Source organism: Protobothrops mucrosquamatus, unplaced genomic scaffold (genome assembly GCF_001527695.2).
Source record: "Protobothrops mucrosquamatus isolate PMUCROS unplaced genomic scaffold, P.Mucros_1.0 scaffold30, whole genome shotgun sequence".
NCBI lineage: Eukaryota > Metazoa > Chordata > Lepidosauria > Squamata > Viperidae > Protobothrops > Protobothrops mucrosquamatus.
Genome location: NW_015386414.1, coordinates 254,964 through 327,052, shown reverse-complemented (window position 1 = coordinate 327,052; position 72,089 = coordinate 254,964). Strand labels below are relative to the sequence as shown.

The 72,089-nt window shown below is 39.6% G+C and overlaps 1 protein-coding gene across 2 annotated transcripts; it reads right to left on the bottom strand.

The window, feature by feature from the left end:
• Positions 1 to 18,508: 18,508 nt before the first annotated feature.
• Positions 18,509 to 44,895, bottom strand: SOX9 (SRY-box 9). 2 transcript variants are annotated; one of them, XM_015811091.1, is made up of 4 exons: positions 44,836 to 44,895; positions 24,245 to 24,648; positions 22,292 to 22,545; positions 18,509 to 21,613 (listed from the first exon to the last, which is right to left on the bottom strand). In XM_015811091.1, the coding sequence occupies exons 2-4, from the start codon at positions 24,646 to 24,648 to the stop codon at positions 20,796 to 20,798; spliced, it is 1,476 nt and encodes a 491-aa protein (XP_015666577.1). In that variant the 5' UTR covers positions 44,836 to 44,895; the 3' UTR covers positions 18,509 to 20,795. The 2 variants fall into 2 exon arrangements, with proteins under 2 accessions (XP_015666577.1, XP_015666576.1); XM_015811090.1 differs by lacking the exon at positions 44,836 to 44,895 and having other exon boundaries at positions 24,245 to 24,675.
• Positions 44,896 to 72,089: the final 27,194 nt, after the last annotated feature.

Here is a 72,089-nt window from a genome sequence, read left to right as displayed (position 1 = left end):
CAGTTGACTGACTAGTAGACAGATGGAGGAAACTGGCCTGTCACTCTCCTACTGATAAGGATCTTCAGAGTACACATCTCTATTGCAGATAGCCTTTTCCAAAGAAAATGCAAGCTTTTCAGAAAATGCCTTACATCTGATTCTTTCATATATTGCATATAGAAATGCTGATCTCCATGGATGTAGCAACTGACTGCACTGTCTAAGACTAGTGATGGCGAACCTTTTAGAGACTGAGTGCCCAAACTGCAACCCAAAACCCACTTATGCATCGTCGAGTGCCGGCTGGGTGTGGCCCATTGGGTGGGCGTGGCCCATTGGATGGGCGTGGCTATGGTGGTAATGGCAGACTGGGTGGGACTAAAAAGTTCAATCAATCAATTCCAACTTTGCAAGATCTTTTTTTTTCCGCGAGAAGTTGAAATTGACTGATTGATTGAACCTTTTTTTTTTTTTTTTGCACATGGTGGCAGAGGCCTAAAGTGAAAAGGTTTTATAAAACCCAGCTGAAGGCCTAGGACTGGGGCGACGGCACGCGTGCACACAGAGAGGGCTCTGAGTGCCGCCTCTGGCACCTGTGCCATAGGTTTGCCACCACTGGTCCAAGTGATCTGCATTTCCATTCTCCAGCAATGAATGGGGGAAAAGCTAGCAATTTCTGCACTCCCTTAATGGGGAAAACATTTATCTCCTATCATAAGAAATGAGTGTCTTTAGGAATCTAACACTCAATGAGTTAAGGACATTACTTGCTTCCTTCATTATACAGTTTTGTAATGTGTTAAACAGATATGGTCTGTAAAGTTTAGCCCATAATGATCTTAAGGCAACAAAGAGTTGTTCTAGCAACAGTGCAACACTATAAGCTACACAAAAGACAAATATGAAACCAGAGTGGTTAAATGAAGACTTCAAAAAGTAATGCCTTAATACAGAGCTATATATATAGAACAACCATTAATGTCATCTGGGAATAGAATATTTTTCAATGACTGATGCAGATTTACATCATCTGTGACATTTGTTTGATGATGTCATGATGGTTTCCATCGAACACCCATGCTTTCATTTCTCTTTGTGGTAGTTCTGGGTGCTGAATGGAAGGAATGGAAAAAAAATGGCAATAAACGTTTGGAGAAAGAGCAAGGACTTGTAGCAAAAGAAGTGGCAGTGGCACATTTGTGAACCATTGTTGGTAGCAAAGGTAGCTTTAACTTCTATTCTTTAGCTTCTGGATGGAGGCTGAGGGTCCTGGACATTGACATTGTCAGATGGAATGGAATACTTTAATTTCCCATCTGCTCTGATCACCATGCAGCTAAGATGGAGAGGTTAGTAAGGAGAAATTTTGAGCACATGCATATACATGTCTTTGTGTGCATGTATAGGTGGGTAGACCATAAACATTTCTCCAGCTTGGTCCCACAGCATCCCAAAGGCCATCCATTCTTATTGTATTTGAATGGAATCTGAGAAAGGATCAGAAGTTCCCTTCTCTTAAAGTTCAGAGACCTTTGCTCTACTTAGCTTGCATATTGAGGTACCACCTGTGTGTTTGATTATGGTTTTGAGTGCCTTGGAGAGTAAAGAGATTAGGGAAGCCAAGAAATTGTTGTCTCATAATGTATCCCCTCTCAAGTGTTTGCTGTTCCTCTAAGCAGAACATTGAAATTCAATATTGCCTGCCTGAGGTTCTCTCTAATACAAATGCCAGTAGCAACTGCGTTTCAACCAGATGTCATTCAACTCAGCTCGAAGTTAGAATCATAGATATTTGCATTGTCCTGACCTGGAGGCAACTCCTCTAAATCTCATGATTCATCATCCATCAGAAATTACCAAGAGGTTTTTGAGGCAAACCTCTCTCACCCCTATGGTTTTGGCAGCAGAGGGAACACATAGAGCTCTTGATATTCAGCAGTGAAACAGTGTCATGTTTTCATCAGAGTAACTTTGGCCGAAAACATATTTATTTATCTTTGAACTACAACTTTCTTTTGTTAACCACTTTGTAGAAGATGTATTAGAAGAATGCCACCCCTGTTGTTAGGTGAATATTTAAGCACAAATCTCCAAAATATTCTATTCAGTAGCACCTCACTTTCCTACAAAACTGGGTCAAACAAATTTGGATTTGCTCTGGTCTTCCATCAGGTTTGAGAAGATGCCAGATAAGATGCTTTTATGGGCACCATTGTGGCCACTTGTCTGCTTCTCTTTTCCTTGCTCCCCATTTCTGCTACTTTCTTCTTCTCCCTGCTCCTCCTCCTCTATGATCTTCTGTCCTCTCTGCTACCTTCTCCATAAAGCTTTCTTCTCTGAACTCACTGATTAGGATCCAGAAACAAGACATTTCAACTGCACAGGGACCAAGCCTATCATTTTACCAACTATGGAGAGTAACACTGGAAAAAAAAAGAAAGCTGTGTTAATACAACTTTAGATCACACAAAGCACTACGAAGGAACAACTTAATCAGTGTAGGGTAAACTTTTGCTATTTCCACTGCATCTGGATTTCAGGAGCAGTTATGAATTGTAACTCAGAAACCATAAGTAAAAGCCAAATCTCATTGATGCTTGGATGGGAGACCAAAACCAGTCCCAAAAGAAATCAATGGAAAACCATTTTGTCAAAATAATATGAAGTCAATAGGAGTCAAGCTTCACTCATGGATGAAGCTTCTCATGAATTCTAAACCCTGATGCAACATTGATGGAAGGAACATTAATTTGGACAAGTGGCTATTCATTTATGGTGTTAGATTTTGGCCTTCTGACTAATATGGATTGGATTTGGGGTGTCTTTTTGTGTTGGTTGCAGTTTGCTACATTATAAGGTGGGTGGATTCTAGAATCCTGCCAATATTGGTAAAGATCAGCTGTGAACGAATGTGTCATCTAAAATGGATGATAAGAAATAAAAGCCTTATGGTGTGAATAGAAATAAAATACCTGTTATTCACCATGATTTTTGGTATTATAATGGTTCTATATTTTAGATCCATAACTTTATTATTTTTTTGTTCTAAATAGTCATTTAATCGCCTTATATAAAATATGAAATACCTTAGGTATATTAATGTTATGCCCAAATTTTTTAAAGTTAAATTTACAATTTTACTTTGTATTATATAATTCTATAGCTTGTTTTACTCTAGTCAATTTCTATACTGTATAGGTTGTATTCATATTCAGTAAGTTAAAGGTGACTCTTATTTTGTTTTGCTGGTCAATGACAGTAATAAAATGACCGACAGACTCTTTCTGCTACAGGCAAAAAAGTCTGAACTGAAGTCTGTAATGAAAAGAAAGCAAACCTGTCTGTGGCTTGGAAGCTTTCTATGCCAATTCAAATCATAATTTTCCAGGATCCCAAATTGCAAGGGGGAGAATTTACAGAGAGAAGGTGCTTTCCATTGGAGAAAATCCCCTTTACCTGAAGGGGATCTAGGTGGTTCAGATTAGTATTCTTCTCTTTTTTTTTCCTCTTCCCCAAATGTCAAACTGAACTTTGTGAGTTAGAACTGGGGATAACCATGTTTAAATTCTTGCTGAAATTCACTGCTAATATTGGGGCCAATCAGACTGAAGGCAGAAGTGTGCAGATCCCTTCGAAGTTTGGCCAGTTCTCAGACCAGGAACTCACAAAAGATTGAAGCTTTGTGAGTGCTTCATAAAGGGTCTTTCTCACTTTTTCCTGCCAACCATATCTATGCAGTGGTCGTATGCTGCATGTATGCAGCTTCAATTGCAGCTATGGCCACTCCCCCTCTTCCACAGATGCCCCTGGAGAAAACAAAGTTAAGGTTATGGTCCAATCACTACCTTAACCTGGCCTACTATAAATCAGTAAGGACAAGTAATGCTTTGTTGGCCTCCTTACTGTGGCAGAGTGGGGAGGACCTAGCCATTAGGGCAACACTGTTTATGCCAGCAAAGTTTTTTGCTGGCTTAAGAACTGTTGGATAATACTGTACTCGCATGTGGCTATCTGGAAGAGCCTTCAGACCTTTAGAAATCTGGCTTTTCCTCCCACGTGGTGCTTCCTTTATTCTGGAGTGGATGAACAAATAGCTTAATTTGCATAAGGCAGCTTCTTATGATTTTTGTTTTAAGGAGCAAAGAGAACTATTCTTTTTTCTTGCGAGATCTTTTATTCATTTGAGACAGAAGATGGGATAAAAAAAATAAGGACTTTAAAAAAAAAGGACTTTAAAAAAAAGTTTTATTCTCCCCCCTTTCCTTCACATGCAGAGATATGCAGTAGCACAAATACACCCTGATCTGTAAAGAGAGTCCTTTTCAGCAGCTGGGATCGGAAGCGTGCCACGAGTGGGTGCAAGAGGATCCAACTGTCCCCAATTAATTAATTTTGAAACTATGCAGAGTGCCAGTTTGCATTGGCTAAAACTGTGTGAGAAAGTGTCTCCCAGATTTCTGTAGTTGTCCAGGATGCAGTTTTGTCATCTGAGGCTGCTTTGCATAACAGTGCATCGAGCTCTAATTATGCACAAGGGATGCTAATGGGCCCCAGGCATGTTGGAGCACCCTGGGAAAAGTTTCTGGAGGAAGGGAGAGGGGAAGGAGGAAGGAAGAGAAAGAAAGGAAAGAAAGAGAAAGAAAGAAAGAAAAAAAAGAAAGAAAGAGAAAGAAAGAAAGAAAGAAAGAAAGAAAGAAAGAGAAAGGAAGAAAGAAAAAGGAAGGAAGGAAGGAAGGAAGAGAGGGAGGGAGGGAATCTACCTATTGAGACAGAGTGCTATATGCTATAAATGTTAACACATTATTATTATTATTTACAGACTATCAAAGACTATATGGCCAGTATGATAAGGTACCATTATAGTAGTCTATGGCTCCTCTCAACATCAGACCCCTCAAACTCCTCCTTTCACCACCCTGTATCACCTGAATTGCCTCTATAAGAAAGAATCCATTATGGAACAAGATTGAGGAAATGATATTTTTTAATAAGAGATGAGCAGGAATTCAGACAGTAAGGGAGATATGGTGTTAACTGGTTTTGGTGGTAAGATTGTATTAACTACAATAGGATCCTTCAAACTGAGCTCAACTCCTGGTTACTTCATGTAATTCACTTGGCAGCAATCTGGAAATGGTTTGGCATGATCTTCTTCCATGATGTTCTTAGATTTTTAGCCTATGGCTGTGTGATTCTCTGGATCACCCAGCTAGGTACTAACCACATCCAACCCTACCTGGATTCTGAACCCAGATCAGGTGACAGAGGATGCTACTTGATGAGGCTGAAACCACACACAGTGCATAATGCTAAGTTTCACCTAGTGGAGTATTTCCCAATCTCAGCAACTTTAATATACAGGATGTAGACTTCAACTCCCCAAATTCCCTAGCCAGGAATTCTGGGAGTTGAAGTCCGCATTTCCTAAAGTATCCAAAGTTGAAAGTGATCTAGTGTAGTGTCTCCCAACCTTGTGGGCACCAGGGACCGATTCTGTGGAGAAAGGTTTTTCCACAGACCAGAGAGGGCATGGTTTCTCATGTTGCTTGCATCCCATGGATGGGTCTTCGCTTGTTTATGCAGCCCGGTTTCCCACATGCCTGCGACCCAGTGCCAGTCCACAGACCAGGGGTGGGGCACCACTGATCTAGAGCAACAAGGGATCAATGTAAGCAATTCTGTGTTGTATTCCCATCCTAAGCAGACCCATGTACATTAAAGTGTCACTCCCCCTCCCACACACACTACAGTTATGCAACAGAATCAATTGTGCTTCAACCCATGAGTGCTTGGAAACCTCTCTTCTCTCAGAGCTCTACGGATAAGCCAATTTTTCCACAAAGCCATTCTGTGATTAATCTAGTGATTAAAATTTGGCAGCCCAGCAATTATCAACATAGGCCATTTCTTTGGGCCGGTGAAAGGATTTCATCATCTTTGACTGCTTAATAATACGATTGGCTCTCTCTGCTTGGTAGCCTCCAAAGGATAACAAAGGCTGTGGTGAAACCGTAGCACTTGAAGTCTGGTATGGGAAGAAGGAGGGGAAAAAAAAGCCAACGGTGAGGATTTGAGAAATGGCTGAATGTGGGGATGCTGACTTTTTTCTTCTTGGAAAAACAACAGGCCGACTCTGTATCCCTTCCTGCCTCCTCTGCCAAAAGATGCTTATTGTTTGATTGGGCTGGGAGACAGATTAGAGGCCCCAGGTAGAAAGTCATCAAAATCTGCATTTAAATGGGCCAGTTATAAAAGGTAGGGAGCCCAGGAGCCCAAGCCATTATTCTGCCTTCTCTAAGCTCAGTAATCGCTCTTTATTTTCCCTGTAGTCTGACCTGGGAACAGAGTTTCTAATTGCCAGGTCACTGCCGCTAATATTGTCATTTCCAGCCAGTGAGGGTGAAACCATGGCAACACCACATTTTGTTCCAAGTATTTTGAAGAAAGAAATTTCCCTCCTCATCTTAGAAAATCGCAGGGCATTGGTTTTTTTTAATGTTCATTAGTTTTAGAGGTTTTAAGGTTTTTTTCAACATACCTTCCATTCTTCCTATCTCAGTTTTGCCTTTTATTAAATCTGCCCTTGATTAATTATTTTCATCTTCAGAGACCAAAGAAATTCTGAGAGAAATATTTTTTTTTCTGCCTGATATGATGATGGCGCTTGATCTAGCAGTTTCCTGTAGAAGAAAAACATCACAATAAGTTTTATATCATTTTTAAACAACAATGAAAAGAAAACATGATTGCATTATCATGTCATTTGATACTGACCTGCAGAACTATCTATGGAAACATAGGTCAGTCTGGGGAGGTGGAAATCTGCAACCTTGGAGAAGAACTCCCACACTGAATATTTCACATACTTCTAAGCTTGGATCTGGGGCTAAAGTTCAGGGTCTTCCTCAATAACCATAGAGTCTAAAATGACTATTGGGAGATTGGCAGGTCATGTGGATAGCAACAAAAAAGACCAGGGCAGTTGGTGGAATGAAAGGAACATCAGGGCTAGTAACGCTAACTGTAGCATATTTTCATACAAGAGAGAGAGAGAGAAAAAGAGAGTTTAAAAAAATATTTTATAATTATGGAGACACATCTGGACATATCCACTATCAAAATACTAGTTTTACTGTGTTTACTTTAAAAATAGATTGCTCTTTTCTGCAGCAAAGGGACACAATATTACGAACTGCCCTGGCCAGCCAAAGAGAAATCTCCCCTGCAAATTAAGTTAAACTATTAGATTTAAATTCTAAAATTTACCTAGTGCATCAATGGAATGAATGAATGACACCCATTTATGCCTAGGTATCACTAACAGTAATAGTTGCTTCATACATTTGTCAGGATAAGTACAACATAAACCAGAAGCCTTTGCTAAACCTTTCCCAGGCTGGATATTGAACATGGTCGCTCAAATGGAAAAGCAAGGAGTCTGATAAGAATGTGTATTAGGTTTTTTTATTCATCCTTTATTACTTTTATTAGAAACTCAAAGTGGCAAACATACTATAACTCCTTCCTTCTCCTATTTTCCTCACAACAATAACCCTGCAAGGTGGATTGGGCTGAGAGAGAGTGACTGGCCCAAAGTCATCCAGCTGGCTTTCATGTCTCAGCCAGGACTAGGCCAGCACCTTAACCCCTACATCAAATAGGGTGGATACCCCCTCTATTTATTAGGAAAAGTAAAAAGAGAAAATTGGGACAAGTTGAAAACTTCTCCCTTGAACAAGGAGCAGAAGTAGAACAAGCACACTAATTCTGTCCCTTGCCTAGTCTTCCACATGTTAGGAAGCAATTATTTATAATAGATCTTCTATAGTTGAAGATTCTGCATATGTTTCAGAACCCTTAAAGCCACAGATACCAAATAGATATGTGAATGCATTTCCCTTATTGTTTGAAATTACTTGTTATGTCTTTTGACACTTTAATTTTAAGATGCACTTTTATTCATTCTATCTTTTAATATCTAAAAATCATTTTGACAAATCGCATACATATGGTAAAATTGTTCCCCCCCCCCAGAAAATGGAACTTACAAGTTGATCCTAATGCCTCAAGAAAGTTATAGGACAAAGGCCCCTGGTCTAGTCTTGGTGCATGACTTCAGTAAATGGCAACTGTATTTGAAGAAGCAGATGGCTTCTGGTCCCACCAAATACTATCCCCAAAAAATCAGGGAATGGGCTGGTGTTACAGGGAAGTTCTGAAAGTAAAAGGGAAACCATTTCGGTCCTCTGCTTTCCCCATTTCCCCATTTGGTGTAATATTTTAGTGAGTTGGGAATCTGCTCACTAGCATATGCCTAAAACATGAAGGCACATAACTTCCCCTTCTTTTAAAAACTTGTTCTTCCAGTAATGTAAGTGGCAAGTGGATCCATAGTTCTGACCAGAACTGTAAGAGTTCAAACACTTCCGTAGCAGTCACATTAGGAAGCAAGGAATTTGGGTCAAGTTACACAATGCACTGCGACATCTGTAACCAATTTTTCCAGTAGCAGCCACCATTGCTGGGTTTAAACAATGGGCAATAATATGATTTGTTTGGTTTGGGCTTAGTGTGATGCCTGAACTCATGCATTATGGTTTAAACTATAGTTTATAAGAGCAGTGCAACCTGAGGTCACTGCAGTTTTCATTACGGTCTTAGAAATCTCCAAAACATAGTGTGTTAGATTATGGAGAGTCATCCTTCTATAACATGTAATTTTAATTTCATTTTTATGTTAAAAAAAATGAAGGATTTTTTTTTTGCTTAAGTCTCCTCCTACTTTGGGGATTTTGGCACATGACATACCACTCAAAAGCCAACCGTGATAATCAAAGTTGTGCATCAGGATTATAACTTTGCCTTTTGTGTGAAATAAATCATTATACACCATTTAACAAATGACAGTTCAGTGCAATTATGAACTAGTATGATCCAAGAATGTTGGAGTATTGTTGATTGAGTTAAGAAGCAGTATGGCAGCTGAGAGTGGTCAACTTTCAACATTACCTTCTCACCCAAGAAGGTAATGTTATTTGCTCCATACAAGAAAAAAAAAAGCATCATGCAATCAACTATATTTCTCACTCCCATTAACATATAAGACCATGAGCATTGAGGACAGCAACTGAAATCAGGAAAGTAGCACCAAGCAAAATTTAAATTTAGCAAACTCCTCTTTCTGTTTTCTTCATCAAAATCAGCTATCCCTACTTCCCACGACTGCACCGATTGAGAAATCTCTCATGATCTCCCAGCATAACATGGACTTTGGCTCCCTGTCTTAGGGACTTTTGGTCACTGAGTTGAGTTCATAATATGGATCACTTCATGGAGATTCTGCCATGCCCTTTTCAAGAGGTGCCATGGGAATCTAAGCGATTTAAGAAGCAGAGCTGGAATCACATTGGTTGATTTTTCCACCAAAAGGGAGTAAGTTAATTTTAAACTGCCCACTGAAGCTTTAAAACTTCTGTCCAATCCTGTTATTAGTAGCTTAAAATTTATGAAGTGAGACTTTGTATGTTGATAGCAGTTTGATGGTCAAGCAACTTGGTGTAATTAGTCCCCATATCTAGGGAACAAAGCCCAATTTCACACTTACGCCATCTGTTTCTTAACATTTTCCCTGTATCCAGAATGAGCACAGCCCTAGGTCTGCTATGAAATATCAAGGAGTGGAGGAAACTAAATTATATTGAGTAGAATATACTGGGGAGACCCAAGATCAAATTCCTTATGTGACCAACTATATGTTCATGGAAGATGCATAGAGTAAGTTCCTATTATTTAAAAAATGGAAACGGGCTGTGGAAACTGAGAGAGAAAGAAAGCAGATGTCCCAGAGATAAGCCTGCAGCTATTTAATAACAAGCTGAATTGGGCCCTAAGACAATATATAGAGACCTGAAGGTCTGTATAAAGTGATTTCATCAGCAGGAACAAGGATGCTGGGTTGGCAATTTAAAGTTGTTTTGGAGTGCTGCTGAAAAGTGAATATAAAAAGTAGGAAGGTCATAGGAAGGCTATATCTGCAATGAATGTATTATTTAGTGGTAATGATAGCCTTGTATGCAGGTCTATTCTGGTGTCATTCAGATGCAGCTGTGTACTAGAACAGTCTGTGGAGCATGCTTACAACATAAGCATTAGCATAGGCCTCATTTCACTCTGGTTTTGCCCTTCTGAATGCATTACACTCTTTATATCTCACCAGAGTTCCCTCCCAGTTGGGTCTGAAAGTGATATCAAATGGAATCCAACTACACTATTATTCAGAAGAATAAACCAAATCAAAATACTCAGAACTAAGTTGGGACTGGGGCTGATTCTTCTTCCTGTTTGTCACTTCCTGTTTTAGGTTGCTTGTCTGTCTCTGAAGACTCTCACATACCCCTTCTTCAAAAATCTTTGAGTAATCTTCTGAAATGTCATTTTATAGATTGGCAGGGGAGTCAAGATCAGCATTTGTTACACCTGGCTGACCTTGTCTGTGACAGGAAGCTAAGTAAAGAGTGGCCTGTTTAGGACCAGGTGGCAGATCACCAGAGAGCTCCAAAGCTTTAAATCAAGAAGTCAAGAAATACCTTAGCAAAAGTCACTAACAACCAATTATGTATTTTCATCTAGAGAACTGAATAGTTACAGCTATTCTCACCAGGAGTTGAGCTTGACTTGATATCATTTTTATCTGTTTATTCCAAGTTTAGAAAGAAACTTATGATTCTGTAGATCATGTCAGAATGTGAAGCATACTAGGCCTAATAACTGAGCTATGTGTGTGCATTTTCAAGTCATTGTTATTTTCTAGTGACTTCCTGGACAACTCCATGAAGTTTTCTTGGCAACATTTTCAAAAGTGCTTGCTAGTACTTTCTTCTAAGAGCTGTGATAAAGTGACTTGCCCAAAGTCTCCCAGCTGGCTTCATGCCTAAGAAAGACTAGAACTAGGTCTACTGGTTTCTATCTAGCTTGATGCCTTTAACCACTGCAGTAAAATGGCATTAAAGGGTATGTTAGATTATCTGTTTATTTTTTTTAGAAGCCTTTAAAATAAACTTAGGGATGTTGTAATTATTGAATTTGAAAAATCAAAGGGGTACAAACTAGGAAAGGGAGTGAGAGAATGAGACATATTGTTCCCATAGCTGTTTAACTTGAACAAATGGGTAATAAAAATAGCAGGATTGGAAGAAATGACAGCTGGAATGAAAACTGGAGATATAAAAAATTGAGATATGTAGATGAAACCACTTGGCTACTGGAAAATAAAGAAGTCCTAGAAGTAATCATGAAAGTAAATTAATTTTAATGTTAAATACAAACGAAATGCCCATCAGCCTGCTTAGTGAATTTACAATTGACAGCAAAGATATGAAAGTGGTAGATAGTTGTTTTGGGAGCTTAAAAATAGATTAAAAATAGTGTACTTGGAGAATAAAGATATCAATTCTAGGGAGGAAGGCATTGGTAAATATATACAAGATCATGAACAACAATGATATGTCTATGACAACAAAGGTAGTACTGTAATAAGCACTTGTGAGAACTGGATGCTCAGTATCATTGTAGATTTGCAGGGGTAATTTGAAATAATTGTTATTTGTTCATACAGTTGCTGGTCCAACTCAATGTACCTAACTAATTCATAAATGGGTTGTTCTTACAATAGAAGCATGAAGATTGCAATTCTATTTGAGCAATTGAGGCATATGGTTGAGAGAGAGTCTCTTTCACAAGTTGTAGTAATTGATTAAGAAAAGATTAGGGAGAAATTGTGGACAGCTGTGGGCAACAGCTGTAGAAAAGGTATTTCTATGGTGGTATCTTTGGGAAAAGAAATGAAGGACAATATCATAACACTTATCAGTTCACTGATGGAATTTTATCATTGTGTATAATTATTGTTAGTGCATCCCACTTTGAGGTTTTTTTTAAAAAAAGTATTAATAGAGAGCAATTCAAAAATATAAGTAAAAAATAAGATAGACTTGGGAAAGTGCAGAAATAGAATCAAGGAAATAACGCAGGGATGTGCAAAGATGTCAACACCTATTGTGGGCTTCTTGAATTACCTCTAGAGATTCAGAGAAGAGCAAACAGGATGATTAAGGGGCTAGAAACTGCATTTGATAGACTGAAATATCTGGGTAAGTCTGCTCTTGATAAAAGAAGACAAAGGGCATATAAGGTAGCATTCTTCAAATACAGTGAAAGCTCATTTTAGCAAACTAACTTGGTGTTTAATATTTTTGATGAATGTCCATTAAATATAATAGTACAACATTGTGGCAGTATACTGTACATCATTGTACTCTTTGGTATCAAGGGCTGATAAACTGAGGGTTTACTGTTCCTGAAAGGATGTTAGATAGAAGAAGGTAAAGCCTGCTCCCACTAGTTGCAGAGTGCAAGTTATGGAATAATGGATTTAAATTTCAGGATGGCAGGTTCTGACTAAATGTTAATAGAAACTTGCTAACAGTAAGAACAGTTCAACAGTGGAACCAATTGTCCAGACAGGTGGTGAGCTTCCTTCCTTACATAAGTTGCAATGAAAGCAGTCTGGGATATTTCAAGTTGGATTCCTGCACTGAGCAAGCAGTTGAAATTGTTAGCCTAAATGGCCCCACCCCGCTCTAGGATTCTGTCATGCTACTGGGCAAACCTGGGTGCTACATACTTTCCCCCTTCTCCTCTTTCATTTTTTTCAATGTATCCCCTCTTTTAGAACAGGCTTCCCTAAATGATTTTCCTTAAAAACAAAATCTTTGTATGGAATCCCTGAAATGAGTTGCAAATTAAGATCAATGAGCTCACAGACTATCAAAGCAATAAAAGTCTTGGTCAAACAGGTTCTGAGGAGGGTCTATGACAATTCGCCACAGCCAAGACAACTCGCTGCAGGACAAGAGTTACACTAATATCAAAGAAATGGTGGAATAGAATCATTAAAGAAAGGATGCAGAAGGAAGGACAGAATGAAATGTGAATGGCAAAAATTAAAAAAAATTATTTATTTTAAATAATTAAATAGAATTGTTAAGTTGTCCTGTAGTAAGTTGGCTGTAGCGAGTTGGTCACAGTGAATTGGCTGTGGCAAATTGTCCCATTCCATCTGAAGGATGTGCTCAAAAGCTGTAAGAAAGGAGCTTTATGAAGTTGTCACTGTCACAAATTGTGGTCATTACATGAGAGGCCTGTACCTTGGTATCTTAAGATTGACTTAAAGACAGGGCAGAGGACAGGCTCTCTGAGGACCATTTAGAGCAGGGGTCTTCAAACTTGGCCCTTTTATGACTTGTGGACTTCAACTCCCAGAATTCCTCAGCCAGCGTGCTTGGCTGAGGAATTCTGGGAGTTGAAGTCCACAAGTCATAAAAGGGCCAAGTTTGAAGACCCCTGATTTAGCGATATCAATAAGTACATAGGGAGCAAGTGAATCCCACAGTGATGCACTTGATTCTTCATTTAAAATAATTTGCAAATCCTTGTCTGACTCCATAGCATGTTAATTCATAAAACACACACACACACACACACACACATCTACATCTCTAATAAGCCTGTGATCATTTTTGTTTTTGTTTTGAAGATTGCTTTCTTTCACAGAAAGAAATTGGGGTATGGAAATAGTCTGAAAATTATAGTGTTTGTTATTGGTGATACTTGGAAGCTGATTCCCTCAAGAAATGTAACAGCAGCATCATTGGTTCATATAATCATAAGTCTGTTGTATTTTGCACAGGAGACTTGGATTTGGGAATACTTAAGAGTCTTCATATTGCAGATGCCGCTGAAGATTTATAATAGTTGAACCAGCTCTGCCTTTTAAACTTCACTTTCATTTCATGTGTTCATATGGCTAATCTTCCCCTTAGACTTTTGCTGACTATATATGTGGAAGCTATTTTTTTTAAAGGTATATCTGCAATGGAACTATTAGCCTTTAAAAGCAAGGAGCGATATAGAAGTCATTGCACCAGCAGAGAAATATGTAGGTGAGGGATATTATGGGACAGATGTTTATTTTGGAATTTATGACAATTGAAATCTGTCTTGGTTCACACCTTTGAAGAGATTTAGGTTTCCCAAACTACGCTATAATTGTGTAAGAATATTGTGTACATGTGCTTTAGCTTACCAACAAATATGAGTTCAAAACATCATTTTGAAAGAGAAGTTTACTGTAAAAGCACTCTTTTTCTGTAATCCAGAATACAGTATACATTTCTGAAGAGAACATCTGTCAGGGTCACATCATTCAAACTCCCAAAATAGTCTTCAGAACAGAGCTAGGATGAAAAGAACCATTTGTGTTTCTGGCTTGGCCCTTAAGTGTTGTTTGCAAAATGGGATTAGACACAACAGGCAGCACAACAATCATGGATTCCAGTTTGAACCACTGGCATATTATTTGGACCAGAGGGTTTCAAAAATAATTCTGAGCACACCAAAACAAATTCCTGCTGGTGGGTTTAGTTGAAAGTCTGATTGTATGAATACAGTATAAGGAATTTTTTTAAGCAGGAAAGGGCTGGACTTAACCAATTAACTGAATTTGGCTGATTAGGCCTCCCTATTAAGAACTCAGCTGACAACACATTTCCTGAAGCTTGGCCCTTTCACAGTACAGTAATGAGCTGGCAGTGAAGAAAAGAGACAAATATGGATGGCCAGACATTTTTGTGTGCACGGGAACATAAAGGATGCAATCTGGATGCATCTGGTCCTTGAATAGATGCTGTTAAATTTCAGACCACTAAATTGGTTTTCTAATAACAGCAAGTATTTCTTCTTTTCAAGCAGAGCAGCAAAGAATATGTATTTTACTATATGGAAGGAAGTCATTTAAAATATTTAAATGTATTTAATAACAGTGTGTGTATGCATACACAATGTACAAGTTTAATTAATAATAATATAACTGCTTTTCTAGATGTAAGTAACCATGTAATAATAATTCAATTCTGCAAGAGGGGAAAAAAAAGAAAAGTATTCTTTATGAAACTTTGGAGAATGCTTCTTACTTAGTGGGACCAAGAATGGACCAGTCACCCGATTTACGAGACAGCTTCCTTCATTGCAGTTAACAATCCTTACTTATATCTTTGCATTGTTTTAGAGCAGTCAGGGTTGTAAAATACAGCATCTTTTCTATCTTTTTCCTGCTGAGTTGGAACCTACAATAGACTTTAGGAGTTTTGAATAGGGAATCAAAAACAAGGAGTTACAAAAGAGAAGGCAAGGTTGGAAGCAAAATGTAAAATGAAAAAGGTGTCAGAAGTTGTCTGTTCTTAAATTGGAGTCATGGATGGTACAAAGTTAAAGGACTACAACTGATAGTGAGAGGATTTCATCAAGTTCTTGGATTATTATTTTTTGGGTTGAAATCAGTTTTTGTCAAAGATTTTACTTGGATGGTCTCTTTCTCCATAGGCATGGAAACAGCTAGGATATATTTGACTCCCTCTCTCTCTGGGCTTAAGAATTTAAATAATTAAAGTCTGATTTCTTTCTTTCCAGATACATTGGCCAAATTAAAGGGAGCTGGGATTTCTTTCCAATGTTTTCTAGTAAGAGAAAGTAAAATAACGGAATAGCAGCTTATGTGGGAATATTCCTGGGCATTTTGTAGGAGAGGTTTGGAAGAGGAGCAAATGACAATAGATGCATGTCATCATCATGCTACTGGTACAACCTACCTGTGACAAAAGACAGGACATAAATACATAATGCTGGAATTTGTCTGATGGCATCATGAGCATGTTGTCATTTTGGCCTAACCAGTTTGCTACAGATGCTGCTGCTGCTAAGGATTATTTTTTGCATCCTTTCTTACCAAGATTGGTAGCTTCTCCAAGACACGTTGTTTCCCTCAGTGTTGGATTGTTGAAACTCACCTGTCCCCGTCTTTAAAATAAAATTAAGGCAGCTGAACATCAGACCCCCCCCCCCAAAAAAAACCACAAAAATATTATTTTTATCCCTTAACAACAGAAGCAAAACTAAACAGTGTGGTTAACAATCCTCAAAAGTTGGCACTAAATCTAGGTCAGTGATTATTGTTGTTGTTTTTCCCTTAAACTGTTTATTGACATCTCTGACTGGAAAAGACCACCATTGGGATGGCTTTACTGCGGTTCTTGGAATTGTATCTTGCTTTTCATGGACAGCTAACTTTCTCTGTTGTTCATGCCATTACCAAGATCTGTGTGGGCAGAAATTTCACCAATGCTTTGAGACCAAGAAAATCACTAAGAGCAGCAGCAGCAGCAGCAGTTTAGATTAAAACCCAGAAGTTCAAGGAATGACCTCATATGTTTGTTTTGCTGGAGAGGATTTGCAAGCCCATATGATCCTGTGAACTCCCTAGGTGATTCATGCCAAAGCAAGCAGTCTACCTTGTATCCTTCCATCGTCATTACCTTCAACAAGGCAGTGTGTTACTTAGCCAGGGTTCTGTTCCAGGCAGCCACCCAGCCTAAAGCTGGCAAGTGCAAGTCTTTTAGAGATTGTGAGGCCAAATGTGGGCTCATGCTGCATTAAGCAGAGAACTAGGCAAAGGAAGGACAGATTCCCATAAGCTCCAGGCAGAAAAGCCAAAGACAGATGTTATGAAGGTCGAACTCCAAAAGCATCTGAACGGCACCCTGCTACTTTCTTCTGTCTCAGCCATTGGCACCATCCATATCCCATCATTTATTTTTTTTCTGAATGAAGGGTGGTAGACGGAGACTTGCCCAGTGGGTGTGGCCAGTAGTGTCTACGAATTTCAGGTGGAAGCCAGGAGCCAGTACATGCACTTTAGCATCTTTTGCTCATAAATTGGTTGCCTTTACCCATTTTTAAATGATATTTTTAATTGAACATTTTAAAGGGAAAAAGAAAGGCAGAAAGAAACAGAAGCAAGGAGAAAAGAATAAAAACACAAAGTGAATAAACAAGAGATTTACAAGCATCACACGAGTAAGTAAATTAAGTACACATCCTGAGACTAAAGTTTAGATCTAAATATTTATATTTCCTATTCTAAACTGCCCATCTCCCTCAGAGATTTAAATATCCTACATCATTTTGAAAATATCGTTATTAAAACTGATTAATGAAGTTAAAGTGAAAAATTAGTCTTATCTTGTAAAAAATCTATTTCGGTTTACAAAATCATCTTAAATAAGACAAGCCTAGACTTCAGATATGGTACAAGTCCATGGATAGAATTATAGTCCAGACATAGTTTTCATATTAAATTAAATTTTGGGTCAGATTTATTTTTAAAATGTGAAGCTATCTTAGACAATTAAGCATGTGTATTTGCTCTTTATCTGCTATAGAAACTATATGCATTTTCTAATGAGAACTGTAAGATATCCTAGATGCTGTTGGCATGTACAAAGATAACTCAGTATGCTCTGTAAAAATAAATTTTAGTAATATTTAATAGAAAGATTGCAAGTTAGAAAGGAAATTCAACTTTTAGAATGTTTCATTCTGTTATAGATCTTTTTGTAAATTTCTTGGGTTTTACTACATTGCCATTAATATAAGGGCAAGATCCAACCTGATTATTACACTTTCCAGGGTTTTTTTTTTAGAAAATGTATTACCATTTTTAACAATCCATATTGGAGTGGTATATTATTTGCAATGCTTCATACCAGTTTTCGCTAAGTGTGATATTTACTATTTTTTTATTCCACTGAAATTCCCGTTGTGCATATTGTTCTCAGTGCTAAATCCATTTAATCATACAATTTTTAACTTGTTTTGTTTCCAAATCATATTTCCTTAGCCATTTTAAATAAGGCCCAGCAAATGTTCCAAATTTTGTATTACATAGTTTTTAAATTCAGTTGAATCTTGAAGCATTCAGCCTTTTTTTTTTTTTTTTTGTAATTCCTTTAGAACAATACTCTTTGGTCAAAGATGTTGGAACTGGTCAGGTATTTCTGTGCATTCGGAAGACAATACAACTAAGTTAATCTATTGTAACAAAAATCATGTGTGGAAAAGAAAATGATATTTTCAGGTTGTGTAAGAAACAATATGCTGTAATATTTAAACAGGGAAAATAAAACCTCCGGTAGTTTTAAGTCCTGGAACACTATGATTTCTTCCATTTATTTTGGCAAGAGAATTAGCAAGCAACACATCTAAACAGACCATCAATCCAGAAAAGTTGGTTAGCTATATTTGTGATAATTTGTAAACTGATTCGAGTCTGATAGCTATGTTATTATAGAATAGGGTTGTGCAAGTACTCTAGACCCAGTTCCAAAACTGCTATGAAGAATGTAACACCTGTTTCTACTCTTTAAACCAGTTGTGACTTTTCCAAATCATGTGTTCCCAGAAAAAGATGCAGTTGCTTTAAAGAGTTGTAGATAGGTGGTGCTGTACACTCCAAAGTCGACTTTGGTCAGAACAGTATGCACTAGATTTTTCAGTATACTGAATATAGATTAGGTCACCAATGCATCTTCACTAAGGTCATTTAGATCACTTCCAGAATTGCAGCTAAAATAGCTCTTTCATTCCAAGTTTAATACAATGTGTATTTATTGCAAACAATAATATACAAAAGGATAAGTTTTACAGAGACCCAAAGGGTTTTTGCAAACAAAATGACTGAAAAACTGTTTTTATCTAAAACTAATCTTTTTGAAAGGACATTACTTAAGTTACAGAAATACTTTCAAGAGATCTGCTTTTTTAAATATAGTAGAAAAGATACCATATTATAAGAGTGCTTTAAGCTTTTCTTCTACTGAATTCCCTATAAAATAATTAACAAATATAACATTTTAAAATAAAAAAGTTAGCTAACTTTTTCCAAAAGCAGTATTTTAACTGTTTGGCCACAAGTTCACCAGTGTCGCTTTCTCTAATTTTCCTCCCAAATGAAGTGAAAGGCTGTCTGGTGGTTCCAGCAGCACCCATTCATTTCTCCGGCCCCTTCAAGAGACAGATAAATAATGGAAATGTGCCACTTCCTGCGTTGTTAGTTTACATTCACTGTTGCTTTGCATCACTTGGGCAGAATAAGCCTAGGCCTATCCAGACAAAAGAATAAAGAGGTGGAACCTTAAGGCAATACGGTGGATTGGACCATTTTGGATAGCAATTTAGGGAATTTGTTAAATGTTCCTCCATGCAAAATGAAATCCCCACAAGTCAGACATCCGCATGTAAAGGAAGGTTTGCTGATTGGCTTTAACTTGGGGAATTTTTCACAAACGAAAGAGTGGTTCAGTCCACTCTTACCTTCTGTGCTCACCATACTGTTGCATTAATTTAGTCCGATCCAAATCATGAGTCCAAAAGTATTCAGGCAGAAATAACTCAGTGATACACTAATTAGCCATGCTTTGTTTGTACAATGAGAAAAACAGAAAAAGCTTTCCAGTTTATTCTTACCAAAGAAATAGAAAAGATAGAAAGACAAATAGGAGCCAGGTATTTGTACAAACCTAAGACACATTCTGAAGAAATAATAAAATACAAAAAGACTGAGAGATAAATAAAATAAAGGGTTATTGATTTAGACCATAATTTAACAATTAGGCACCATATACCCTCTGAGTAAGATGCTGGTATTTCTGTTTTACATTACAAAGATTTCTAATATGGAAGGGGGGGAATTGAAAAAAAAAACCTCGATTAAAAACATCTTTTTCACAAAATAAATATATATAATTTTAAAAGAAGAAAAACCACCTACTACTGTCATCCATGAACCTTGCTAAAGCTGGTGTCCCTGTGTCATTCCCTTCTCCTTCTTTTGTAAGCTGTCTTCATGGGATAAAGAATTCTAGTTTTTCATGCAATTTACAGGGAAGGCTCCTGGTTTTATGAGTGACCTCATTTGTCTCACAAATGTTGGCCTGGTGTTGGAAGCTGAAGAAAAGGGGTCAAGGTAGGGAATGCTGGTTCTGGCTTTCAAACTTGGTGCTTGTCGTTGCAAATAAAATAATAATAATTAAAAAGTTTCAGACCTTTAAAACTCTCTTCTTGGGAATTCCATATTTTCCCTTGGCAGGGGAAAAAATAATTGTGCAAGTCTTTTGGAAGATTTCACAGGATTTTTCTTTAAGGCGTCTGATAGTGTTACTTTAAGGCTCAAGGTATTCTTGCTTTTTCTTTAATTCTTTTCTCTCTCAACATATTTTATTTCCATGCTAGAAAAATAAAAGTCTCTTTCCAAATTCCCACAATCGTGTTAATGAGCACTTATTTCCTTCCCCCCAATTTTTTTTTCCTTGATTTTTAATGCACACATTTTAGTCTCTAAAAGTATCAGTTAGCTATAGAAAAATACCTCTGACAGCAGGGAAAAAAGCTAAGGCATAATCTTTTGCTAAGTGTGGTTCAACTGTCCCCCCCCCCCAAAAAAAGAAAAAAACAGTTTTTAAAAGTTTCTCTAAAAACAAGTACGTATAAATCCCATATTGGTAACAAATCATAAACAATACATACTAAAAATATTTAAAATAGAGAATACTCCTCACAGAGGAATACTTTTGAGTTTAAATGTTTTCATTTTTTTTGTTTTTAGTTATTGTTAAAAAATAATTAACAAGTTCATACCTATGCAAGCTAAGCTGGCTGTTTGAAGAAAATAAAAAACTGCCTTCAAATCAAAGGATTTAGTCCATCGTGGAATGTTTCTTGACTGAGAATAATCTGGTCAGTTTTGAAGGGGTCTTGTAGTGCACAATGCATTTCTGAGATATTTTTTTTTCCTCTCTTCCATTCACTTTTAGCTTAAAAAATGTTTTTATAAGTCTGGGGAATTGACACCATCCTTCAGAGCTTTATGGTCTGGTGAGCTGTGTATAGACTGGCTGTTCCCAGTGTTGTGGGCTATGGGTCTGAGGAATGGAAGGTACCCCCGTAGTGTCTGCAATTGGGGTGTACATGGGCCTCTGGGTGGGGTTCATGTAAGTGAATGTAGAATAGAGGCTGGAACTCTGGCTGGCAGCATGGCTGTAGTAAGTATTGGAGCTCTGATGGTCTGTGTAGTCATACTGGGAGCGAGTGATGGTCGGGTAGGAAGAGCCATAGTGCTGGAGATTGAAGGAACTGTAGCTGATCTGCTGAGGTGAATGCTGCTGTTGGTCAGTGTAATGGCTGGGACTGAGCTGCTCGGTCTTAATATGTGTCCTCTGTTGAGGCTGACCTGGTTCACTACTCAGGGTGGTGAGTGTGTGCTGCTGCGGCGGTGGGGGTGGTGGTTGTGGCTGAGCTTGGGAGGGTGGCTGCTGAGAAGGCGGTGGTGGCTGCTGCTGCTGCTTGGACATCCAGACATGCCCAGTGCCTGCTGGGGTAGCTGTGGTGCTACTGATCCCGTAGCTGCCTGTGTAGGTGACTTGGCCAGGCTGGCCATGGGTGACTGGAACTCCTGGGTGGCCATTGGGCGGGAGATACTGGTCAAACTCATTAACATCAAAAGTCTCAATGTTAGAGATGACATCACTGCTGAGTTCCCCAATGTCCACGTCTCGGAAGTCAATATGGGGTGGCTGTCTTCCTCCTTCTTGCAGTGGGCGACCTTCCCGCTTCAGGTCCTGCTTACCAGGCTGGACATCTGTTTTAGGAGTGGTAGGAGGAGTAGGTGGCCCTTGAGATTGCCCTGTAAAGAATACAAAGGAGATAGTAGTTGTTACAAAGGGAACAGGTTCTCTTTGATGCCTTTGAAGTCACATGGCAAGCAAGCCACACCTGGGTCTCTTTCCTTTCTGATAACAGGCACAGCCAGAGGGCCATAAAGCTCCCACCAGCGGCCACTTTTAATGAGCAGAAGGTGTTGCATGGCAGTGATAACTTAGCTAAAGATTAACTATGGCTGGATGCAAAGGAGACGATGGAGAGCTTGCCAATAAGAATGAAGTACCAATGCAGATTGTTGCATGTAGTTGAAAACTGGCTGCTTTATAAGGCCACAATAATAGGTGTTCATAGTTTATAGTGGGTAGTAATACACCAATATGAAAATTAAGACTAGTACTACTGGTCGAATGGCTTAGGGAAGCAATTAATTTGATACTGAAATATTTCAGGACAACCTACGACTATCTAATTCTCATCGGTTTGATGGGTAATATTATTTGAAGACCTGTCTTGTAGCTACACAAAAGCCATTGCTTTTTCCCAATAGCCATCTAGCTCTTTTGTATTTCCTTGACAAACTGCTCCAGAAAAGCAACAGACTGGTAACTGGAGTATCTTACAGATAGTCTTCTTCAGAAGACTTGTCTACACGGGATGATCTTCCTCATCTTCTACAAGGAGGGGAAGATGGCACACTCACCAGAATGCTCTCCAGGTGAATGTACTTCACTCATGCTGGATGAAGACTGGGGCGAATCTGCCTGCAGGGCCTTGAAGATAGCATTTGGAGAGATGTGGGTCTGCTCCGATCCTTCTTCTTGCTCAGCCTGTCCGTTCTTCACTGACTTTCTCCTTCGTGGCTGGTACTTGTAGTCTGGATGGTCTTTTTTATGTTGCACTCTTAAGCGTTCAGCCTCCTCCACAAATGGGCGTTTCTCGCTCTCATTCAATAACCTGAGCAATTAAGCAAAGCCATGCATTGGCTGATTAAGTTCTACCCAAAGCTTAAGCTTCCTGATTTTACTACTTAGAGCACCTTTGCTTTGCTAGAAATTTACTCTACATTCTGCTGCTGCACCACTAGGCCAGCATCCTTGCAGGCAGCTGTCAGAAGCCTCAAACTTGGGTAAAATGAACTTCTGACAATCCAGAGGACAAAACATAAGGTGTATAAAATCCACCATAAAATGGCAGGCACCAGGAAAGGCAATCTTTAGCATTCTGCTATTCCCGCATAACCCTCTGGGTAGAAACACACTGCAAACTTCTCCAAAGCCTCTTGGAAAAAAAAAAAAAAAAAAGATTCGGACCACTCCTTTCATTTTTTCTCAGCAATTCTTTCAATCATTCTGGGGCCCTGCTCTCTTTCCCATAAGAAAGAAGACCCAAGACAGCAACTGTCCTCTTTTCTCACCCCACTCCAACGCTGTGTAGACACATGCACATAAGCAGCTTCAGCCACAGCTCAGACACCAGGATTCCTCTAGGCATTTGGGGGATTAACATCTAAACTCACCCCAAGCTTTCTGCATCCACAGAAGTGGCTCCCCTTAGCCTTTTTTTTTTGCAAGTCATTAGCTTATGCTTCAGCCAGCTGACTCACTTTCTCTTCTCTCCTGCCTCCCCACCCCACGTTTCTCTTGCTAGTCATCCTTCTGGGCCAACTTCTTATTGGTTGGCACTTGCTAATTCTTGCCAATCATCATTACACCCAAGACGTGCTGCTCCTGTTTTTCTCCAGAGAAGGGCTCAAGTTATGTCAAGGGCTTAACTTTGTCATTCCCCCCCCCCCCAACAGGTAAGCCAAATATCTAAACAGAGAAGACTTGCTGGACACATACAACATGCTTTTCGGAGTATTCTTCCTATATCTTAAGGGATATTTTTTATATCTGTTCAGGGATATAAAAAGCCAGGCTTTCACGAAGCCTTGATCTTGTTGTCTTTCTAGTGCAGTGTTTCTCAACCTTGACCATTTTAAGGCATGTGGACTTCAACTCCCAGAATTCCACAGCCAGCAATGCTGGCTGTGGAATTCTGGGAGTTGAAGTCCACATGCCTTAAACTGGTCAAGGTTGAGAAACACTGTAAGCGAGAGATTCCACAATGTTCTTGTCTAAAGCATTCCCATCTTTTTCCCTCAGCGGTTTCTCTTCTAACGCAGGGCTCTCATCCCATCTTTGTCCCTCCGCTCCGGCCCTAAACTAAAACTCGACTGGAGGAGGAGGAGGAGGAGGAGGAGAAGAGGGCAAGGTTTCGCCCCAGATCCCCTTGTCGGAAAAAAGCGAGTCTCCGGCAAAGCCCGGAGAACTCCTGTGCGCCTAGTGCTCGCCGCCTTCCTGCCCAGTTCCCGTCTCCTGCCGTCAGACTCGAAAGTTGGCCTGCTGCGCTCCAGCCACGCACGATTTCGGCCCTCGCTCCTGCAAGGCGTCCCTCGTGATACCCAAGCCGGGCCCAGCCAGCCGCCGTAGCGCTCCTTCCCTTCGCCCTCGCTCTCCTCCGCCCCTCCCGCGCTCGGGCCGGGCGAGCCTGCAAGCCTTCGCGCCCTTTCTGCTGGGAGCAACCCCGAGCCGCTTCTTCCTCGGCTGCCCTCGCCCACCCGGGCGCCCCAGCCTGGCTTTTCTCTCTCTCTCTCCCCCCCCCCCCCGTTTACCTCCAGAGCTTCCCCAGCGTCTTGCTCAGCTCGGCGTTGTGCAGGTGCGGATACTGGTCTGCCAGCTTCCTCCGAGCCGCTTGAGCCCACACCATGAACGCGTTCATGGGGCGCTTGACGTGGGGCTTGTTCTTGCTGGATCCGTTCACCCGGACGGGCATGGGCACCAGGGTCCAGTCGTAGCCCTTGAGGACCTGGCTGACGGCTTCTCGGATGCACACCGGGAACTTGTCCTCGTCGCTCTCTTTCTTCAGGTCCTGGTCGCTCTTGGGGAAGGTGTTCTCTTGGGGTCTCGTGTTCTCCGCGTCCGAGCCGGAGCCCGAAGGGCAGGGAGACCCCGCGGAATCCTCCGACATGGTCGGGCTGGGAGCGCCAGACAGACCCTTTTCCTGCTCTTCGGTCATCTTCATGAAGGGGTCGAGGAGATTCATGCGAGAAAAAGGGCGGAAGCCAAAATATGAACGGGCGGGGGGTGGAATAATAATAATAATAATAAAAAATAACCGAGGCGGAGGGGAGAGAGGGGTGGGGAGGAGAACGGGGAAAGGGGGCTTAAGCAAGCGGCAAGAGCGGCGCCTCTTTATAAGACAGCTGGGAAGGAGGCGAGGAAAAGCCCCGCGCGCGCGCCCAGGCCGAGCGTCTGTTTCGCCCGCTCGCTCGCTCGCTGGCGCCCGCGCGCGCGAGAAAAGCCGCGTCTTTGCAGAAACTCGGCTGGCGGGCGCGCTGCCTCCGAAGTCGCCGCTTGAGCAGAACGGATCTCAAGAAACGGACATGTGGACGAGCTGCCGCTCCCGTCCGCGGAAGCTTGGAAGCGGAGCTTGGTGAGGCGGCGGGCGAAGTTGAACGAGGTGGAGGGGGGGGAAAAATATATTTTTTTTTCCACCCCTTTTGAAAGAAGGGAGACGAATTCCTCAGCTGATGGTGGTGGGGGAAGCAAGGAGGCGGGAGGGGGGCGCGCGAAAAGTCGTAAGGCTCCCCGGATCGCCTACTTTTAAGGCTCAACTTCGGCTCTGCTAACGCTCACTGCGCCTCTCTTTAATAAATACCTCTGCCTCTGCTATTTCGCCGTAGAAACGCCAATGGCAGCCCTTGCTGGGAAGGGCTGGCACGCCGTTGATTGGCTGGAAAAGTTTTTTCCTCCCTCTGGAGAGGGAGGGGGGCGCCGAGGCGAAGGGAGGAGGGGGGGGGAGAGGAAAAGTTGGTCGCACGCTGCCGTTGGGTCTTTGTACTTCCAACTGTTGCGATAGTTGCGATACCTCCGAGTAAATTTCTCCTTGCCTTTTTTTCTCTCTACCGGCTGAAGCAGATCTCGGGGGTTGCTCGCAGGGGGAAGGAAGGGCTTGACATCTCTAGCGCACGCCTCGCTTCCACTCAAACGGAGCAGCAAAACCCACTCTCCCGTTTGCTCGGAGCAAGAACTTAGTTCGTTCCGTCTCTCACCCTTCTCCTCCTCCTCCTCTTCCTCCTCCTCCCCCCCCCCCCAGTCAGTGCTTTGTGACTCACTTCTCCTATGGGAGGGTTTTGTTTTGATTTTGCTCATCTTCATACTTCACTCGTGCTGAAAAGTTTCAAGGCGAAGAAGGAGGCGACGCGCTAAGCTGCCGTTCACGGGACGGGGGGGGGCGGCTATGGTGGGGGGGGGGGTGAGAGGAAGAAAATCGAGCTAGATACTGCTTAAGTAAGGCGACGTTTTTCTAGTCATTTAGCATAACCTTTTAAACAAGCGGTTAGCATTTAAAGCCCCCTATCCCGCTTTGTGCAAGTAAGGTTAATGGCCCCTTTTCTTTTTTTAAAAAAAAATACTGTTTAAATGACAGCTCAATCTTCCCTAAACGATGTTATCAAAAATGTTCTCTTATATGACAAGACTTCCCTTTCAGACTGTGTTGACTAAGCATTTGTAAAGTAAAAAAACAGGTATATCTAAGGTTAGACTTCTGATTTAACGTGGGAATTAACCTTCCTTTGGATCCGGTAGGATTGAGTTAAACGGCCCAGAGCGCGGACTGCAAACTTTTATGAAATAGGAAAAGAATACGCTTGCAAAGGGGGATATATCTTAATCAGAGGCGCAGTTATTTCTTCTTTTAAGCAAAGTCCTTTCTATTGAAGATCTGAGTTTACTTGTTGAACGTATTGACAAACTTCAGACCTATGTATATCTCTCTCATACTCTTCCCCCTCACCTCCTTCTCTAAGAGAGGCCAACATTTTTACTAAATTAGTTTTAAAAGCGACCATAGTCGTCGCTGATTTCAGAGGTTCCTACTGAATGGGAATCTGTAATGCGTGAATTTGTGAGCTTTTAAAATTAAGGTTTAATCCCCGGAATCTCGAGTCGTTTTTAATGTTTTTTTTGGGGGGAGGGGGACAGTGCTTTCCGTTCCTTTTTCTTCTAAAAGAAGAAGAGGAAAAGTATGCCACTGAACAGACGATTAAGTTGTCAGTGCAGCGTCCGGGAAAGTGAGGCGGAAGAGTAAAACCAAGCAGTCAAGATGCACTGGGGTGCACTGGGTGATGGATTGGCCTCTTGATATAATCGCCCCTTCATCGAAAGACAACGTGGGCATCCTCTGCAAAGGCAAGGACTTTTAGGGAGCCCGTCGGCGATGGGCGCTTCCCTCATTGTCAATTCTTTAAACCATTAGCTGTCATGTTGCCTTGCCTGGGAGGACAGGCGCCTTTCCTTGGCTTGGCTTGCGCTTTTTCCACTCTCCTTTCAGTCTCGTTTTTTTTTTCTTCTTGGAATTTAACAGTTATTTCTATACAGTATAAACAAATCACCTTTGCGGCAGATAAAGTGTAATTCACACTTCCATCCAGAGGGGGCGCCATAGGCTCAGAAACTAACCGCCCCGGTGCTTTAAGTTAAAAGATGTTTCTTGAAGGTTGTTAAAAGCGCGCACACGCACACTCGTACGCAGGCAGAGCACGCCCCACCCCTCCCGCGCACCCTAAAACGCGGATTAAGTCTCTGGCGATTTCATCAGTCAGCCTTCAATCTCATATATTTTCCTTTGCCCCGTTAGTGATTCAAGAATGAAATTAATGAAATCATTAAAGTCAATGCAAATGATAAACCTATCAAAAGGCTTTAGAATAACAGGGTAGTTCTTGTTTTCAAAGAGATTTACAAAGGTGGCAGTGGCGCTTATGCGGAGCGCAGACCTTCCCCCTCGCTCCTACTACTTCAAATCACTTCTCCGCTTCCACCGCCCAGAATTTTCCCAGATGTGCAACAACTGCTTCTTTTGCATTATCATCCATTTACCATGTACCCGCCTTGCAATTAAGGCTGCGACGTAGGTATGCGCAATATTGATGCACAATCGCGCATCAGTAGGAAACATGGGAGACACGCGGGGTCCCCGGTGGAGACGGCCGTACTTAACCTCGGAGTAAATCTCAGTGAAGAAACTGGAGAAATGATTCTGACGAAACGCAGTGCAATAATAAGGTGGAAAATGTTTGGCTGACCTCGGTGGGTCTCACTTGCCAGAATAGATGGTGAAGTATCACATAGTTTAATGAAGAGAAGGACGAGGGGGGACATGATGGCAGTGTTCCAATATCTCAGGGGCTGCCACAGAGAAGAGGGAGTCAAGCTATTCTCCAAAGCGCCTGAAGGCAGGACAAGAAGCAACGGATGGAAACTAATCAAGGAAAGAAGCAACCTAGAACTAAGGAGAAACTTCCTGACAGTTAGAACAATTAACCAGTGGAACAACCTGCCTCCAGGAGCGGTGAATGCTCCAACACTGGAAGTTTTTAAGAAGAGACTGGACAGCCATTTGTCTGAAATGGTACAGAGTTTCCTGCCTGAGCAGGGGGTTGGACTAGATGACCTCCAAGGTCCCTTCCAACTTTATTATTATTATTATTAGATATGTGTCTCTCCCCGAATTTTTTGAAGGAAAGACATTTTTAAAATCCAATCCCTAACGGTTGCCAAAAGATGCTTATGCATTCTCCCTACCTCAGTGCGCAAAGTGAGGCGAGGGTGAAAGGAATAAGCGCAGCCATTTCCTCCAATGCGGAGAGAAGAGGGCGAAGGAACGGGTGAAGCAACTGTCTGCCCGCAATTTGCCTGCAGATCTTAACTTCTCCCAACCTGAATCAACCCGGGGACGTTTCAACCGGATTTTTCTTAAGAGGGATGCTCCGTTTCGAGACGCTGCAGTCTGAGATTGTCCTGGTTAGCTAATTCGTTTCACAGACTGCAAAAGTTGGTTTCTTAGGTGCATTTTTAAAATAAAAATAAAAATAAAAGTCGTTTCACACGATCGTATGATTAGAGTATCACAATTCCCATTGTAATATGATCGTCATTAACATCAATACAGGGGAATATGAAAGAGGTTGCCCTGTTTGAGCGTCCTGTCTGCTGTTTGATCTGCGCTCCGCTCTTCGCTCCATGTCCAAACTGGGGCGAGAGTTTACTTAAGTTCCGAGTTTAAAGAGAAAAAAATATATATCCCCGTAAAAGGCGATCTGCATTGACTCCGCGGCCTTTCTGATGAATCCGCGCGCAGTTCCAACTCCCAGTTGTCTGCCTCGAACCTCGGTTTCTCCTTTTCCCTCCACCCCTGTAGCTTTTGTGCTGCTAGGTCGTTCCCAAAGGCCACTTGTATTTAGGAGAATCTTGTGTTTTTATCTCACCGCGGACTGAATGATCCTAATACCCGACTGGATATTCTAGATGGGAAAAAAATGTTTTAAAAGGATTGAGGTACAGAATATAAATTGTGAGAGCTGTTTCTTTAACCACCACGCCAATATAGTAGTGTCTCCCCGCCCCCCAATATATTTAACAATAATTAGCGGGAGAGGAAAGGGGGAAGCTTTCACAAGGGGGGGGAAACACCCATGAAGTGAATCTATCGCTTTGTATATTTTTTGCAACATTTAACAGTACATTTCACTCCCTAGTTCAGAGTGAAATAAATGATCTATTTGGCACCATATTTGCCAGCGATTAATTATTGCATTCGGTTTCAATCTTAGCCTCTCTTAGTTCCCGATGGCATTTAGGACTAACTCTCTTGTTTTTGTTACGAGTCTGGGGCACAAACAACTTTCCTTTAACGGAGAAGATGGTTGTGAGACTGGAAGGAAGAATTATTGTCCAGGGCTTCTTCGGCGGGGCAAAAAGCTTCACTTTTGTCCAACTAAAAACATTTCTTTCTTCTTTCCCCCATCCTCCGGAAAACAAAACGGGGGGGGGGGGGGAAATCAGACTTTGTCGAAAATTAAGAGATCGGGAAAACCAGGTGGCTTTGCACGTTTATGCCGAATAGGCAGGAATAAACAAAAACAAAATGTTTCGTTGGATGACGCTATGAGAAGCAATCAACTAAGTAAGGCTAACGTTCTTCGTTCTAAAAATATCAGTTGCCCCAAAGCAGGAACAATATTATCGCGATCACATCTCCATCCCTGTCTGTGGGTCTATATTTGTACCCACCCGTAAACTTCATTTTAATAAGATTGAGGGATAACACTAACAGGGATAATTTTAAAAGTATTTAATTCGAAACACAGCTTGTAATATTTGGTTTTAATTTGGCTTTTATCGGGGTTTATTTTCTGTATTTTTGTATTTTGTAATTTTTTGTATTTTGTGTTTATTATTTGTTTTTAATATGCTGTGAACCGCCCTGAGTCCTATGGGAGAAGGGCGGTATATAAATTAAAATAATAAATAAATAAATAAAATAAATAAATAATAAAAATGGGTGTTGGAATCATACCCTACACTACACCAATTCGATAGAGAGAGAGAGAGAGGTACCATTATCAGTGCTTTATATTTGGATTTCCCGATGGCTGCGGAGATTGATCGCAACGGCTGTTTTCTTTTGATTCTCCCCCTTTTATTCCCGTGTTTTTAAAGCCAGTTTGGAAATAAGGGGAAAGTATCAAGAGTTTTCTGAGAAGTTGCATTTTCAAAAAAGCGGCGCGGGGGGAGGAGGAGGGGGCGGGCGGCTTTATCCTCGACCGCGTTGCTACCCTAAAGTTTTCGAAGCGCTTCTCTGTCGCGCTACCGGGGGGTCGAGAGGGATGGTTAGGACCCCCTCCGGGTGCAGATCAGGCCAACCAAGGTCCAAGCGGGTCGCTGTCGCCAGAGGCAAACCCGACGCCGCCTTGGTGGGGGGGTCCCTGCGAAGTGCCACAAGTTCGCATCCCGGGCTGCGTTACGAGCTCGTTTCTGGAGTTACTTGCAGGGTTTGCAAGTCCAGCAGCCTCCTCCCTCACACCCCCCCCTCCGCCCCGGCCGCCTCCTTCCCTCCCCCGCGATTCCCAAAAACTTTTTTTTTGCAAGGCGTCCCGCTCTTTGCCTTGGGCGCGCTGAGCTTTCGGGGCCCCGAGCTGCTGTTTGCAAAGCGTGATGTCACCCGCAAACCTGCGGTGACGAAGCGGCGAGAAGGTTTGAAGCAAAAGAGAGCCAGACAGCCGGCCGGCGCTGGGGAGGGGGGGGGAGAAGGGGGGAGAAGGGGGGAGAAGGGGGGAGAAGGGGGGGGGAACACAACCGCGAAGAGAGGCGCGAGGAAAGTTTTTGGTGGGGCGATGCCGGTGGGGAGCTGGGGGCTCTCTGAGCCGCCGCGGAAGGAAACCTGATTTTTCTAAGAACTGTAGTAGCCCCCGCTCTGGAGACATCAAAGGCAGGAGCCCCCCCCCACCCTCTATTTTAGAGGCGCGCTGGAAGCCGTTTCGAAACACACGCACACACGCAGGGCACACTATGGGGAGAGGACCCTGGATTTTTGCTTTATGCACATCTCGCCCAACTAACGAATTTCACCACCACCAACCCCACCAACCCCAAAAAAACCACCCCGGAGATAAAATAACACCCTTTTATTTCCTCGAGTGTTTTCCAAACCGCGCAAATCCACTTTTAAATAAAATATATGATAGGGGTATTTGTTTTTGTTTGTTTGTTATTGGAAAAGCTCGCCTTTAATCCGTTCAGTTGCTTTTTATCAAAGGCGTTTTACCCACGTCGGTTCCTTTTATCATGTTTTATTTATTCCACCCACCCCAGGGAAGATGATGCCTAGAAATACTGGAGGGAAATTCAAAGGCCGTGATTGACTTGCGCACAGAGGGAAGTTTTTAAAGGTTTCCAAGAAGGGGGTACTGTTTCTATTAGATACTTTTAATAGTTCCAAATTAAGAAGGTTACAGAAGAGGAATATATTGTAGATCCTAATCTCCCTTGTTCCCCTGTTTCTGAAGAAAGAAGAAAGAAGAAAGAAGAAGAAGAAGAAGAAGAAGAAGAAGAAGAAGAAGAAGAAGAAGAAGAAGAAGAAGAAGAAGAAGAAGAAGAAGAAGAAGAAGAAGAAGAAGAAGAAGAAGAAGAAGAAGAAGAAGAAGAAGAAGAAGAAGAAGAAGAAGAAGAAGAAGAAGAAGAAGAAGAAGAAGAAGAAGAAGAGCAGATATTTGTTCCAGTTTCTCCTGAAAAAGGAGCAAGAGCTAAAATCTTTCTTGAAACCGTGGAACGGCTGTTATGCTTTTCACAGTTGACACCATTATAAACAGAATTGACTCCAGTTTTAGTAGGCAGTGGCAAGAAGCTCACCAATTATATCTTGCCAGCCATCAGAGAGATAGACAGTGAGTGAGCAAGTGCTCTTTGTGCTTTGCTATAGTGAAGAAAATTTGGCTGCCTGGGGTCGCTAGGCTTACAGAAATTATCTATTATAGAATGATTTCTTTTTATGAGATCCTGCCCATCCTTTGTTTGGCTGAGCTTCAGGTAGAGTCCCTTCCTTAAGTTCAGCTCTAGCTAATCAAAAGGGTAAAGACACCTTCAAGTCAAGCTTTACATCTGGTGACTGCTATGTTGTACATAGTATGCTTAAAGGTGTGTTATGCATGTGTACACTTTGAGAGCCAGCAACTACATTTCGTTTTTAATGTGTGCCATTGTGCCCACACTAAAAAATGACAATAAAGGTTTATCTATCTATCTAATTGTGGGAGAAATCAAAGGGTGATCACAGAGACATCGGAAATCAACTGATCTCTGGATGACGGGCAGTAAGCTGCCAACAGTTTTTGACTACCCATAAGTTTAACATGTAATAGTTAATAGGAATTTAATTGTAGGAATAATTTTAAATTTGATATTTTTTTAAAAAAAACACATTGCAATGCTTTATGTTCACTGTGATCCCCTTATTCCTGACATTTCCCTTTCTCCCCCTGTTTTAAATGGTTGTCTTTGACGAGGCCTGGCTTTAATAGCTATTTCGAGAGATTAGTGTTCAAATTCTGAATCAAGAGCAATGATTTCTTGGACCACCATCTGTATAATAAGCCTATTGGTGGAGTAGGGTGAGTGAGCCATTGACTCATCTGCCTTCTGTTGTTGTTCCATTTAACTTTACTTGGAGTTTAACTTGGAGTTTCTACCTGGTTTTGATTAACGGGCTAGTGCAACTAGCCCGTGCAACTTTGTCCACTTCTGATTTAAGCTTGCAAGTTCCACTATGTGGAATATTTGTTTCCCATCCATTGTGGCTATTTGTCTTGCAAGGCCTGAAAGTCTAGCTCAGTCATAATATCCATTACCACAAGTTTGACAATATAGCAAAAGTGATTTTTTTGTTTATTTTGCATTTTGGTGTAGAAATTAGGGAGTAATGATTTATGGTTACCCGATTTGTACATGTACATGTACATGCACATTTACACATACATATATGCATGTGTGCCTATCTATGCAATACATACTATGTTTAGGTATTCTCAAAAGCTGCCCAAGGAGGCAGATTCTGAATGTAAGAAAATTAGCAAAGTGGACTAATTTAAAATTTTGAATTTACTTACAGAAGTAAATTTTTCTGTAAGAAATTCTAGTATGCAACAATTAACACCTAAAAAAGCCTACTTGTGGAAATTATTTCTTTGATGCATTTTCTTAGCCATTTTGGCAGTTTAAGATATGATTAGCTTAAAAAAGATTAAGAAAGACTTTTCCTTTAATAATTTCACTAAGATGATGCATGCTAAACATTTTACTACTGTTGCACTGAAAGATATTTAATTTGCACTGGAATATAATTACAATTTCCAACAATTTGTAATCCCATTAAAATTATGCTTCTAAAACCTGATCCTCTTGTTAGCTTTTTCTGTATTTATTTTTAAGAAATATAAATAAGTTGCATTTCTGTGGACATATAATGATACACAAATAAAACAAGAAGTTTTATGTTTCTTGATTTTATACATTTAGAGAAAAGAGTCACAATTCTTGATTCATTCTTTAAAAAACACTACTTTGTATTGCAATCTCCCAATTTGTTAATCTCCAAAATTCCCAGCCATGTTGGAAAGTGTATCAATCCCCCAAATTATTGTACTACTTGTTTTGTTATATTCAATAAATGTTTTTGTATTATATTAAATAAGATTTTTTTAAAAAAACCTCTCTTTTAAAATTAAAGATCAAATTTAATAACAGGATATAGTTACATATTTATTATAATATCTCTTCCACAATACCACAGTATGGCTACCAATTTGTTTGCACTTCTGCAAAATTATGATTTTGAAATATTGAAAAAAAGCACAACATTAGTTAATTCAAAAGAAACAACTTCACTATTTACTGTTAAACAAACTACTGCATTATATTTAAATGGTGTTTTTTGGAAAAATTATGAAATAACCCTGTACTCGCTTACCTGGGAGAAATCTCCCTTGAGCTCTGTAGGAATTTACTTGTGAGTAGGTATGCATAAGTTCTTTCTGTGAGGAGGGATCTCAGCATGAAACAGACATAGTCAGTAGAAAGGTAAATAAAGAGCTAGTGAGGGATTTTTAATCAACTTCTTGTAAGCAAATCAGAACTCCCGTAAGACTGATGTGTAAGAGTTATAACATCACACTGATTCTATCATAAAACTTTCTTATTGAGGATTTTTGAACAGTTCTAATGCCTTTTTGTCAGAGTGTATAGGAGCTGTACATTATCTAAATGGTTTAAAGGATATCTAGAACAGGAAAATTATCAGACATTGAGATAAATCAATATGCTTTCTCCAGCATTTCTTGTTTTTACATGTGATGGCAATATGCACTTGTGAAACTGAATAGCTAACTTACAGAGGTTTAGTAAAATTTATCTATCGGTTTATCCTATTTTCTGAAGCTTTCCTGCTTATAAATAATAAATTTGTCAGCTATTTGAAATTTGCATAGATGTTTAATACAGATAATTTATTCCACACTATGGTTTAACTGAATTTGTGCCATAAAATGATGAATTGGATAAAACAAATAGACAACATTGATTCTTTAATACACATTTTATATATATTGTACTAAAACTGAACTAAAAGGATATCACTAACTTTTTATGAATGTCTTTGCTGGATCTGGGACTATGTTTCTTGAAACAAGGGCTTATAGTGTACCCTATCATGATTGTCTTTAGCTATAGTAGTCTCAGCCAGTAGTCTTGTGGACTTCTTGATGAGCAGAACAGACCGGGAATTTTATGATGGAATTTAGTGAAGGGAGGAACAAGTCAAAAGGCAATATTAAGGCAATAACAGCAGGAACTTGCTAGTTGCTAGGCATGATTGTTTTCTTGCCAAATGTACCTGTTGCAATGCAGTCTTGATTCCTTACTGGAGGAAGGAGGCCTTTTTTTTATGTCTCATCTAGAAAGATGGAAGAGCCCACAATTCCTGCACAGAAGCCCAGAAAAATGAGCCTTGTGAGAAGAACAGGGAACATAAAGTTATCTAGAAACAGAGAAAATAGGAAAAGGGTACCAACAGGTTAAAAAGATGTCACCAAGAATGATAGGATGCTTGAAAGAGTCCTAAAAGAGTAATAGAAAAGACTCTTAGGAAGCTCATAAAGAGAGGGAAAAAGATATTTTGGAAAGAGCCATGCAAACCTCATCTGGAGGGATTTAAACTAAACCCGAGCAGGAGAAGAAAAAAAATAAGTCCTGAGTCCTAGGAATGTGGTTGCATGTGATAAGGAAGTATGAAACAGGAAACGGTATCGGAAATCTTCAAAACATGATAGTGAAAATAATAACATTGCCAGTCTCTAATGTTTGTAAACAAATGCCCATAGAACAAATGGGGTGGGAGTGGGGGACTAAAAGTCCTAATATGGAAAACAAATGTGTTAGTTATCATATAAAAATGATAATTATCACATAAGATAATGGGATGAGAGTCAGGATTAGAAAGTAGAATTGATGAATACAACCTATTCAAAAGAAATAGATCCAGCAAAAAGGGAGGAGGTGAGAAATCCCCATACCTGAAGAAATATATATCTTCTCACCTCCTCCTTTAAGATTAAAATGAGCAGGAAACAAAAGGGATATTAATGTGAGAACTTACTACAGACAGTTACCCAGGCAGAATACTAGGACAATAAATGCCTTTTAAAACCAACTGTCAAGTTCTTAAAAGCACAAGGTACAGCAATAATGGGAGACTTCAACCAACTTGATGGAAAACTAACTCAGCCAAGCATGGAAGGCTCAAAAAATTTCTGATCTCTCTTGCTAACAACTTCATTTTGCAGACACGGAAGAAATAAAAAGTCGGTAATTCTGGATTTAGTCCTGACAGAGAAATACTGGAAGATAGACACCTTAGAGAAAAGCAACAAGTTCATGGAGGACTTCAAGACAACAAGGTCAGAAGAAACTGATGAGGTTACCTAGTTGGGTAATAAAACATCTGCAAACAAACTGCCAAGTTTGGAGAGCGCCAAAAATGCCACAAACTGAGATTAGTTAGTCAAGTATCTCGGCCTTCAGGGAGACTGAATTTATTGACTTCAGGTGCAGTGTAGGTATTCTATTGTTACAATTTCTTAAACCATAAGTTAAAAGGAGAGGAGATCCTGAAAAAAAAATGAGAAAATCTTCAAGATGTCTATGTGGATGAATAAAGAGCTTACTAGATGAACACAAATGGAAATTAGGAAGGCTAAAATTTTAAATGAGGTTAATGTGGAGAGGAAAACAATTTAAGAAGAAATGCTTGGGGAGGGCATATTAATAAAATAAATCTGAAGGAACATTTTTTTCTTAGAGAGGTTATAAGATGTTTTACAATTGGTCTATCACTTTAGATTGGATTGCTAAAATGAATAATTATTTTTTTAAAAAAACTTTGGAAATATAAGTAAGTTGTATCCTTTTTTCATATGTAATAACATTATAAAACCTAATAATATCAGAAAATGATTTATTAAAAAATGGAACAAATTCTGAAAGTTGCAATCCCATTGCAACCTCAGATTTTCTTACTAAATTTCACTAAAACATATATCCTTTCAAAATATACTGAATTGGCATTGTAGCAGCTGCAAGAATTCTATACCCTTTTCCAATAAAAATCCTTTGATTCTGTCTTTGGAAGAATGGTTAATTAAATTGTAGAAGTATGTTTTGATGTGTAGAATAACTTTCTATTTGAAAAGTAAATCCAATATAGCATTTAATTTTAATTGGAAGCCATTCTTGGACTGTAATTTTATACATGGAATTGCGCCATATCCAAAATCTGGATTTTAAAGTGCACGTTTTAATTTGCTATAATATCCATAGCATTAATTTAATGCATTATTTACTATTTTATAGTCTTATTTAATAAAATGAGCTCTGTCAAACAAATATTTTTAGCTGAAAGCTCAACAGAACCACATAGATTTTGATTAGAAAATGGGTATGAAATTTCTTACAATAAAATAAGATTCTAATGATCCATTAGAAAATGAAATATACTTTATATCTGTAACTTTGAATCACGTTTTGACTCCTGGAGACCACGTGGACAAGTCCCTGTTATTTTAGAATGTATTAGTTTTATGATATTTTATATCTGTTACTTATCTGCCCATATTTCTCTATCTCTGCCTGATTTTCTGTCTATTTCAAAATAAAGTTATACAGTGGCAAAATAAATGGTGTCGAGCAAGCTATTAATCTGTTACATAAAAAAAAAGTTAGATAAGTAATATCAGGTAATGTGGAAAAGGCAGAGTTGCTTAACGTATTCTTTGCATCTGTCTTCTCTCGGAATCCTCACCAGATTTTTGTTATTTTTCAGTGATTTATGTTTTAACTGGTTGCGTTTTATAGTCTTTAACATGATAATTAATGTTTTTAGTTGTAGTTTTTTTTCTTTGATTGGTAGTTGCCCAAGGATGGCTGAAAGATGGGTGGCTATATAAATGGTTTAAATGGATAAATAAAATAAAACTCTTCCTCACATGATTCAGGAAAGGAAAAAAGAAAAAACAGTTCAGAATTGCTAAAATATGGAAAGAACCCACATCGCAATCTTATATAAATGTGCGTATCGAGGAACAGATGAATTATATTCCAGGTTTATGAAAGACCTGGTAAAAGTGATCTTAGAACTGCCACTTGTGATCACTGAAAACCCTTGGAAAACTTGGGAGCTACAGAAATGAAGGGAAGAGCACATGTGCTCTTCATACACAAAAAGGAGAAAAAGGCTGCTAGTGGTGGTGAGGCTCCAGAAGAGCTCAAACAAATTAATCTGATGCCTGTCCTGTGCAAGAATAGATAGTCAAGCAGTATGAGAAAATACAGGAGAATATTTGTAGTTTAGGATTGAAACAAGGGGCCCTTGGTGCTCTCTGAGCTTGGTTGTTTTCTTGCAGACATTTCATTACCCAAACTAAGTGCACTCTGATGATGGGAATTGTGCACAATCAAACTCAGAGAGCACCAAGGAACCCTCAATATGAGGGGGAAAAAACCTACCATTCCCAAGAACTAACATGTATTTCTGAAGAACAAATATGGCAATATCAGATGAACCTTGGCCTTCCTTTATTTCAGGGGTCCTCAAACTTGGCCACTTTAAGACTTGTGGACTTCAACTCCCAGAATTCCCCAGCCAGCCATGGCTGGCTGGGGAATTCTGGGAGTTGAAGTCCACAAGTCTTAAAGTGGCCAAGTTTGAGGACCCCTGCTTTATTTCTTATTAAATGACAAGGTAATTAGTGTGGTCAACCAAGGTACTATACAGCTAAGTCCTCGGTTTAACGCAATTGATCCCAACATTTTTGCAAGGCAGGTGCCCCATTTTAAGACCCGTTAAGCAAATCACTGCAGTTCTTAAGTGAAACGTGTGGTCGTTAAACGAACCTGGTTTCTTCCCCCATTGACTTTGCTTATTGAAAGCTGGCTAGGATGGTTGCAAATGATGATCATATGACCTGGGGTCGGTGCAACCTCATAAATACATGCCAGTTGCCGTCTCTTGAATTTTGATTACGTGGCCATGGGGATGCTGCGATGGTCGTAAGTGTGAAAAAAAATCAATCACAAGTCACTTTTTCCAGCACTGTTATAATTTCAAACAGTCACTAAATGAATGGTTATAAGTTGAGGACTACCTGTAGTGTTTCCCTCTCATGATATCCTTGTGGGACAAGAAAGAGAAATGCAGCTAAATACTACTAGGTCAGATGCAAAGGGTGCTAGTAAATAGTTCTGCATTATTTTGAAATGAAATATTTGGTGAAATCCCCACCAAATCCCCATCCTTGGCTCACAGCTATTCAGCATCTTTATAAATGGAATGAAGGATGAAATGGAAGGGATGTTTATCAAATCTGCTTAAGCCATAAATCTAGAAGGATTAGTTAATGATTTAAAGAACAGTATCACAATTAAAAATGACCTTGCCAGTCTTATAGTAGTCTTAACAGGCCCAAACCAGTGTCCAAACAGGATGGTTTTCAGTTGTGACAAGCCTAAGGGTAGGAAGCATGAAAAGCATAATTATTTGGTTTTTTTGGCAGTGCAAATGAGGAGAATCTAAGAGTACCAGTGTACTGCCAGCAGAACATGAGCCATCCCTGTGATGCAACAGCTGGAAAGGAGAATGCACTCCTGACTTGCATGAACCAAATCATTGCATTTGGTTCACCAGAGGCAATCATTCCATTGTACTTGCTGCTGGCTAGACCATATTTTGGAGTGCTATGTCAATGGATATGGAGAAGCTGGAGTGAATTCAAAGAAAAGCTATAAGGATGATAGAAGATCTGGAACTCGTTCCTATGAAGAATTATGAAAGGAGTTTGGCTTTTTATAACAATAAAGACTGAGTGGGATAGGATGGGGTGACAGTGATTTACAAATATATAACAGTCCCAGTAAACTGAGATTCTGTCAAAATAATGGAATGTGTGCCATGATGTTGTGACACAAGCTTTGCCTCTTATATGCCCATGTCTACCATCATGGCTTACACACAAAAGAAGTTTGCATTATAATATGATGCACATTTGGTCATTTTCCATGTAGAGGTCCATGTGAAACACTGTGATGGGCAAGAAATTGTGTTCTGTGTTGAAACTGAAAGCAGGATATGGACCAATGGCCAAATTAAAAGAAAAGAGCTTAAGGCTGAAGGATTTTTCTAAGCTATTAAATAGTGGAGCCATCTTCCTGGAATAGTCATTGACTTCCCACTGCTGACAGTAGTTTAATGGGGACTGGGTGGCCACTTTTCAGAGACAGTTTAATAGTTTTCTGCCCTGTACAGGAGTACTGGATTCTGACTTTAAATATCCCTTCCAACTAATAAATTCATTCTAATCCGGTTTGCTACAATTTATTTTTTTTAGAATGAAAAGTTGCCTTCAAGCTAGCATGCAGTTAAAATTCTTCAATGAAAATTTAGGGTGCCAAACAGTGCCTCAATGAATGTTTAAAAAAGTTCAAGTACATAGGTATGCAAAATTCTGTCAATCCCCCACCCTACACAAACTCTTTAATTTTCCCCCTGGTTAAAATATGCTTAAAATGTTTGTTTAAATATTTTCCCATCTTTGTTGATCTCATTATTTCCCACAATTCCCATTTAGGGCATTTTGGCCAGTGTTCTAAGATGTAAACTATGATGCCAAGCAATCATCTTGACCATGCTTTCTGCCCTGAATGAGTAGTGAATCCGAAGCACATTGTAGAAAGGGAGAAGTACAATATTTTTCTTAATATTCATCACATTGGAATTTTCTTTTTGCTTAAAAAATACATGCATACAATCACTTGCCTAAGTCTTCCTTCCTTCCTTCCTTCCTTCCTTCCTTCCTTCCTTCCTTCCTTCCTTCCTTCCTTCCTTCCTTCCTTCCTTCCTTCCTTCCTTCCTTCCTTCCTTCCCTCCCCATGGACGTTTTGGAAACAAAATGTAAAAGATAGGTTTGTGAGCAGAAGCAGGCAGGTGCTTTGAACTATAGCCTTCATTATCTTTGCACTGGGAATGTTGGCTTAGCCTAACAGCAGTTGAACAGCAAAGCATCTGGAAAATATTGGCTTATTTCTAATCCATTTTACTTTCCATTTAGGCATATTGAAATTATTCTGATAAGAATGTGTGAATTCATCACATTCAAAACAGCCTGGCAATGAAAATAGCAGATTCCCTTTATTAAACAAAGATGACTGTGTAACATTCAGGAAGGATAATCAAAATCACGTTGAACACTTTTATTTTCCTTTCATTTAGATAAAATCAATGGATTATCAAAGCATTCATCTGAAACTGGATTATATTTCCTATTGCCATTTGTGTTGGGAACAATCTGATAAAGCTCTGCCTGGTTTTATGTGTACTGGAGGTCCAGTGAGTGTGTTCACATGTGCACACAGAGTGTACCTGGGCAGGAACTTCCTTAGCCAGCAAGGACCTTTAGACACAAAATTATCTGAATAGCTTAAGTTCTGGCGGAGTCCTCAGCATTGGGCTTTACAGCAAACAGGAAAACATCCTTTTCCCAAAGCTCTATTGATTCCAGTGCATTTTTTTCACAATAAAAAAAAAAACACTAAGGAATTTTGATTGTTTGATTCAAAAGGGAGAATTTATTTATACGCAATCAATACATCTGCACCTACATGACTGAATAATTTCATTGCAGTTGCTGAGTTGAAAGGTACTCAGTTTTACTGTTTAAATCTCGTTGGTTCCTTTCCACCCGAAAGAGCTTAATCAGGTTTAAATCTTGCTGGGGAGTGGAGGGGGGTGGGTGGGAGGTTGTTACAACAGTCTTCAACCTTGTTGATTTCAACATGATGTTCATAAAAGTTTTATTGGTTTGAAGGGGGAGATCCCTGACTTTCAAAGTATTTAATCACTTTCCCCGGTATGGCTGATTATCGCATAAACTATTAATAGTCTCACATAGTAAGTGCATATTAGAAAAGCTGAAACTATAATTTATCTTCCCTGACTTTCCTTTTTTCTTTTACTAGTTCAGTCATAGTATATTTTTTATTTAGCCTTACTGTGTTTATTTTCAGAATTCTATTGGAGTCTATCATATAGACTTTTTCAATATTCATGCATGAATAGGTAAGGACAAATTTTATGTATATCTACTGAATCTTATGGAATTCAGGGGTACTTAAATTGCAGATAAGTGATTTAAGTCTTAAGTACACTGATTCCTCTCTGTACAAGAAATTACTACAATCTCTCAACACAAGCAATTACCAGCGGTTTCAAAATTAAATTATGTTAGCAATGTTGTAAACCAGTCTATTTTACATTATACTATTATTATTGCTCCCAGTGTTGATTTTTCTTATACTTTTCCAAGCAGCTGTTAAATTATGACATGTACGTCAAAGCTAACATCCTGTGAAAATTATATATGATGTTTCATAGCAGAGATAAATAAATGACAGTAAGTTAAAGCTAGCCATATTCTGTTTAGAAACCAGCCTCGTGTTAAATTACTGCCAGGGAACCGTTCAAATTACATGGCCAAGCGATGGCTTGCGAGAAATCCATCAGAACTGGAAGAGAGAATAGAACAGCCATTCTCTCTACCTGTTTGTGTAGTTTCTTGCTAATGCAGGACAAGCCAGACTGTTTATTTGCAGAAGTAAAGTTGTGGAAATATACTTGCAGAGTGTAATATGGACAGCACGTGTTCCTATGAGCTACCTGAAGTCTGTGTCCTAATCGTTTGCAGATGTCTCTGGGTCACTGATTTCCTATGGGCCAAAGAGCACCCCCCCCTCCCTTTCCCTTCTAGCCCTTCAAATTAGAAAGAAAAAAAGAGAAAGAAAGAAAAAATATAGAAAGAAAAAAAAGAAAGAAAGAAAGAAAGAAAGTATTTACTTCTCAAATTTGTAAAATAGTTTGTTTGAGTTGTTTCCAAATAGTGTCCCAAATATCGAATCATTTGGATAATCTAACTGCCAGGTCCACACTCATTTGAAATAATGATTTATTTCAGAAATAGAAAAATCTGTTCAGAGATTGCTTGAAGTTTGCTCAAGGTGGGGAGTTTGTTTACACATGGAGAATTTGTTTTAAAAACTCAGATTTGCTTTACTCCATAATATATACAGATTGCCAAGTATATGTCTATGTACGAGTGTAAGCAGAGATACAAATTTATTTGCCACTGCTATTAATATACTACCGGTTTGTATGCAATAACTTATTCATTAATTCTAGATGATAGCACCCATACAGTCCATGATAAAAATGCTTGCCTTTCCCTGGATGACTGATGAAATTAATCAAAATCTCCAGGGAAAGTCTATAACAGACAGCATAATAAAATTAGGATATGCCAGCCTAATCAAAAACACTAATTAAAAGAAATATTTGAAAATAAGATAATGATAGAAACTACTGTTGTAGTTGAGCATGGTAAACCAATAAACCAGTCCGTGGCTTGATAAACTGCCTGGAACTGAGTCTTTCGCTTTACAGATTAGTTTATCTGGAGTCTTCCTCCAAAAAGTGGCAAATGGCATACACAATTTTTACCCTCATCCCAATTTTATTGTCAGAACAAAGTGGTAGAGTAGGCTAGACAAAAAAAAAAAAAAGACTGGTTGAGATTCCTTACTTGGGATTTGAGTGAGGATGTCAACGGAGACTTGACCCTTTGCTGATGTCCTAGCAACCACACCAGTCTTGGTTGAAAGATACACAAAACTCTCTGGTGATGTTTAGAAACATGCTGATATTGCATAAGACTAGTTTTAATACTGACTTGGGTTTATCTCTCTGTTGCAGAATATAGACTCAGATTGGAATGGTTTGCAATAGAGAATATAAGAACTCATTTTGTTAAAGACCAAGTCTCAGTTGTGCACTGTACACCTGTGTGGTGAGATGGCAAGTGTTTTAATTCTGCCTCTCCTGGGATAGATCATGTGCCTCAGAGCAGTAGATGTTTGTGAGCATATATGATAAACCCAATGCCCTTGCAGACTGCTTGGATACACATCCATACCCATAAGTGGGAAATAAAAATATGAGTGTACAGTAGTGGAGGGTAAATCGTGGCAGTGCTGCAGGCAGACAACCTGGTGTGCTCTAAAAAATTGAGCTGTGACTGTTACAGTCCCTTGTCCTTAGCCATATAGACTGCTATTGTTGGAAAGCTCAAAACATCTGGAGCATCCTAGTTTTCCTTCTCTTGACTTAGACTGGGCCCAAGTCACACATTCCCTCAGTATTTTAGAAGAAGGTGTAGAGACAGCAGTGATCTGAATCTAGAATTAATAATGGCCTTCTAATTCATAATTTACCATACTCTAAATTTGAGCTGCATTTCTATTCTTTCCAATTTCATAGCATTTACAATGGTAGCTGCTGATATCTCCGATATACATGAGTTCACACAAACATATATATTCACCAACATATATTTGCTCGGCTATGTCCTTCATGCCATCTGATGTTTTAATAGGTGGAGAATATTATTCAAACAAAAGGAGCAAATATCTCCAAATAATGGCAGGGAACAAAAGCAGCAATGATATCATTGCAGCTTTGATCAAAGGAGGTCTCTTTTGCAAAAACATGCACATTTATTCCTATGGCTTGGGAGCTATCCCAAATCCTAGGATAATCAAACATGGGTTTACCTAAGAAGTTTGCACAGTCAAGTTCAGATAAATAATACTTTGGCATGATCATGGTTCCTAGCCGGTTTTATTGTGTCAGGTGTTGCAGATACTTGTCCTAGACATAACTCTGAGGTGGAATATTCTTATATCATAAATACATTTTATCTGTTATGAAAATTGCGAGTTGCTTAAAATATGATAATTATAAATATAAATGTGGTATATGATGCTATATAACACCAGAGAATATAAATCTTTAAAAGAGGGGGGGGGGCATAAATTCAGAAAGAAAAAAGGTAAAATCTTAATGAGGGTTCAAAACAATTCACATACATATTATTTCAGCAAGCTGAATACCAAAATGGTACAGTGATTACCAGATTGTTAGTCCTGGGCTGCAGAAGAGCGGCGATTGACTAGAAACATCCATATAATTTGTAGGTTGGAGAGCTGAATTGGGATTTCAAGGACTGGCAGCTTTCATATTGAGAGCTCCAACACATAACCGTTCTAGATCTACACAAATTTCCCAACAAGATTTTTACCGTACGGTCCCAGAGGAACATATTAAGGGGAAAAATGTGCTGCCACCCTCAAGACATTTTTAGATGAAAGATCTTTCTGAATGAAGGAATGAAAAAGGGATAGAAATTGAACCCGGGATGGGGGAAAAACCTACCTTGACAAGGAGGACTATCGGCTTTGCTCTTGTGATTAGGAAGCTGGGCTGCCTAAATGCTTGTTTGACAAGAAGGGTCTGGTGGAGGCGTTCCTGCATGCTGTGTTTTAAAACATGCTTCGAAACTACTTGGGATTATTCCCTCACAAAGCTGTCCCCAGGTAGTTAACATTCACCAAAATATTGATGACAGTCACCTTTCCTGCCAGTGCTTATCTGAGACGAGTTGAGAAGCAGCTTGGCAGAGCCTGAAAGGATCTATTGTATTGCCTTTATTTTTTAGAAGAGAAAGGGGGGGAAGGAGGGGGGGTGTAAGAGCACAAATTGGAAACAAAGGAAGAATTTGGCTCTTTTCTTGCTATGACAGGTTCATGATGACATTCCTTGAGAACAGCTTATTATTTTGCCCTCAGAATTTGCCTGGCAGTGTCAAACGTTGCTCTGGATGGACCTGAAGGAAAACAGGGTCTTTGATAATGCCTTCGGTGACTGGTGGATTTGAGCAGCAAGTGGCCCATAATTATAGCCTGGCATTTGGCAGCAGCAAAGAGTGGAGTAGGTTGGGTGGTGGGTAGGGTGTAAATGATGGGGAGCAGATTGAATGACCTTTGAGGGGGCTGATGTTGGAGAAGGGGTTCAAGGCTAAGCATCAATGCAACAGTGTTCTGTAAGTCCAGTGGAAGGATAACTTAAGAATGGGGACAGCAGCTAAACACCTTCCCTTCATGGGTTGGGAGATGGTGATGGTCCTCATTATGGAAGTTTATTTCACAGCAGAGGTGGGCATGTCCACAAAGTTTTCATGGCAACAGTATAACAACCAGGATCTCCTGATGGTGTCCCATTCAGGGGCAGATTTGCTATGACTTTGATTAGGTTTTTTTTTAAAGTTGTGCCAAAGTCAACCAAAGGCTGCCACCTGCTGTGGCATTTTGGCATTAGGTTTTCCAGAGGAATATATACAAAATATAGTTCCAAAGCAAATTTGTAGAGGTGTTTTGGGACAGAGGGCTACAAGGAATCAAATATATCTGTAATATTTGTAATATTTATTTGCAGGGTTGTTAAGTCTCATGTCAGCCTCTCCTTGACACATGAAACATGTTTACTAAGCGGACTTATTACCCTTGGACTTTCTCAGTCTCTGTTTCAGGAGCAGAGGAACCCAAAACATTCAGTATGATGTTTCCTTATATTGTACCACAGTTACACTGTGTCCCGTGATTCTACCAGGTCCCACCCCTGCATCCAAGATTGTTAGGCAAGGAGGCTTGTAATCCTCCACGAGGCAAAGAAACCTCTTTGGCACTAATAAAATAAAAATTAGAAGGCTGGTTTTACAGTTCAGTTGGCTCCTCAGATCTCCTAAAAACATCTGGATAAAAGGAAGTCTGTAGCAAGGCTTTTAATAAGTAACTGTCCAAGATCATAGTTTTGTGTGTCTACTCTCCCTGTGTATACACACACACACACACACACACACACACACACACACACAATCACTGCAGCTCATCTGTGGGAAAGGACTCCTCCAACGAGAAAGGAGTTAGGAATGAGCCTGCAAATGGGATCAAAATATTAGGTTACAGATGATATTCCTTAAACAAAGGCTAATGGAAGCAATTCTATCTTAGCTTCTCTGCATTCATTAGAAACCTGGTATTAAGAAAAGGAAAAGCAGAGCAGTTATGGAAAGCAGGATGGCTGATGATCTTCTGCTAGAAGTGAAAAGCCAGAACCCCCACCCCACTGAACAGAATGGCAGCTAAAATGACAGGAAGGTAGCATTTTCCCATGCATGGAAGACAGCAGATTTCTTAAGGATATAAAGACAACAGGGACAGTGGTGGGATTCAGCCGGTTCGCACCACTTCGGCAGAACCGGTAGCTAATTTTTTGTTGTCCAGCCCCAGAATGGATTTCCAGAAGCGGCATCAACACAGAGAACCGGTTGTTCATATATTTGAATCCCACTATTGGGCCAGGCTATATGACAATCAGCTCCCTTCTTCAGTACCTTGCAGCTGTTTCCCATCTTTTACTATCTACCACCAGGCAAGTGCCTCACTTTGGCTGATAGTGGGGCCTGATCCGATTATCATGCAGCTATTCCCTTTGCCTAATCTGCAAAGATGTTTCGGTGTGCATGTTGCATCACATTTTTGGTAGGCATAGGGCACAGTACTACTGTCTGAGTGCTTTGATTTAACTGGCTTAATGTTGCCCCTGATTGTGGCCAGGATGTCAGTTTTGCTGTGGTTAGATGAGCCCATTGAATGCATATGTGATCGAGAGTCACACCAGTAAGTTTAATACCACGGAACCTTCTTTCAATTAAGAACTAGTCTTAACTAGCCCTTGCCCAAATTCTTTCTTGTCAGTCCGTAGATGCTGGTTAATTCCCAACATCTTGTGCCTGACTTGGGGATCTAAGATCATTGACTCAGAAAACAGGAAAGGTCAGTTTGACTAACATCCAGGCTAGAGGCATTAGGCTTCACAGCCAAAACAAACAGACATTGCAAAGGATGCACCCTCCCAGAATGGGAGCCCTGTGTTGCAAGAGACTGAATTAAAGAGGTAGAAACAAAGAAAGTGTGCAAACACACACATGCAAAAAGTGCAGGGTGGAATGTAATGTCATTTCTCAAGCAGAGTGCTATCGTGGAGTCTAATGAAGTGATCTGTATTAGCTGATTTTCTAGGAAACAGGTACTGATTGAGAGTACACGAGCAGAGAAGATCAAAGAGAAAAGCAGAAGACAAGGCTAAATGGAAAAATAAAAGAACACTGCAAAAGACCGTTTTTTTCTTAATTAAGCGAGTAACACAGTAATCCTCCAGAGATCCGAGACAAATAAAGCATTTTTATTTGGGGGCAAAAGACGTTGGTTTTAATCCTCATTGAGCAACATGCACCAACACCCTCCTCCTGAGTTTCTGAAGGAATGTTGGCCTTCCCAAAAGAGCAGGTGGGAGGCAGCCCAGACGGATCAGCAGAAGAGAGAAATTCCCAGGGCTTTTACAGAATGACTGTCATTTCAGTGTTGTGCAGACAAAAAGGATGCAGGTGTTTGCTTAAGTAAAAATGAGTCATGATCTGCTTTGTGGAGAGAAAGGATGTGTGTAGATCAGATATAGTTGATATATCTTGAGAAAGAACCTGTGATTTATACTTTCAGGGATCATGACCGAAATCATTTCTTGAGCATTGGATAATGACTGAAATTCACCAATGTAGCCTTTTCATGTGACAGCTTACTAGAAGAAGGAAGGACTGGCTGAAATGGCCTGGCCAGGGAATTCACTACTGAACTGAAGATTGAGCTACTGATTCCAGTCATATTCTTGAAGGCATCAGTGCTGTTGTGCATGTAGAGACAGTTATGAGGTTTGAATGAACGTAAGGCTAAGACCATCAATCTACACTTTCCACCTTAAGCATTAGAATGAGCAGAGACAGTAATATCCTTATGCTATCCCAGGACAGCAGTTTGAATGACTTCAGCAGGGATAAAAAATTTCAAAAATCTCCCTTTTTATGATCCTGTAATCCCTGTTTGGGGTATAGTTGGGTGACAGTCTTAACTACAACTCTGAGAACCTGTACTATTTATCACAATGGTTGGAATGATGAGAAATGTAGTTCCAAAAATCTGGATGCTTATTTATCCCCCTTTAGCAGGGTAAATAATCATCATTTTTTTTCAGCTATAACTGCCATCATCCCAATCATTGTGATGAATAGCAAGGATTCTGGGAGTTCTGGTTCAGATATTCTAGAAGATTTATATCTCACTATGTAGCCCTAAGGAGAGCCACATAACGAGGTGTTTTTGGTGCTCTCTGAGCTTGCTTGTTTTCTTGCAAACTTTTCATTAACCTAACTAGGTAACATCATCAGTGCTAGTCATAATAAATTCACATCATATCACATCACATCAGTGCCACATAATAAATTCACATCATATAAATCAGATAAAACCTCAATGAAACTAAAACCAAAAGCCTTAAAATCAACAGGAATAAAGTTTAATTATGAGCCATAACAGGCTGTGGAGAATAAAAATGGGTCTGCTGTAACTTTGTAAAGCTTCAGTGGGGTGGAGGACTATGTTCAAAGCTTGCTGGGTGGAGTAGAAGGGATAAAGGAACTGGCTTATTGGTTGGCTGGGGAATTCCAGGACTTGAAATCCATACAGCTTTACAGTAAAGTCACCAAGGTTGAGGTACACTGCTTTAAACCATAGCATTTTCTTCATTCTGAAGGGGAAATGTCAAAGTCTGTAGTAGACACCAAATGCCCATGGTCCTTCTATAGAAAATAATAGAATAGAATAGAATAGAATAGAATAGAGTAGAGTAGAGTAGAGTAGAGTAGAGTAGAGTAGAGTAGAGTAGAGTAGAGTAGAGTAGAATAGAATAGAACCTTGGAGGTCTTCTAGTCCAGCCCCCTGCTCAAACAGGAGAACCTATACCATCTCAGACTAATGACTGTCTAGTCTCTTCTTAAAAATCTCCAGTGATGGAGCACCCACGATTTCTGGAGGCAAGCATTTTCACTGGTTAATTGTCCTCACTGTCAGGAAGTTTCTCCTTAATTCCAGGTTGCTTCTCTCTTTGATCAGTTTCCAACCATTGTTTCTTGTCCTGCCCTCTGGTGCTTTGGTGAATAACGTGACCCCCTTTTCTTTGTGGCAGCCCCTCAAATACTGGAGTACTGTTAACATGTCTCCCCTATTTCTTCTTTTCTTTAGAAAAGTCCTGCAGCCGTTCTTCGTATGTTTTAGTCTCCAGGCCTTTGATCATCTTAGTTGCTCTTCTCTGAATGTTTTCCAGACTCTCAACTTCTTTTTTGTGATATGGTGACCAAAGTTGGTTGCAGTATTCCAGGTGTATGCTGTCAAAGCAAGAACATCCAATGTATGCCCTTTCAAGAATCTGACTAATGCTGAAGCTCAGAGGCCAGGTTTTTTTTCCCTTGCAGACTATTCTTGAGAATATTGACCTCCTGGTAACCCTGCATTCAGTCTTTTAAAAGGTCAGTATTCTCTTCTCTGAAAACATGTGAATGCACATTAGTGAAAGAGAAGGTGGTGTAAATAAAGTGTCCTATATTTCTTACAGCCACAGCACAAAAGCCTTGGAATTTTTTTTTTTTAATATCATGCCTTTATTATTTTCACAAATTACTCAAGGTGACAAGCATGCCTAGTGCTCTTCCCTCCTCATATATATAAATATATATATTTCCACATATAACAACAAACCTATGAGGTGGAATTGGACTGAGAGAGAGGGACTGACCCAGAGTCACCCAGCTGGCTTTCATGCCTAAGACGGGACTAGAATTCACAGTCTCCAGCTTTCTAGCCTGGTGCCTTAACTATTAGACTAGACCAACCTGGCTCCCAAATGGAAAGATTGGTAGGACTGCTTGGACAAAGCGAGCCTTCTGTTCACATTTTCTGAAATCTCTAAAAGTGTGCATAGGAAGCCTTCTTATGTGATTGCTGGGAAAATCCTATTCTGATGTCAGAACACCTAACACCGACCTCGTTACTGCCTCAGTATTGGGCTAGCAGTGAGATGGAAGCTGCAATGTAAGGACTTGTCTTCTACAAACAACCAGTGAGCCTTCTTCACACCAAGTCCTTAGAACAGTGATGGCGAACCTTTTAGAGACTGAGTGCCCAAACCGCAACCCCAAACCCACTTATTTATCCAAAGCGCCAGGGCCGTATCAGCATTGTGGTGCCTTCAGGGGAGGGGCAAGGAGGTGTCTCTGAGTGCCGCCTCTGGCACGCAAAAACCGGGGTGTGTGTGTGCAAAAATGGGCCACCGTGCTGCAAGGCACAAAAATGGCCTCCACCATGCCGCAGGGTACAGATACAAAGTGCTGCACCACACAAGAATGGGGCAGGGCTAGTGAGCATCACGCAGGCATTAGTCCCACCCCATTTGCAGCGTGTTGGTGCTCGCGGCCCTATGCGCGCATGCACGCATGTAAAATGCTTCCCCCTCCCTTTTCTTCCAGTCCACCAATTGACAATGGTTGGTGACTTCTGCTCTACCACCTCTACTCGAGCTTGCTAGTCGGCCGCTTCGCCTCCTTTGTGCTGGGCGGGGCTCCTGCTCTGGGTGGCAGTGGCGGTGGCGGCCTGATGGACCTGCTGCTGGTGGCGGTGGCGCATGTGCCAAGAGAGAGGGCTCTGAGTGCCACCTCTGGCACGCGTGCCATAGGTTCGCCACCACTGCCTTAGAAAGTACTTCAAGTTTTGGTGGAATCTTAACTGTTTTTAAAACAAATATTATTAATGTGGATGCCTTCATTTTCTTGAAACCTCTGGTTTGCACTGGTGGAAGACCCACAACCTACAAATCATTTCTTCAAAATACTTCCTCTGACATCAGTGAGTCAACAATGTTGTACTGTAATAGTTTAAATATAGGTGTACAGGAACTTCTGTCCTGCAGCTCTGATACGTGCACCTGCATATTGAAGAAAAGGAGCTTACTTGATGGAACTTCCTACTTATTTTGTAATATATTTTACACGTTCATATATCAGTTCCCTTGCCACGAATCATGATTAACACTCCCCTCCCACCTCCGGTTAAAACAATACTGTGGACTCTTCCCCATTTCAAAATAAAATCTATCTATTTTTCTGAAGGACAGGCCATACAGGTATAGGAAGAATATATGTTTGAATGTCTAGTTCCATTATAGTTTGTCTTAGGGCGCAGGTCTTTGACTTTCATGATATGAAATGTGATTTTTGTCTCTGTTTTTGGCAATGGCAAAGGAACAGCCAAGAAAACTTTGTCCTTGCTTGAGGACACAGCCTAATGAATAATGAGACCAGCTTGCTGGCATAATTGCTCCATGTTTATATTTGAAACGAGATAGCATGTTTCTACTACAATTCCACTATCCCAGACCCCTTCCCTGCCTCCCCATAGAGATTAGATTTCCAAATAATCTAAGACATTAGAGAGAAATCAGTAGCTGATTAGCCATCCCACTTGACTGCAATCACACCTTTCAATATTAATTATCCACTCCTTGAGCCTGATGGCCCTGAGCATTGGCGGCTTTGAGCTCTGCTCAGTGTTTTGCATCATCAGTCTACAACAATGATTCAAAGGGACAAAATGACCTGGGGAGCAGGAAATGAGAGCGCATTTGGAATGTGATTGGAGAACCCAGTCAGAATCTTCAGTACATATAGCCTGTGGTTGACCAGTCCAATAACACGAAGTCTATGAACAGAAGGCATGGCATAGTAGTAAATACTACAGATATATATTCAGCTATGTAACATTTATTATTAGATGGATCAACTTTACAAGAAAGGGCAATCTCGAACAGAACAATTCCTCCCCTCATAAGTCAACCCTCTAAGGTGATAGAATCACTTACAGACTGTTACATAAGAATAGTCACCGCCAGGCAGGTCATAAATCATAAGTGTGTTTGGACAGTTCACAAACAGCCAGGCTTAGTTCCCCGGGTATGTAAGTTGCAGCATTTGAGGAAGCCACTGATGATAGGTTAACAAAGGTCCATGATGTCTTGGTGGCTCAAGCCCAAAGTCCATTACTCAATGGATTGTAGAACAGTCCCTAATTGGAGATGATGATGGGCAGATGGTGAACTGGAACTGAGGAACTGCCCCAGGGAAGAAGTTCTCCAAACATGATTGGTATGACCATACTTTGTTTTTGTCAAGTCCCACGACTCTTTCATTCAGTAGCTGACAATCACAGAGATGTCAAGTACCCACAATTGATGCATTCTTTCCATGATCAGTTTGATTTCATGAATGGTGATCTGTATGGAATGATGGGTTTGACCCAGGAGTGGACACTGTCTCAGTGCAAAAGTTGTTCAAGGTGCTGAAGAACATGATTACATTGTGCACATCTCGGATCGTGGGTGACCTCACAGAATTGCAGGATCTGGTTGAGCATTTTGGGCAGGCACCTCTGCAGCACTTGTCAGTGATGACAAGTGCATTGCAGACTCCTGGACTTGAGGAGGAGAACTCTATCCCTCAATTGGATATACCGCAAGTACAGGTGAGGAAACACCAGGGAAAGCTCCTCGTTACTGGCTATGTTGATGTTAGGGATACTCAGCTCTCAGCTGTTGATGGATTGTGAGAGTAGATTCTTCCATGTGGCCTGCCCTTCTGCTTTGGTGATAACTATGGAGTTCAGCTTACATGGCTTGTTGAGCTGTTGCCCCAGGGAGTGTATCAAACAGCATGGTAGGGAAGCGTATCAAACAGCATGGTAGGATTCTCTGCAAACTTCTCCAGCTGGGCCTTTTGCAGAAGCAGGATGGCGATAGAGAAGCAGGAAACTCCTAAGCCTCTGTCTTTGACATTGGAGTAAAAGTAACCTAAGGGAGTGTCCTATGGTAGTTGTAACCAGAGTCTGATTGTGGAGCAAATGAAACAGTCTAGTTTCTATAACAGTGGTTCTCAACCTTTTTAATGCCGCGACCCCCAACCGATCGTAAGTCGAGGACTAAACCGGTCGTACGTCGAGGACTAAACCGGGCGTAAGTCGAGGACTAAACCGGTCGTAAGTCAAGAACTACCCAACCGATCGTAAGTCGAGGACTTTCCCTGCCCGGGAGCGCTGCGCATGCATGGTTCCGCCCCCTGCGCCAGCCGAGGCTTAGCTGGCAAGTGGCAGAGACGGAGCAGGCCGACCACCAGCTGGCCCAGCTCAAGGGAGGTAAGGCACCCGCCGGAAAAGGGGGAAAAAATGGCGGACAGCCTTGCTTGGCGACCCCCGTGAAATGGTCAATCGACCCCAAATGGGGTCCCGACCCATAGGTTGAGAACCGCTGTTCTATAAGGTGTTACAATGGGCATGACCTAGTACAAGCTCATGGGTGAATGTGGGCACCAAGTATGTTTTCAGGAGTGCAAGCCATTGGTGAAGCAAGTGGTGCCTTAGAGAGCTCTTGTCCACTGTGCCAGTATGTTTGGGGATGATTCGGTCCTTCCAGTTAAACTAGAGACCTAAGTATCTCACTGAGTCATCAACCTGTAGGGTGTGGAGAGAATTGCCCATATACTGATAGAAAATTGTTAGCAGGGCCATGCATTTATGCTTCCCACCTTTGACGCTGGTAAGGTTAAATGACTTCTTAGTGTTAAACAAATTGGCCAAGTGGAGGGCACTGAACAGATGATCAAGTTTCTCTTGCAGCCTGGTGGATTTCTCTGCCAGGAGAATAAGGTCACCAGCATAAGCCAGACTGCCAATTTGTTGGCCAAGCTAAACATATAACTGGAGTCTACACTACTGTGCATTCTTGGAAAATATGGGGTACTTCTCTAACAGTAGGGGAAAAAACTCTTTTAACATTTACATTACACAATGACTCTGTTTAACATAAGTGTATATTCAACTGTATAATAATTTATTGTGTACAAACACAGACACACAGAGAGATACAGGTGAGTTTGTGTGCCCATCCACAATTCCTGTGCTATCGTACTAGTGATTATCATGAATCACTTTCCTATTATATCAAATTTGCTTAAAGAAATTGATTAATTCACAGGAAATTCCCCCCTCCCTTCCTCCTAGCAATTTTGTAAGTCAAAAATACCCTCCCCCCCCCGGGAGTTGCATTTAAAAACATATTATAGTAATAGTAACAGAGTTGAAAGGGATCTTGTGGTCATCAGTTTAGGTGGGGCTGGGCTGCAAGATGGCAAGTGGTCTAAGCCATCATCCCGTGAGATTTATGGATAGAACAATTTTATTTCTTTTATTACACCAGTGGCACACAGCAATAAAAATATACCATACTGCTTTATGAAATAAGGAAGATCACTCTATGCTGTATTGCATTTCAATACTTTTGCTATTGCAGCTGTACCCTCCTATCTAAATGATGCTCAATATTTCTGCCATATGCCAAACAGAATCATCCCTAATCCATGTAATTCCCATAGATTTGTCTATGTCATAATCCATTTACTGTAATCCTGGTGATTTAAAATGCTTTCGTAATGGGGATTTCTTGTGTTAGCTGCTTATTGTACTTGAAATAATGTAACGAATTACTTAGAATAAAACACTTTATTTTTTGCATTAGAAAGATAGTGAGCAACCTGAAGTAATTTATTAATTTTCTAAATTTTCTTTCTAGTGGTCTTGAGATGTATTGGATCTCCATAGTTCCTAGTTTACATAGTCATTTCTGAAGTCCAGCTCTTCTGGAAGTTATCTTAATAAAAGGTTATCTTAATAAAAGGTTCTTGTAAGGTTGGACATGTTGTCAGGCCAAGCACATAAAAAAGTGTACCACTATGTTCCATGTCTTCATTGCTCAAATAGCTTGAAGGAAAACATGGACTCAGGTGTTGCCATTTAAGGATCCTACCTAAGAAATGTCCTGGTTTTTAATTTCACTCTTTAACCTTTTTTTCCTGGAGAATTTAGTCTCCACATTAAATTAGTTGTGACATACACAATATCCCCCCCCCCCAAGAAACAGGCTATATTTTAGATCCAACTTAGTCCAACTTTGGTAACGTTAAGATTTGCAGACTTCAACTCCCAGAATTCCCTGGCCACAAGACTTGAAGTCCACAAGTCTTAAAGTTGCCAGGTTGGACACCCTTGTTCTACATCAGGGGTAGGCAACCTTGGCTCTTTTATGACTCGTGGACTTCAACTCCCAGAATTCCTGAGCCAGCATAGCTAGGATAGTGTAGTAGTTAAATCATTGGAGTGGAAATCTAGGATTGAGTCCTCTGACAGACATTGAAGACCATTGGCTGGCATTGGGTCAGGCCCTGTCTCTAAGCCCCAAACACTCCACAGTGTTGTTGTAGAACAGGGGTCTTCAAACTTGGCCCTTTTATGTCTTGTGGACTTCAACTCCCAGAATTCCTCAGCCAGCGTGCCTGGCTGAGGAATTCTGGGAGTTGAAGTTCACAAGTCATAAAAGGGCCACGTTTGAAGACCTCTGTTGTAGAAGATGGATAAATCAGGAATAGGAAAATGCAAGGCATACCTCTATCAAACACATAAATAAATAAATGGACCTTTTTTCCTGATCGTGGTGATGAGGCATGTTTTTACATACACACAGGCATATGCAAATAGTAGTGCCTGGCTAAACCTGGGTTGAAAGTTAAGCAGGGTTCGGCATAATTAGAACTTGCACAGAAGACTTCCAAGGAATACTCAGACTCTAGCTACGATTGGTAAATCAAAACCATCCTGGAAGAAGGCAGGGGCAAATCGCTTCTGTTCTGCTCTATTGCCAAGATGTCAAGCTTGACTTAAAGGAAGCTTTATCATGCCTATAGATGACATCTACACACATACACACACACATACACACACATGCTCCCCTTGGAGTTAATTACATTCCATGCCATTGACCAGAAGAAACAGGAAGGCAGGAAAAGGGAGCTCGGGGGAAAAAAATATGTTAGCCTGGGGAAGTTCTTTGCCTCATTAGAAGAGGAAGATAGCAAAGTAGGTGTTTGTGTGTCACAGGACTCTCATCTCGGACAAGGGCATGGGAGACTTCTCAGCTTGGCTTCTAACTGTGCTGTAAAAATTTGAGACAAACATTGGAAGTAAACTGACAAAACTGCGCATTTTAATGCCCCATGCTAGGGAGAAGCCGAGATTCCTTTCCCAGTGACTTAAGACGGCCATTTAGAGACTGGGACTAAGAAATTCTGTCTATTTCATCTCTGCATATTCTGTATTGCCAATCCAAAGAGGGAATCGGTGTTACTGACAAATATAAGAGAGGAGGCTGCTGTTGATACGGAGAGCAGTATGGAAATTAGTATTGGCATACGAATCTTTTTCCTATAAGGGGAGAAATGGGTTTATTGGGATTGGACAAGACCCAATTCTGCTTCCTTCATTTCCCTCCTTTGCGTCTCTCCATTTTATAAACAGCACCCTAATAAATTTGAAGGGCTCCAATTGAGAAATAAACAAACTGAAAATAATTCAGCTTGAATGAACTGAGAGTCTACTGATCTCAGTTTTACGAACAAAGGATGCATTCTCCAGCCAATGCTTCCTAAACAATTTTGATATTAAATCATAAAAAAAATACATGCTGAAATAAATCTCAGGGCAATGATCATTTGCTCTGGTGATTCCTGAAGTAGGAAACCTATTATAAGGGTGTCTCACACTGTCTATTCATTCTAGAATTTTTCTTTAAAACTCTACAAAACGTAAGGTGATGATCAGAGTGCTGGTTATAGGTTAGATTAACAACATAAAATATAAAAATGTATAAAGGGAACCAGGAATCATACACCCTGTAGATCCTTTGTTCTGTGGATAACCATGCAGGAGTTAACAAATTATATGGTTTTTGGAGTGTTTTAAGCTAAAGTAGAACCAAAGAGATCAAAAGCCATGAGCATATTAAGTTATCAGCTGGTCTAAGCAATCTTAAGGAATTGGTGATCTTGCATGAGGTCCCAGATCTGCTTCACTTGAGATTACTAATGGATTTTTTGAATGGGCAGGTTTATATCATCATCATCATCATCATCATCATCATCATCATCATCATCATCATCATCATCATCATCATCATCATCATCATCATCATCATCATCTGAAGTCTCAAACTTTCAGGGAAATATGGATAAAGTAAATATGCAAGGTTTTTGCAAGTTTTAGTTGCCCATCTGACTGCCTGTGAAGCCCCAGCTAGGACTTAAAGGCTAGATGGTAGACTGCCCCCTACAGGCCATCAGTCAAACAGCCTAAGCTTGCAAAGACACAGCATCCTCTTTTCTAATTAATTTAAATTCTGGAGATGATTTGGGTTTTTTTTAACCACCAGATAGGGAAAAAGTTGCAGATTTTCTCACCTTATTTGGTTGGTTCCTCTACTCTTCAGTCTGGAGTCAAGGTAAGTTTCTTTTCTTTTTTCTTTTAAAAAAGGGATAGAGATTGGAGAGGAGAAGAATGGTTTAGTTTTAGCACCTAATTGGGGAGGGAGGGGGGAAAGAGAAGATAAAACATCCCTGTCCCTCCCAGTTTTTTTTTTAATTGAAGAAATGTAGTTTTCTGGGGGGGGGGAGGGAGGCTGATTAAGCAAGGGAAAGTTTTAGAAAGCTGTCTTGAAGGTGCCTTTTATGCAAAGGCTGACTTCCCAAGCTTAGAAGCACAGGATAGCTTTGAAGCTTCCCAGCTAATGGGGGCAACTATTGGCACAGAAAGCTTGGAAAGTAGCAGCATTTTAAGGGGTGCTGAAAATGGCAGTTGTTTCCAGGAGGTGTGGGGAGCAGGCCTAAGAGCTCCTGGGGTCCCTTAGCAATGGAAATTTTGGGCTCAGTTGTGGTCGTAAGCTGAGGAGTACCTGCAATCTATGGGAGCTTCTGGCATTTTTTGACAGGGGGCTGCATTTGATTTTTCTTGGAAAACAATGGGCTCCTGATGCTGACAGAAAAACATGTAGTCGTATTTGCTGTTTTGCTTGAGGAGGTCCTTAAATTATCTAGTACGTGTGCATTTTTTTTTCATAGTATAGTTATCGGGGAAGATAAGTATTCTCAGGTTCCAGTTAAAGGAAGAAAAGGATTTGCCAAGAAATACAGAACATTCTGTGTATTGTTTCTACCCTGATTAAGGGCTTTACATCTTGATACTTGCATGTGGTTCACTGCCTCTTCTAAACTACTACTAGCTTTCTTTTCTTATATCCCTTAATAGGAAATTGAGTTTTATTATTATTATTTATTTTTTACCTTCCCATCTAAATGCTGTAAAGGAAAGGGAGGATACTGCCTCAGAAGTCATGAAGCTACTAGGAATTCTGAGTTTTAGTAAACAATTTGTTGGATGTGGATCTCTTGGCATCAAATCCCATTTCATAACCTCAGGCCATTTTCTGTGGAAATAGCTGCTGTGTTATATTCCCATTTTCTAAGCCATATTTGATTTCATATGGCACCTCAGAAACAGTCAATGGAGGGATGTAAGATGTTTAATTGATATCTTACATTTCTCTAATTCTGGATGGCAGGAGTAGACGATCTGGAATCTTTCAGATGCATGTCTACTTCCATAAGTCTCTGTCAGCTTGGCACAACATTATAGAAGTTACTGCACAGTCCAAATGATCTGGGCTTCAGTTGAACCTCGGATAGCCAATAGATCTCGGCAGATGTCAAGGGGTGCATCGTGAGTGCTGCATTAGGGGAATCCACTGAGTGATTAATAAGTATATATTTCTTCTTTGAATTGCTATTTTCTATAAATTGTTATCAATTCCTTAAAAAAAGCAAGAAATAATAGTGGTTAGTTGTCTCTGCCCAGATGAGTTGTAGTGGTGCATCAAGTGTAAATCAACACTTCATTGGTATATAAAGTATATAAATGGTATATTTTATAAAATATAGTATTTTATATTATTCTTTGTTTTAATATAGTATTTAATTGTTGTAAGCTGCCCAGAATGATGTTTTTAGTATTCCTCATTGTGAATCTACTTGATCATGTTTCTCTTTCCTTTCATTTGCTTTACTCTACTCTACTGCTCTGCTCTTCTGCTCTATTCTAGTTTTTACTCTACTCTATTCCAATTCCCTGTTGCTCTAATTCTCTAAGTATTGATTTCATAATCTTATTGGATTGTTTTTTTCATTCCTTGGCTGTTTTTTCTTCATTTAAATCCTGCCTGAGTGTCTTATTGAGTGTCTTGAATCAATCATACTGTCCCCTCCCTAACATGACTCTGTGGTTATTACATTGCTTTGGAAGTTTTAGTCAGGGGTAGATATTGCAATGATGAAGATGTGTAGATCATACAATCAGACTGACCTCAGGCAAGGCCAAATTTGAAGCCTGCCTAGTCGTTGGAGAAATGCTCAATATGAGGGCTTGTTTTCGTATGAAGTGACCCATTTGCTTCTCCTGCCTTTGTGAAGTTGATCCATTTTAGGAAGCTATCTCTGTTTCCCCTGTAGCTTAGTATGAAGTGGGTTTTAGGGAATAAGCTTTAAAGCATAATTTCAGGCCAGAAAGAAAAACATGACTTTCATTCTAGGTAAAGAGGATGTAATATGTTATTTTCTCCTATCAAGATCAGATTCCTCTCTAGTGTGTCAAGCCTGGAGATTGTTGTTTGCTTTTCAGAGCTGCTACATTTGGGTTTGATATGGCAAAGGGCATGTTTTCTGAGTAAAGAACATTTTTAGCCTTGGTCAACCTTTTCACGGAAAAGAGGTAACAAACATGAAAATTACAGTGAACTCTCAAGGACTCTACCTACTAAGTAATTCAGTGTCTGGTATCTAATTATTTGTAATAGTCATTAGCATTTATAGAGCACTTTCAAGTGTACAAAGCACTCCATGTATTGCAATCCTTTACAACAACAAAGTAAGTAATCTTTATTATTTTTCTTGTTGCAAAATAATTGTTTATTTAATATAATTTTATTTACAATCATTTTAGCCTAACTAAACTCAAACTCAGCCCATGTAGTCAATTTGTGGCTGACTATGTCAAGTGAATCTACAACATTTGTTTAATTCATTAATCCATATTTAAATTAATCCTGAGTAAGTATGATATACAATTACAGGCAAAGAGAAACTTGCCTAAGGCCTCTTTGGCTGTGAAAGATAATATTTCCAAAGATTTCTTGAGCTGTAACTCAATTTCTTCGTATAATATATTGCAAGAGATTATCAATAACTAAATATAACACACTAGTTGCAGAATATAACAAATATTAGTCACATGTTACATAGCTTCTTTACTATTGTGGGAAATTCTGTACTGGTAACTCTTTTACAAGAATTAAAATAATTCTGGAATTTCACAGGCTATCTTCACATTCCATGCTATGTTAGGCATGCAATATCTTGGTTGCAAAAAAAATTGGTTGACTACTAGATGGCAATAAAGTTCACAAATTTGCTGCCATCTAGTGATCGTGTATATTTTTGTAGCCCCACATATGGTATATGAAATCACCGCCATTTTGAGTTTATGAATATCAAAATTACTCCAAATTCAAAACTGTAGAAATGCTGAATTAGATGACACAGTAGGATTAAGACTTTAATTAAAATCATGTCTGATTGAAGATGAGTGAAATAGCAGTACATGCAGTAATTAATATTCTAAGTAAACAAAGCAGCTTGGAAGATGATTTGATAAGAGACAAATGACAAAGCTTAAAACTTTTAAATACTGGCTGCTTTCCTACTTCAAATTATCTCAGATTGCCCTTTTATGAAGCTGACATACTTAAACAAACAAACAAACAAACAAACAAATAAACAAACATACAAACATATGGCTAACTCTTATTTAGACTTCAGAATACTTTATTCATTTCAGTATAGCATGAAAGGAAGGAAGGACATTCACGGTTCAAGGTCTCACATGGGAAAACAGGTCTTGATGTTCTTGAAGGTCTCCTTTTCACATTTATCACATGTGTCTAGACAAATTCAGATAACATGAGTTAAGAACATGAATGTTGTGGGTGCAAACAGTATATTTCTCTTTTGCATAGGGTAGGATTGTGACCATGGTTGTTTCTTGACAGTTCAGGGCAGATCAATTATTCAATGATGTTCTTGTGGAGGGGGGGGAAAATCATCTCAATTTCTGGAGAAGGGATTGTGAAGGGATTGGGATTGTAGAAATAATAATGTTATGGAATTATAATCTGCTTGCTCCTTCAACCCCTTTCCATGCACCCCTTTCCATAAGGCAAAGCAGTTTTGGCTTTGCCTTATATAGACAATTTGCAGAGGTCTGTTCAGAAGTAATCTTAGCATCTCAGCTTTTCCCGGGAAGGCTTGCATACATCATTTTAGTTATAAAATCCTTCATCAGGAAGCTCCTTTAGATATAAGGAACTCTCATTCCAGTGGTGGATCACCTGTCAGTTCTCCCTATTGAAAAGCTGCCTTACCAGACTGAGTCGAACTTCCCATCAAACTGACTCTGTTGGCTTTGGCTTTACTGTCTAGGGATGAGCAGGTGCAACTATACCTCTCACTGACTTGGCCTAAAAAAAAGCTAATGGTGCTTTCACCGGCTTTTCAGTCCTTTGAGCAGAGATCTGTAGCAGATAGAAAAGCCATTCTCTCCATGTGTTGCCTGCTAATGGGAGGAGGAACCTTGTGAAATTGTCGGCCCTGGAGTATATTGGACCAGAAAAATCACCTCTGGCACCATTAGAAAGTCCTTGACATGCAGTGTTACAACACTGATAAAAACTGATCCAGGAAAGTGTGGGAAAGTCTGGCAGATTGATTAGGCCTGGCCTCCTCTCTCTGCCTCCCCTACACATGGTCACCCAGGAATGCTGCTTTGTTGTTTGCACTGAGCGGTTAAAGTCCTTGTGAAGAATGAGTGGCATTCCACAGGGCCCTCACGGAGATGATAAACGAGAGTTGTGTTTGTATGCAAGAGAGAGAAAGATTTAAGATGAGGAAGATTTGATAAGATGGCTGTACTTCTGTTTAGTAATTATGCTTGGCTTAACTTGCCAGCTGAGCAAAAGAAGTAAATTAAGGGAGAAAATCTTGCACATGAGAGACAGTCTCTTTGGAATACACCTGTATTAAACTAAACATATATTTGATGATTCCAGATGAACTTCTATTCATTCCATTCTTTTTGCCATAAAATATCACAATGAATCTAGTGTGAAAATAGTTCTGGCATTATTTTCCATTCCAGTTATCGTTGAATAAGGCTGTGTTAAGTCTGCAAAAGATGCATGCAGGTTCTTCATTAACTAAAACTAAATTCTGTAATCTGAGAACATCATGTCAGCAATTTAAAATATATATTAAACTAGTAATTATTAATGACATTTCAAAATTCACATTTTAAAGAAATGTAAAACTTTTCAATTGGGAAGAAGAAAAGTATCAATTTGTCGCAATAAGATATCTCCTTTGTCTATAAAGATCTGACAATTGTCAGCATGCTTTAGTGGAAAGAGTGCCAAGCCTGTTTTTTTCCCCATCAGTCTCTGCTTTCCATGTTACTGGGGCAATTGAAGACAATGACCAAATTATCTAATTGCACAGTTTCACCTAAGTAGGGTTTCAGTGGGCTGTTCTGGCCATTTAAGATTACCTGAAACTTACAGGAACAGGCATGTTTATTTTGTGAATCAGACATACCTTTTATATGATAGTTAATTCAAAATTATATCTAGCCACTGATGCAGAAGAGAATATTGGTGAGTTCTACAATCAATTTTAGTTTGAAATTAACAGAGCATGCAGCCAAGATGTGTTAGTTAGAGTTGAAAAATACAATGCCAATATAGGTTCCTGCCAATCAAATAATTGCTTCATTACAATACATTCTTCAGATAATCAAAATGACACCTGTGTAGATCAACATCATCAGACAGAGCACACAAAAATCAAACTGACTATATCATTAGTACAAGGAAGTAAAGACCTCTGTTATAACAGTACAGATGTGGCACAGATCATGAACTATTCATGGTCACGTTCCAGGTCAAGCTAAAGTAGAAGAATAAATAAACCAGTTTCCAAAATATAATTTGGAGCATATACCCACCATGTTCAAGGAGAACATCAGGAATTATTTAAAATCCTGAACCTCAATCATGGGAAACCAGAAGAACTAAAAGTAAAAGAAGTCGTTAAGGACAAATGTGAACAGAGACCAAGAAACATAAAAAACCAAACTGGATGTCAGAGCAGATGGTGAAATTTGCCAAGAAAAGGAGAGAAGCCAAAGCCAAAAAAAGAAAACACAAAAAAAAGAAGAAGACAAAATCTCTGGTAGGAATATCAGAGATGTACAGTAAGAAGAGAAATTATTTCAATGACATCTGTAAAGACACTGAAGATGGAAATGATATGAAAAAAATGAGGAAGTCTTCCAAAAGATCTCCAAAGTCAAAAGAAAGTTCCATTGCAAGGTTGCCAATGAACAGATAATAATCAATTTGAAGAAGATCAAAGATGGAAGGAGTTAGGGAAAGAGTATACAGAAATTCTGTATTATAGTGATATCAACAGTCAAAACACCTTAAAAAATCTCTACTTGAAAGAGCCTTTGATACTGGAAGGTCATCCCAGGACAAGAAGCCATACTCTGGATGGAACATCTTGAAACTGACAAGCTCCAGGTCAGCAAATGTGTGAAACAAAGCTATATACAGTCATGGCCAAAATTGTGGAAATCTTTTGGGAAAAGTGTACAGTAGAAATGCCACCTTTGGTTAAGTTTCCACCAATTTTTCTTCTAATTTCTTTATAACTGTAGCCTTGTTCACTTAATAATACTATTTTACATCGCTTTCTGGGCAACCAGTCAACTCTTTGCACCATTACTTTAATTTTATTACGTTTTACAAGCTCACTAAATGAAAGAAAAAAAAAACCCCAACCAACTTGATAGCGATCACATAACACACTGACAAATGTCCTCCTTTCAGCTTTAATACATGACATCAATAACTGAATCCTACTGTGATCTGATTGGCTCATTGCCAAAACAAGATGACACCTGATTGGCTCTCTAAACACTCATGCTCATTGGCTACAATCAGATGAAGGAAAGCTACCTGATATCAACCTAAGCAAGTTGTGCTTCCTTTTTCTGGTTATTTGGCTATAACTTTTCATAGAATGCAGTACAGATAATTGAACAAACTTTGTTGCATTACATTCTTGATTAAATTATCTTTCCATTGATATATAATTTTATGGTACTACTCCAAAGAAAGTGGTGTTATTAGCCATAAAACCTCAAAAATACACTTTTCCCAAAAGGTTTCCACAATTTTGGCCACTACTGTATTTATTTATTCAACCCATATGTTGATTAAAGGAAGCTGTATTGGAATCTGAGCATGATTTTAAAATTGGAGGAAGAAATTAGAATTTAGTATCAAAAAGAACTAGTAGTCAAAAACACAGTAGAGAATAGCATTTGGTAGAGTAGCAATGAAAACCTTGTAAAAGCTATTCAGTGGCACGGCACATCTATACCTACAAAGATTAGCATTGTTCAGACAATGAGTTTTCTTGTGATTGGACTTTGAAGAAATAGCATAGGAGAGGTATTGATCCTTTGGAGCTTTAATTTTGGAGAAGATTCTAGAGAATACTATGGCAGCATGGGAAAAAAACCAAACGAATAGAACAAATCAATTCAGAGTTCTTACTTGAAGCACAAATAATGAGCACAAACTGTTGCATTTTGAAAAGGTTTTGCAAAATCCAGCCCTGCTGGATTTTAGTCTATAATGCTAGGAAAAATGGAGGGAAAGAAAAGAAGGGGACAACCAACGGCAAGATGGATAAACTTGACTGCAGCAATAATGAATATACCATTGAGAGACTTAAGAGGCAAAATTGAGGATAGATCATCCTGGAGAAAACCCCAAATTTATATATACAATATGTGTGCATGCGTACATTTGTGTGAGAGGAACAGATGGACAAAAGCCTGTGTTTTGAAAAAAAAATCTTGTATTAATATGTTCATTTTCCTGAAAAGTGTCTTTGTGACAGTTATCAGTTTTGCTCTAGATCTTTTCATCATGCAATTTCTGCCACTGTTTGGGATTATTTCTCTTCATCATCTTCAGTCACATTGGTCTTTATCCAGTAGGGGCAACCCATCTGATGTTTGCTGATGATACTGCAACTTTACACCTGATGTGATGATACTGTGAAAATGGATGACTATAAATAAAACCAGACATCAGCACACATGAACACACAAACAATCTGGTTAAACAGCAAGGAAGGCAATTTTATCTGAGAACAAGGAAGATGGGAAGAAATACTAAATAAATGAAATATTAAAATAAAAGTACCAAATGACTGAACTAATTTCAATTATTCTACTTTTAAAGCAAATACTTAATGACTGAACATTTGATTCAGTCCTTATTCCTAAAATTATCAATCTCGAAGTCAGTTCAATATTGAGTCCTCTAATGAAGTTCAGCTCCTAAGAATTGCATCCAGGCAATTTTCTGGGCAATATTATGCCAGGGCATTTTTTTCACCTTCACAGTTTAGCCCACAACTTTAGAATACTGTTAGCTGTTAACCAAAGAGGGAGGTATCAAGATGATGGCATTTGCTTTTTTCTCTTTCTTTTACATTTGTGTCTGTAAATAACGTTTGCACTTTGAAGGCAGAACTTTATCTTTCTTTCTTGCCATATATTCTCATTAGAAAGTTGATTGCATACTTGGCATCTTGAGATTACTTGGCATCAATTAATAAAACATGTTGCAAGCTTCAAATGCACTCCTTTATAGTACACCTTTTTTTTTTTTTTTTAAATTCTCTGGCAAATGTTTCCTAAACTTTTTTTAGATAGCTTAAGTCAGTGGTGGCGAACCAATGGCACAGGTGCCAGAGGCGTCACTCAGAGCCCTCTCTGCGGGCACGTGCGCCGTTGTGGGAAAAAAAAATCTTGCAAAGTTGGAATTGATTGATTGAACTTTTTAGTCCCACCCAGTCTGCCGTTACCACCGCAGCCATGCCCACCCAATGGGCCACACCCAGCCAATGGGCCACACCCACCCTGCACCCAACGATGCATAAGTCGGTTTTGGGGTGCAGTTTGGGCACTCGGTCTCTAAAAGTTTCGCCATCACTGGCTTAAGTCAACTATAGACAGCCTACGTCTTCTGGATATTCCAGGCAGATTCTCATTTTTATTCAAAATCGGCTTAATAGATATAGAACTTTTCAGTGAAAGAACTGTCGGATGAAAATTTAGATCCAAGGAAGTCTTGAATTAATGGAAAAAAATGTACATTGGCTTTTATTTATTATAGTTCTTATATTAAAGAAAACCTAGGAAACATTGTTCTCACAGCTGTTTCAGACTGTCTACCCAAATTGGTTTAAAGCCATTACAAATCTAAGATTTACTATATGATCTGGTAGGCACAAGACTTTACTTTCTAAACTTTCTCTTTGCTTCTCCATTGCTGGGATATGGCAGTAATGGGGCCATTCATTGGGTACAGCTACAGCCATTTTTTTGAAATAGTGATCTAGCATTGAAATGGGTATTTATGAGAATAAGCTCCAAGTCCTAGAGCAAAAGATCAGGGTCTAACTCTCTTTTTGTTCCGTGGGATTTGGACAACAAGGATAAATGCAATGGCCTTTCTATTATACAGACATTTTTGTTGGGGAATAATAGCACAACTGTTATTTGTATAGTATCTTGTAATAAATTTGGCAAATTGAAAAGGATCGAGAAGAGGGTTAGAAGACTGATAAATGTTCTATCATATACAAATGTTTTAGTTAGGGGTACATTTATTTTTGCGAGATAGAGATAAATTATTGTAAAGACCTTAGGACCAGATGGGAATTGGAGAGTTAAAACATTCCCACTTCACTTGCATCACAACCTTGATGCAACTTCTTGATTAGATATTTCCACAGTCTAGTGAAGAGTGTTTGGGCTTGAAGTACTATTGACACTTGTTTAGCTCTGGGTAAAATTTAAACAACACTTATCACAATTGTGACACTTCTGGAAGGCCACACTGGTTTAATAGTTCATTTCATACCACCTCCTACTTTGAATTTTGCTTCTGTCTATCTGTTTAGACCTTGAAGAAGAAAAGGGAACAGGGAAGCTTTATCTGGGTTAGTTGATAATTTGCTGCAGCAGGCCAGTTTCTCTTGAGTGTATTTACTACCTTCACTTTCTACAAGTATTTAATCTCAATTTCCCTCCCCAGTCGCTCCAAAGCAGTTGGAAACTGCCATTATATTTATGGCTGCTAGGCTAAAAGTGTAGGGAACACACTGAAATCATCATAACACAACTTGTTAATTAAAAATAAAACCTTGAAATCGCTGATTAAGAGGCAAAGCAATCGTGATAGAAAATTGGCTAGGCAAGAGTGCACTCCTTCCACCTCTTCATCTTGTGTGGAATTCAGGTTCCTTGGATCCCAGTGTGAAGAAAAAAAAACCCCAAATGTTAGAGAAATAAACTTATTCCTATGTGCTTCAGCAGCAAAGCAAGATTAAATGAGTACCCTTGCAAATCAGCTCCTTTCATTTAAATAGCCACTGTAGCTGAAGGGAATAAGAACTGCTAGGTTGTACTCTCGAGCAAATATTTAAGACATATTTGTCTTTAACTTGCCTGAAGTCAACGAGATGCAATTTGCTTAATTCAGGGGTAGGTAACATACATAAATCACCACACAAAATTGTTGGCAGAGTCCTACGAATAAACCTTTCAAGCTTCCCAAATGGCATGATGCCATCTTTGAACCGTATGTGTTTATTCAGTGAGTGATATATAATATAGACACAGCATCAGTGTGTTTTCCTGTTATAAACTCTCACTAAATAGTGTTGAACTAATTGAATTTTATGCCTCGGCTAGAATGATGATAATAAAACGGGTAATGGAACATAACTGCAGCACCTTGAAAGCTGGTGTTAGGATGGCTGAGAAATTAAAAGGAGCTTTAGATACGGTAGCCCTTTTATCTGACATCTGATAGGCAGAGATACCCACTCTATTAAAAGTGAAGGGAATAATATCCTGTATTTATACACTGGAATAAACATAGCACCTAGGTTGTGTGTTTTCGATTTATATTAGGTTAAACAAAACCAGTGAAGAATCTAAATAGCATGCACTCCAACACAGAGGGCGGAACTGCTGAAGGATGAGAATGAACCAGTAGCTATTCAATCAGATCATTTAGTAAGAAAGTAAGAAAGCAACAGCAGCTCTCCTTTTTTGTACCTCATTCTTAGACATACAGTATATCAATAAAAAAATACTTCATAACAAACCTTTTAGTCTTTGGAGATGATCATTTTATTAATTCTTTTTTCCACTAATGCTTTCTTGGCTGGGGAACTCTGAGAGTTGAAGTCCACACCTCTTCAAGTTGTCAAGATTGAATAACACTGCTCTGAAGTTTAAATGAAGAGATATTAAAGGTTATTACTGTATTCTCTCAGACTAAAACATCATTTAAAAACTTCGGCAACTTGAAGAGGCATGGTGTTCAATTTCCTTAGTTCCCCAGCCACCGTACCCAGAATTGAAGTCTACACATCATAAATTTGTCAAATTTTAAAATTAAGCTTGCATTTTAGCTAAAGGTCTCAAGCTATTTTATTTACTAGCTGAACCTATGTGGCCAGGAATAAGCACCCCCAAATTCAATTGGGACTTAGCTCCGCTATTAAGTTTCAGTTACACAAACTGCATACAGTATAACCTATATTTATTAAATCTGATATTTAAAAAAATCTAATATTGCTCTTTCAGGTCACAGTTTGTCTAGCTGGATTCTAGTTCCTTTTTACATTCTCAATAATGTCTGGAGAACATGCTTGAATCCTTATTGATGATTTGCATATAAGTAAAGTTACTTGATTTCTTTCTAAGTAGATCAGAATAGGCCAATTACTGCAATACATACTTGCTTGATATGCAATTCAAAGACATCTTTGTGCCATTTTCAAGGGACTTACATTTTGAATGAATGTAATTCTGTGAATAGGACCATGGTTTTCCTACCCTTGACCTGTGAAATTTCATCAAGATTGGAAGGTCAACTTGATATATACTTGCATTGCATATAACATAGGAGATCCTATCTTTTATAATAATTCCTGATCATGCAGAGGGCAGAGAGGGTGGCCTTGAAGGGCAGTGGGGAAATCCATTATCAAAATGATCAGATAAGCATGGCTTAAGTCCATTCCAAGAAATTATTTTTTAAAAAATGCCTCAGACAGGCCGCTCCCTAATTCACCTAAAGATAAAGTGAGGAAAAAAAGGAAACATATTCAGACTGCAAGATTCTGTTATTATAGCTATTCTAATAAAAGTGTCAACGCTGCTAACATCGAATGTAAGTGCCGATATTATGCTATTCAAATAAAAGATTATTTACGTTAACAATGCCTCAAAGTTCTTTTGAAGAGTTTCATCTGTCGGAACCATGACAAAAAATGTTTAAGATCTATGTGGTATTTGTTTCTTAGTCCGATTTACCCTATCCTACAGAGTCGACACAAAGGTAGCTGCTTATGTGTATCCAGCTAGTAGGTGTGTAGATTTTATTGAAGTTTTTTAATGAGTCTATGGCAACCAAAAGCATAGACAATGATTTGTCAAAAAAATTCACAGAAAAAACAAGAGTAAAAAAACTTAAAATTGGTAAGATAAAATGTAATTATCTGATCATTTATCCATTTCTGTAACAGGAAATCTAGGAAGAAGTTTTAAAAATGCTGCATAAAAATAGCTCTAAAACCAAATAATCCTTACTTGCTATGTGATAAAGTGAGATGTTTGAACTAGAGTAATTTGAATTTTGGAACTGAAATTAATTATTACTTTTTAAATAGGGAAATATTTAGTGTGACTGACTTAGGGTTATATACATTATATTTAGCACTTTGTTTTATAATTGTGAATTGACCACTAGAATAATCTTTCTGCAAGGATTTAAAAACCATTTTCTAAATTTGCTTATTTATTTCTGGATATGTTTAAAAAGTGGGTTTAGCCAGAATATTTTTGTTTGTCTTTTTTTTTTTTTAGGATTTAATCTGGGAATTTATAAGGCAGTTACTTTGCTGATCAATAACATTCAAAACAGATTGTACCCGAAAGCCTAAAAAAAGAAACCTATTTTAAAAAGCCATTAATGAGATAGTCATAAATGGTTTGAAAACATGTATTAGCTTCTCTGAGTAAAAGCGCCAGTGCAAGAGAGTGCGAAATCTTTGCACAGGAGAAGTTGTTGATGTCAAAAAGATTTTAATAACCCTGAAGTGTAATTAACGTGTGGTTCTCTGTCATCGTATATTGTCCCCTCCTTGGATAGCTCTAATTATGTTTTGTGCCTTCTCTTTCAACCCACCTTATCTTCTCTTCTGATCCCTTTTGGATGGAGGAAGGGTCAGAAGTTCTCTGAAGGCTCTTTGTTTTCCTCACTCAGGTATTAAATTGATGGCACAACAATCTTGCAGTCTATTTGGCTTGCTTTTCTGGTCGATCTAAATGTAGGTCTTGTATTACCTCCTGCTCTCCTCCCTCCCTCCCTCCCTCCGCCTGCTCACCCGTTCTTCCACCCAGTGTAAATCTTATGCTGGGCACCCAAAGAATGGGCTGCAGGAATGTGCTAGAACAGAGACAAATTGTTCAAACTGTGCAAAGAAGGAAAAAGAAAAGAGGAGGGGAGGCGGATCAAGGGGACAGCTGGGAAAAGAAGAAAAGCATCCCTTGTCAGTTGAGGTCCTTTGGAGATATGAGGAGAATAGCAAAGTTCATGCTTTTTTTTTTTTTTTAAAAAAAGAAAAGCTGGTTGGGGGTGGAGGAAACCTCCCTTCAACAGGAGCATAGCTTTGCCTGCACAGTGGCCTGCTCAGAAAGGTGACATTTGAGAGAACAATTGCCGGGCTGTTCCTCCATGTCTGCCGCTATGAAAGAGGCTTAAGAAAAGGTGTCCTTGGACTAGTGTTAATAGTCATCTTCATCATTCCTTCCTTCATGTGCTTTCTAGCAAACACGGCCTTATGAAATAGGGGCACCCGGCTCATAAACAAAGCACTATAAAAGATAGATGGTGGGACTCACCAGACTCATTTTCCTGCTGCCAGCACTGCAGCAACAGCCTGCTGACCCCAATGTGGCTGCTTCCTTCCCTCAGATCCTGACCTGGTTGGGCTTGACGACCTCACCCCTCCACCATTTCCAGGATTAGGGCTTTGTGAAGCTCAAGGGTTGTTTTTCCCCCCTCTTTTTGCTAGAAAAGAATTTGATTGAATGAGTAGAGGAAGTTTGATAAGGGTTATGCCAGAGTTTGCTTTGGAATAAGATTTTCTTTTTTGTTGTTTTACTGGTTTTTTTTAAAAAAAATTGCATTGTTTCAGCATCCTTCTTTCAAGAGCTGTCATCCTTGGCCTGTGGAAAGTATGTGTTGATGTATTGGCCAAGCAAGTTGTAGCAAAGGCCTACTTAGTTCCATGTAGGTTGCGTGGACCACAGTTTGCCTTTAGGAAAAGTCTGTCTATGACAAGAAGAAACCAAGTTGGTCTTCTCCCAAGAATGGACAAGATTCCTGCCTCTAGAAAAGTGAATTCAATGGGCCATGTTTCACTCCACTGAAAAGACTGGAAATCAGAAACCATGGTGTGTATTCTTCTTTAAAGAACTCAGCATGTTGGTGAA

What these genes read in the sequence shown, in the direction of transcription:
- SOX9 (XM_015811090.1), bottom strand. Translation starts at nt 24,675, where the DNA reads ATGAATCTCCTCGACCCCTTCATGAAGATGACCGAAGAGCAGGAAAAG. An exon ending in ACGCTGGGGAAGCTCTGGAG is followed by an intron (nt 22,546 to 24,244) that starts GTAAACGGGGGG and finishes TTAATTGCTCAG; the next exon opens with GTTATTGAATGAGAGCGAGA. An exon ending in TTCACCTGGAGAGCATTCTG is followed by an intron (nt 21,614 to 22,291) that starts GTGAGTGTGCCA and finishes TATTCTTTACAG; the next exon opens with GGCAATCTCAAGGGCCACCT.